The 72,089-nt window shown below is 32.8% G+C and overlaps 1 protein-coding gene and 1 pseudogene across 1 annotated transcript; one reads left to right on the forward strand and one right to left on the reverse strand.

The window, feature by feature from the left end:
• The first annotated feature begins 1,730 nt into the window (after positions 1–1,730).
• LOC149565168 (EG45-like domain containing protein) lies at positions 1,731–2,714 on the forward strand. Its single transcript, XM_089818718.1, has 3 exons — positions 1,731–1,857; positions 2,140–2,440; positions 2,572–2,714. The coding sequence occupies exons 1-3, from the start codon at positions 1,746–1,748 to the stop codon at positions 2,576–2,578; spliced, it is 420 nt and encodes a 139-aa protein (XP_089674844.1). The 5' UTR covers positions 1,731–1,745; the 3' UTR covers positions 2,579–2,714.
• A 3,499-nt stretch (positions 2,715–6,213) lies between these two features.
• Positions 6,214–36,767, reverse strand: LOC149565169 (replication protein A 70 kDa DNA-binding subunit A pseudogene; annotated as a pseudogene).
• Between the last annotated feature and the right edge of the window lie 35,322 nt (positions 36,768–72,089).

Raw genomic sequence — 72,089 nt, forward strand, 5'->3', positions numbered from 1 at the left:
ACTTAAATATTTCACACTATGCATAATAGGGACTTAAGTGGAAAAGATTAAATCATTTTTACCAATGCGTATTATTTTCAATGGATTAAACATAAGTTTGAAAGAATTTGTGTTGTTACCATGCAAAGGGTGAACAAAATATCAAGAGCTCTCATTTTAGGGGAACTTAATTAAGATGTAAATATTTTCAACTACATATGAATGATTTTAAGATTGTAATCTTATAAAATTGATCAATCTAATGTTTTAGATGCATTTTACAATGTAATTAGTAGTGGAAGAATAAAGGATTTGTGTTTGTGTTTATATTTTATTTGTTTAAATCTCTATTTTGGGTGCTCTAATTTCCCTATTTTTCAAATCAACAATTTGCTCCCATCACCCCAAAAATGAATTGGAGGTTTGATGAGGAGTCGCAAAGAATAAAGGAAAAACCCTAATTTTTTTGCTAGAACACAAGGAGAAGGAACACTTTTTACATGTTTTTAATTCTTTGAGTTGTGCGATTTAATGTTATTTCAAAAATATTTTGTTGTTTGATTTTACAGACCCCATAGGTTGATGCTTGAATGTGCTTTTACAAACTATTTAAGCCATACAAGATCTTAAGTAAAAGGCTATTCTTAGAGTCATAATAGCAGGTAAGTTACCTTTAAAGAGTAAAAATCCTCTCTTACTACAAGCTCAAAACTTATGTATATGCCTTGCCAAGAATAAAGGTCACTATTTTCGACCATCTAGATTACGCTCAATGTTAAGATGAAATAAGTGAAGATCTATCCAAATTGGTAAGTAAGTCAAAATTGTCAATTAATATTTTTTGAATCACATTTGATAGAGGAAGGGATAGAAATATAAAGGTACATATTCCTCTTGACATTCATTCATCTCCCTCTCGTCTTTGCATATCTCTATACCCCTATATAGAGACATCAAACATAAATATGTAGATATGTACAAATAGATGTGAATATGAGGAGAGATAAAGAGTGGGACAGGAAAATAGAGGAGATAGATGGAGTGAGGGAGGGAGAAAGAGATAGGCAAGGAGACTTATGGGCAAGAGAGTGAGGGAGAAAGATATATGGTCTTCTCAATGGGGGATATATATAGGGATAGAGAGAGATGGAGAGATAATAAACTATAGATAGAGATAAAGGGAGACATGGTATAAGAAACATAGAGATGTAAAGATTTAAAGCTATAGGAAAGGGGCGATGGAGAGAGATGGATGGATAGAGAGAGAAACGTTTGTCTAGATGTGGAGGGGGGAGAGGCATATATATAATAGAGATGAATATAGAGTGAGAGGATGGAAGTAAAATGATAGATAGAGAGATAGATTGAAAGGTAAAAGTAGAAATAGATCTAGGGAGATACATAAGGAGACATAGTGTAAGAGGGAAATATATATAACTAGTACAATAGATTGATAGAAAGATAAAGAGATATAACAAGGATAAGAGGGAGAGACAACAAAAAGACAAATACTTATTTAACTTTTCATACAACTATGGCGTATGGATTAATTTTCTACGTTGTCAATGCAAGTGCTAGTATTATTTTTCATTATATAGTTAATAATTGTGTACGGATTTTTTAGTTTTCTTGCCGCTTGGTCTACTCTATGAATCGCTTTAACTTGCCGACCTTTGTGCCTTGGCTTGCAAGTAGGTTTTTCTTCTTTGGCGTAAATATATATATAGTCTATCATATTTGTGACTTGCTGATTCAACGCAATCACCATGAAGACATGCGCAATCAAATTTGCTGAAATTTCAATATGTTTATTGATTCTGCTTCATTTGTGTGCGGCAGATGTGGGCACGGCAACCTTTTATGGTCCTCCATATGTCCGTAAGTTTATTCATTGCCATAACAATCTAAGGAAGATGAATTTTTATACATTACTTGTCAGCTTAAGAGACTCACAATTCTCACAATTTATTATTAAGAGACTCACAATTTATTATTGTATTATAGATACTACTAATTTCAATTTATTATTGTATTATAGATACTACTAATTTCAATTTATAAGAAATTCACAATTTAAGATTGTATTGTGGACACTAATTTTGTTACAGAACCCTAATTCTCTGAAAGGATGATTTTGTTTTTTAATATGGGTTTTTGCAGCGACTTCGTGTTATGGGTACAATCAGAGGCAATTTCCAGCAGGCAATTTGTTTGGAGCAGCAAATGATGCAATTTGGGACAACCAGGCGGCATGTGGAAGAAAGTACAGAATTCGATGTTTGAGTGGAACAAGCAATGGGAGAGTTAATCCATGCAGAAAAAGATCGCTTGTTGTGAAGGTTGTGGACTATTGCTCTTCCTCTGGTTGTGATAATGGCGATGCAACTTTCCATTTGTCTGCTGATGCCTTCTCTCACATCGCTCACTCCTCTGCTAAAAAGATCAACGTCGAATACGAGCAGTAACATCCCATCTAACCTTCTCATCATTTACAAGTTTTGACCAGTGCAAATTTCAATTAGAAAATATAATAGTGTTGGAGATTTTGAAACTTTGGCTGATCTTTTTTATGTTTCGTTTTTGTATGGACAGAGTCTGATGCAGTAGAAAGATTGCCATGCACCAAAAAAAGATCGCCAACATTTTGCGGGTCTTTACAGTTTTTTAATGTAGTTCTACATGATGTAATTGAGGCTTCAAAAGATAATAAACTAGCAGTTGCATGTTTATGTACATTCAACGATGAGCGATAGATTGTGGCATGTAAAATAAATTATGAAAATTATTTTAGAAAAAATATCATAAAACTCTTAAAGATTATTGTCATTGATGAATTTATATAAAAAAATTAGTTGTTAAAAAAATGTCATTTTATAAAACAATCAAAATTACTTAAGATTGAAGTGTGTAACAAATTCATTTCAAGAAAAATCAAATTTCAAAATTAAACTAATTGAAAATGAGCATAATTTTTTTAAATATATAATTTTTATGAAAACAAATAAATTAACATTCACAAGATTTTAATTATATGATTTGTTCCATAATATATTTAAATAACTCTATCATATTTAATGTCAAATCTAAGTTTAAATATTAAAAGTTAATATTTAAAATTTCTTAAAATATAATATTAATAAAATTAAAAATTTGTTACATATTTTATATCTCATATATATTTACTTAAAATTAAAGTATGTAACAAATTTATTCTAAGAAAAATAAAAAATTAGAACTATTGAAAATGAACATAATTTTTATTATAATAAATAAAATCACATGTACACATCAATATTTGAATTATATGATTTATTCCTTATTACATTTAAATAACTCTATCATATTATGTGTTAAATCTAATTTTAATATTAAACTTTAATATTTAAAGTTTTTCAAAAAATAATCAAATTCATTTTAAGAAAAATAAAAAATTAGAACTAAATCCATTGAAAATGAGCATAATTTTTTAAAATAGATAATTATTATAAAAATAAATAAAATTACATAACATCAAACTTTGAATTATATGATTTATTTCTTATTACATTTAAATAACTCTATCATGTTATATGTTGAATCTAATTTTTATATTTAATTTTTTTCAAAAAATAATATTAATAAGATAAAGAATTTTTTATATATAGTTTATATCTCACATATATGTTGTGTTATGTCTCTTCAAAAAATAATTTTTAATAGAGTTCCTATTTTACAATGTTTTTAGAAAAATCTATGAAATTTAAGAAAGTTTTTTAAATGAGATAAATTACAATGTTAAAAGGAAAGTGTCATAAAAAATAATTTATTTTTACAAATATTTAAAAATGAGTTTTAAACTCATGTCAGAAAATCAATTGGAAAATGGTCTTGGAAATTTTCTGGCAAAAAACTAAAATTTGGGAGCAAAACTCCCACAATAAGCCTAGTGGCTTAATTATGCGAATCAATAAATAGAATTTATGTTATCAACTTTAAAATGTGTGATTTTGATGATTTTTAGATTTTGCCTTTTCTTAGTCCACTTAACCATGATTAAAACTTCTAAAAACCCAGAGTCCCAAAAAAACTTATCGAAACCCCAAAATAATTTACAAAAAGATGCAGGGGAGTTGAAGGGAGTGGGGAAGAGAAAATGGGGGAAATGGGTTTCGGAAGTAGGAATGCCAAAATCCCAAGCAAAAAAATGGCTAGGATCTTTTGATACCCCTAAACAAGCTTCCCACACTTATGAATGTGTTGGTTATTGCCTTAGAGGATCAAATGAAAAAATCAATTTCCCTAATTCTTTACCAAAAATTCAATCCACTTCACTTTCTCCTGCACTGATTGAAGTTGTTGCCGCCAAATTTGCCAGAGAAAAATTCTAGCAATCTGCAGATGAGTACTCTTTAACTTTGACTTGTGATTCAGAATGTTTATAAGAATGCGTATCGAGAGGAATAGATTCTCTTGTTTGATTCGCTTATTGAGGATATGGACAAAAACCCTAAATTCGATTTTGAAGATTTTCCTATAATTGAGGATATCGATTGACTTCCAGCTGAGGAAAAACAACATTTTTCGATGGATGGAAGGCATTGTGAATTTCGAAGAATTATTGTCGAAGGATTTTTCTTGAAGAGGGTGAAGTTTTTACGGCATTCTGCCATCCTACCATTCTTTATATTTTTCAATTATAGACTAAAATTACCTTATTTTTTCTTTAAAAGGTACAAAGCTGCTTTAAAATATGTTTTTGTCTATTATAAAGTTTGCTACAAATATTCAAATATTTTGGCCTAATGACAAACAATAGAAATAGAGTATTGGTGTTGGGACTCTCCATCCCACTTCAAAAAGTACAAGTATCAGGAAAATGATATCTAATATATTTAGCTACAAAAATTAAATTAGTTTTAAATAAAAATGTAATATATTACTTTTAATAAAGAGTCAAACTGTACCAAGGATATGATAATTTGATATTTTGAAATGGAAGGTATAAATATTAATGTTTGACATTTTTACTATCTTCTTTTTGTCCATATATGTGTTAAAGATTTGTATGTCTTATCTACTTCATCAAGTGACATCATTCTATAATCAATCATATAAATTGAACCACTTAAATATAAACCAGTAGTCACATTCTTTTGTGCAGCTCACATGTTTATAAATAAGGGAAAATATATAACATTTAAACACCATATTCAATAAACTTTTTGTAGAAAGAAAAAGTCAACTTAGAAAGGTTTATATTATGGATATAAAACTCAAAGAACTTATCTGCATTTTTACAATTCATAATGCAATCTACAAATAGAAAAAAACAATAAAACAAGTTCCAAATTCATAGAAAAAGAATTACAAATGCATAGTAAAAATATTTCATGTAGGGCATAAATCTTCTCCGTGATTATACAAACATTATTTCCACGGTGAGAGATGCCCACATTTGATTTAGGTGATCTGAATGACCAATCATACATTGCCAAATTGATGTATGAATGGTTAATTAGTCACCAAATCTAGCAATAAATTATTGGCAAAGGCATGACATGTGAAAGGCCAATTAAATCTATAGAGAAAATTCAAGTTTGTTTAGGAAAACATCATCTTTGAATCAATGAGCTATGAATATAGTCTTCTAAAACCTAAAAATTATCATTGAAAAGGGAAAAAACAATTTGTAAAAGCCCTTACCAAGTATGAAAGTAAGGCATAAATTATTAGTATTTAATTTAAGAAATTATTTTGTGTAATGGAAATCTATAATCATGAAAGAAAGAACATTTACATTTCTTATCCATGAGTTTTAGAAGAAGCTACTCATTTCAACATTAGAGATAATGTCTGGTAGATAACTTTCAGTAGAAAAAAGAGTTTGCCATATGTAGTTGCATACTTTTTAAGGTACATTAATCAACTATAGGGCATTTCTCTCAATGTAACTAGAGGATTCAATACCCTGTAGTTCGGATACCAATAGCCTTACATGCAAAAATTCTAACATTCCAGTGTATCTTTTGATTCATCTGGCATTACCAATCAATAATAATAATAAGTAAATTTCAAAGAATAAATAGGGATAACTCAAATCTAAATCAGATGCAAATACTTTTCCAATTTGTATCTTCAACATATAATTCGTAAAAAAATTCATGATCACTAAATCTAATTATAACCTTAATTTATAGTCAAATAATTGCAAAATGATGGTTTTTTTGTATGTACCTACCTCTTTTGTCACTTTAATCAAATATCATCTAGTTGGGGCGTAACCTTTGCAAAGAATCTAGTTTGAGGCCCTGAGCCGGGTCGAAAACTAAAGGTGACCAATTTATACAAATGGCTGCCAAGATTAGACAACGATAAATATTTAAAGCAATTCAGAAAAGACATAAGAGAATTAGCAACTTAAAATAAAAGTAGAAATTAGAGAATTAGCAACATAACAACAAAATAGAAAGTTTATATAAAAAGGATATTTATTTGAAAGAAAAAAATAACAACTATTTTTTATAGAAAATTTCTAAAAATGATGTTTATAAAAAAGCTAGCGTGAAATAGAAAACCGATTGGGCTAACAACTTTTTTGTCAAAATGTAATTTTTTGAGGAGCTAAGCTCCCACATAAATCCTATCGGCTTAATAAAATATTTATTTGATGGAAAAATGGATGTGTTACTTCCTCTCTTTCCTTTTTCCTTTCTTTTATTTTTCTTCCTTTTAAATACATAATTTGGCTATTAATTTGTCACCTCATCTTTGAATGGGCATTTGTAGCTATGTTGGCAATAAAAATTAAAGAGATTATATGGTTTGAATTGTTACCATATGATGTTGTGATTATGTTATGAAAGATGATGATCTTATATATATATATATATATATATATATATATATATATATATATATATATATATATATATATATATATATATATATATATATATATATATATATATATATATATATATATATATATATATATATATATGGAGGGTTACTATTGTAAGATGATGATCTTATCAATAGCTTGACCTGTTATCATTATAGACTACATTAAGTTACTTTCTCAAAGTGGCAGTAGTTATGATAACGAGCATAGCATGATCATACTACATTAACTTGTCTTGGAGTGTCAGAGATCATGATACTTGTAATGATAGAGTTCATGACATGTAGATTACTAGTTATTTGATCGACTTCATTAAGTTGTTGTCTTGGAGTGCCAAAAATTAGATAACACATATCCTACTAGGATATAACATATTGTTTTGGTAGGCATCAAGAATTTGATGCCAATGCACATACCAAAAGAATAAAAGTATGATGAATATCATATGAATGATATTTCTTGTTGAAACATACTTCAAATTATATTGAAAGATAACATCTAAGTTGATGGATATATGTTGATATCCTTAAATATGTCATTCCAGTCTTATCATACTGAGATGATATCTCGTCATATACATGAGAGCATAATGTATTCTATAACAATCCTCCCTAGCTAAGAGGGAATGTTAAGTTTGTAACTTCAGTTAATTTGATTTGATCATGAGATACATTGTTGATGGTAAATCATCATGTGTGTGTGTATGTGTGTGCACACATGTGCGTGTGCATTTGCATGTGTGTGCACGCATGAGTTTGTAACTTTAGTTAATTTGATTTGATCATGAGATACATTGTTGATGGTAAATCATCATATATGTGTTTGTGCATGTGCGCATGTGCGCATGCGTACCTACACACACACACATATCTTTGTGTGTGTGTGTATTTATATATGGTTATTTATATTATTGTTAATATATTATTTATTGATGATTAACCATAGAGATGTGTCTCTTCATGATACATATCTCCTCTTTTCATATTTATAAGTCATTCAGATCTATATTTGGAAAACACCAATAACAATGATAGTGTTATTACATTTGCATAAAATAATCTTTGATACTCAATATGTTATACCCCCATTCTATGCAAAAAAATGCTCCTAATTTCTATAGTGATGGTATTTCATAGCCATGTGTAACACGTTAGATTGGAATGAAGAGGATCCTTGTTGAATAAAGGAGTTTCCAATATAGTGACCAGTATAAAATGGTTTGATTTATGTTAAGATGGGCTGAATGGAATCCTATAGTGATGGAGTCTCAATGTGAGTACGTTGGAGAGCCATTGCAAAGTTGAATATATATGATACACTATTATTTGATGAGAAACAATATATGCATATCAATGTAAATGGAAAATGGTTGAAAACCATTATCCCACATTAAGAATGCGAAAACTACTCACTATGTTTGTATATGGGTGCACACAACATATAAGTAATTAAAGCTCTTTGCTTTGGAAAGAAGCATGCTTGCACATGTAAGGCCAGTGGGTCATCCATGCAAACATAAAGATATATTTTGAATGATTGTACACGTTGATGTGGAGACCTACCACCAAATGAGGACATAACACCTGGCATGGATTCCAAGGCAATTGAGACTTTGCAAGGTCAATGATGGGGTTAGGAATTGAGGTTGTCAAGCCATGCTCAGTCGGTTGAGCATGACATCACAGGAAAAGTTGGAGGTCAAAGAAATATGCTACTAAGCTATGAATAGGGTTGTGCGTTACATCGCAAGGATATCTAGCAGTTAGTGGTTAAGGGTCTCAAGGTTGTAACAAAGTACTAGCAATTAGTCACAACTTTTCCACGATTTTTTGTAATATGAGGTTAAGGGTTACAAAGTTGCACTGGCAATTGAGTGTCACTTCTCCATTGTTCAAGTGGGTCTTGCTTAGGATGTTGTGAAGTTATGAGGGTGTGACATGTGGCTTGGTGGTCTACTTAGCAGTGACATGCGAAGATGATGCAGGATCCAAGAGAGAATTAGGTAATGAGAAGTGGCACATAGTCAACCAATTTTGACTACAAAGAGGAGGGAAATTGAGATTAGACTTTCATATTTAATATTAAAAGAAATTCCTTGGTTGAGTGCTCAAACAAAGAGAAGATGGAATTCATATTAATAATATTAAAAGGGGGATTATTTCAAAGGATGAGCAGGACCACATGTTTAATGCAAAGAAATTAAATTATAAACTTCTATAATTTATAAAAAAATGAAATGATTTTAATAGAGACATTGATGAATCCAAGGTCTATGTGCCCAGATCTTATAGAGCATGAAGAGTAGAAGGATATTTGTCTTATTGTTAGCCTAGGTTCTATTCAAATGCATCCATAATAGGAATTAGCCACCCTTAGGTCTATTTTGCCTTTGCTTCCTAATTATTTAAATGTTTTTAAATTAGGAGCCAACAAAATGGTGACTCTACTAGGGAAGGCTTGAAGAGAATACTTGCAGTAGTGAGGTTTTGATGTGTTTTCCATTATCTTGTTGAATTATAGTTTTCTTAAGTTCTAGCCTATTCATGATAGTAGTGACTTTGTAGATCTATGAGTAATTGTGTTCCTAAAGCCATATGTGAATACCCCATGTGATTCATCTCATTGCAAAGTCCTTTTGTCAAATCATAGAATCAAGGATTGCAATATTCAACCCTATCAAGTATGTGTAATTCCATGAATTCCATGTGAATATCTTCCTCATCTATTGCATATTTGAAGTAACTTGTATCTTGTTTGAAAGTATTTCAAAATCATGTTCACTAATTGTGAATAATGACTCTGATTGAGGATCTATGCATTGGTGTAGTATATAAATGATGTTATGATCAATCTACAATAGATAGAAGGAAGATTTGAAGATTGGCTTCATGTTCTTGGGAAAGGTTGAAATATTTTATTGACTTATTGTGTATTATGTGTAATTCCTACCCCTAGTTTACTTTTCATGTTCTTTTGCCAAATTTTTTTAGGCCAACCTTATGGTTATGTTTTATTAATTAGTGGTACTTGATTACCTGATTTGGTTGGATGTTATTTCATACAAGTAGTTATATATTTGATGAGCTATTTGATACTTAGTTATTTAATGTGTTAATGATTATTCTTTCGATGATTATACATGTATGTTCATATAGTGATTTCAATTATTTCATGATGATAGTTAGATGGATGATTTATATGTAGTTTCTATGGTTACTTACCCCATACTTGCATGTGTATGGTGTACTTGGATGTTTTACTTTAAGTTTGACATTTCTAGTGTGGTTGAGGGAGGGAGTCACAGTCACTTGCTAGTTGGGATCTACACAATGCACCACTCCCCATTGTTTCTTGCTTAGTTTAGATTTATATGTTTATGTACATGCTTGGCTTTTATGCAGATTGTAGGTACTAGACATAGACTTCCCTGAATTACCAAGATAAGTGTGCCCTATCATAGTATCTCAATGGTAAAAGAGGGGAGACAATTCTTGAGTCCAAATCCTAACCCTAAGCCAGTTGTCTTAGAAAGTAGGCAAGTATGTGAGTTATTTACCCTTCCCAATTTTTCAAGTGCGGTAGTGTTTAGTTTATATGAGATTGTTTCCTACACTAAGTAAACTTGTTTTCTTTGCGAACTTGAAAACTTGAACCTTGATTTAAATCAAAATCATATGTTTTCAAAACCAAACAAAATTATGAAGCTACACTTGTTGTGATGTACATTTTACATTGTGTTGGGTTTGGGGTTTGTTAATGTTTTAGCATCAATTGAAGTAAATAATGCTTATCTTATATACTAACATGTTTTTATGTTTTTCAGATAAACTGTTATTGTTGATCTTATATATATATATATATATATATATATATATATATGTTAAAGATGACTTATGCATATAGTTATTTATAACATGATGATTAACTATAGAGACATTTCTCTTAATGTCTCTTGAAGAGACATGTCTCCTACTCTCATATTATACATATATGAGATCCAAATCTGCATTTGGAAATCATCAATTACAATGGTAATATGAGTACATTTGTGGAAACGATCTCAGTTACTTTAACATGGTATCAGAGCCTAACTGTAAATGGAAGAAAAACAAAAATGATCATAAATGACTATGGTGAAAGGCATTGAAATATTATATGACTGGAGCTGTGAAATCAAAGCACAAAATGTGAGTGGGCAGTATATTAGCAGACTGGATTTGGAGTCTAAAATTCTCTTTCAACATTCATAAGAGAAACGAGGATAAGGAACAAACTATTATAAAATAGCAGATCAATTATTTCATAGTAGGAAGTAGTTTTCAACTAACATTCAGAGAAAGAAAAATTGCTAAAACATGTTAAATCTCTCTATTGCTGCCAATATGAATCTGCATGAAAGATATATAATATAGCTATGCTATCCTTGGAACAGAATCTTGACAAAAGAACTTTTCTCCTCTCTATAATTTTGTTGTGATCTATGTCACTATGGAAATTACTTCTTTAGATGTGTCATTATTGCAAGTCACCTGTCTATGTGTCTGCCCAACCTACCTAAGTGTCTACTAGTTTAAAAAAATCCCATATATTATAGCCAAGTTTGTGTTTATCATTTGCTCCTATGCATACAAACATAATACATGGAAAATATTTATAGAATATATTATCATTGTATCTTCAAAGAAATATCAGGTTTATAAAATATGTTTCCAATATGTCATTATTTCCTGCCCAGACTCTTGCATTAGCTATATTGTTTGTTGTCGTTTCAATATTTACCTTATCTGTTGTTTCAAATTGCCAAGACTATAAGACAAATTCATGGGAATACAAATGAGTTTGTCAATGCTTCATAGTATGAAAGACATATATATGGCCACTTGAAAGTATCATTAATATCCTTGTAACTAATGTTGAAATTTGGCACTCTTGAATATGATATCGTCGATCTAAAATATTCATAGTTTGAACATTTTCATCATCTTGTGAGCACAAGGGTAGACATTTCTTGTAAACAATGCAATTGTTATTGTTCTCACCAAATGCTCACACCTGATGACTATTGCACGAGTATTTGAAAATGGACGATGATTGCACAAATCTATTGAGTTGAATGTAATCATTGATTAGCAACTATGGATTGAGATAGTAATTGCGATGTATAGATACCCTAATCATTATTGAGGATAGTAGGAGATTTTATTTATATTGATAAATTATCCACAAACTAACATGGACATTCTACACCATACATGGAGAGAAGAAGGAGACACCTCTTGTGGCAACTTATAAATTAAAAGGGAACGATCATATACATTTGAGGGGATAACTCACTAGAATTGGCTATGAGTGACTGAGGGCATACTTGAGTCATCCTAACATGAGCTAGAAATAAAAGTTAATCAGACAAAGAGATAAAGATACCCTTAGAAAAATAGTTCACGTGGTACCCGATACACCAAAAGGAATTAACAAATCATTCATATACACCAAAATGAATTCTCAAATCATTCTATGCCAATTCTAAGCAAACTTGACAGGTATTAGTTGCAATGCACGTGATGAATAGAAAAAAGGCAATCCATTAAAGGAGAAAGGGGCATCATGCAGATAATAGGGGAGTAATCAATAATGATTATTGAAGGCTTGATTCTACTAAAGTTTGGATCAATGTAAGAACACTATCATAACAATGATGTCTCTTTATTGTATTACATCCATTGGTGATGATTTGCTAAAAACATGGTATGATTCTATTGATTTCATCAAAAGGTAAGTATTGTTTTGATTAATTTGTGTTAATTTTTCTTTGTGCAAAGTAATGATTTATTATTTTTATGTGTATTAATATATAATTGAAAGTTTGAATCTATATAAATGTACTTATATATGTATAATTACATTTGATGACATTTAATTTGATATAATCATTGAGAGATCTAATATGCAAGTATGGAAAATTAAGTTATTACTTCTATTAATGAAAATAGAAATATTACAATAATTTATGTTATTCTTAGTAATAGGAATATGTTTAATATTAAAATGAGAAAATAATATTTTGAAAACATATATTAAAATATACATATTGAATATATGTATATATTTATTTTATATTTATTTGATCTATATTATATTGGAAATTATATAAAGATTATTATGTTATATACATAATTAGATCATTATGAATTTTTATTTTATAAATGTAAAATTATTTTCTCACAATTGTAGATTATTTATATAGTGAATTGTGATATTATTAATGAGAAATATAGTTATTTTGTAGGAATCCTAACTAATGTTAAGATTCTTATGTATACTATAAAAGCTATGTGCCTTGATCTTTTCCTTCGAGAATGTTACTTCAAGCAACTTTGAAAGAGAGGGAGCAGATAGATGATATGATTCAGTCAATCTTCAATGATATCAACCATATTGATTTAGAGGGAGTAAACCATGTTGTGATGGAATCTTCAATGATCAATAAATTGTAATAGTAAAGAGGACTATAATTCATTCAACTATGTGATCTTAATGGACCTAACCCTTGTGTACATGATATGAAAGTGCAAGTTGGAATTTAGAAAGAACTATTCAAATTTGATGTGATGTGAAAGTGTCCAATGATATAAAAGTAGTAAATAATAGGCAACATTTCATTCCCACTTGAACCATCCTTAGAAAAGAAGATATTCCATGATCCTCATGGGCAGATAAGTACTTGTATCTTTTACATTTATCTATTCATTTATTTGTAATTATATACATACTATAAGGGTCATTTGCTTTGATCTTTTTCCTTTATGTTTGAGGATATTCTTATAGGAAAAGAAGGTTGGTACTTCAATATGCTACCAAATATTGTGTAGACTAAATCTAATGATAGTAGTTCCAAAGACCCTGATGATCAAGATGGATAAAGTGTGGCTCTTGATGCAAGTATCTTTGATGATTGAGATTATGAGAGTCTTCTACATTAAGAGGGAGTATGACACTTCTTCAAAGGCAATGCTAAAGCTTAGAAGATTGATACTTAGAGGGAGTCTAGAAATCCATGTGGGTGACTACATAATGTTGATGGGCCTACTCCTATGCATATCATGAGGGAGTGATGATTTTGACAGGCATCCTTGGGAAAAGAGAGTTTTTGAGGAAGTAACAAGAGGACCTAACTTCCGTGGATCAATGTTCAAAGGGATAATTTTTTTGAGATACAATCCTTTGTGGATGATATCATCTCTATGAGGAGAAGTTCTAAAGAGAAAAAATTGGTATGATTTGTAATATTGAATATTGAATTATAAATTTTTAATTCGTGTGAGTTTACGCTTCTATTGTTGGTTAGTAGCATCATATATGAAATGAAAGGTGACAATATTTCATGGACATATTTATTCAGAAGGTAATTATTTACAAGGTGATGATCTTGTAAATAATAGGCCTGCAATTACCATGGACATCTCTAGACATTGCTTCGAACAAGAGATCATGAGTAACTAATGTTCATGGACATCTCTAGACATTGCTTCAAGAAATTAGAGATCATGAAATCTTATTTTAGTACTATGAACATCTCTAGACATTGCTTTGGGAAATTAGAGATCATAGATAATGAACTCATGTTACTATCATGGACATCTCTAAAAATTGCTTCGAGCAATTAGAGATCATGAAATTTTATGTTATCACTATGGACATCTCTAGACATTGCTTTAAGAAATTAGAGATCATAGGTAACATTTTCTACTGTGATTACTCTAGATATTGTTTCAGATAATTAGAGATTATAATATACATTATGATAGTGTTCATAACATGGTGATTTTTTAATTATCTAACTTATAATTGTTTCATTGTGTGAATATTGAATAAAGCAATCAGGTATTCTATACTAAAATTCTAATGGTGTATTACTTCTCCCTTGCTAAAGGGGGAGTGTTAATGTTTTAGCATCAGTAGAAGTAAATAATGTTTATCTAATATACTAATCTGTGTTTATGTTTTCTAGATAAACTGCTATTTCTGATTCTTATACATATAATAAATATTATATATGTAATATAATATATATTATATATTATGCATTATATATATTATATATATATAAAAAATATATGATATATGTAATATAATATGTATTATATATATTATGCATTATATATTATTATATAATAATATAATAATATTATATTATATTACATATATGGTTAATATATTAATATTATATATGTTAAAGATGAATTATGCATATAGTTATTTATAACATCTAATTAACTATAGAGACATGTCTCTTCATGTCTCTTGAAGAGACCTGCATTTGGAAATCATCAATTGCAATAGCAATGTAAGTACATTTGCAAAAATAATCTTAGATACTTTAACAGGGTTGACTTAGTATGTTGACCAATTAGGATGTTTACCAATGGCTTGGTGGATTTCATTTTGTGATGATGTTATGGTTATTATTTGGTCATGATATTTTATACCTGACCATTATGATGTATTTACATATTTCTATAATGATTTTTGAACAATTGCTTGTTAGTGCTTTCCAGTTGGTTGTATAGAGCTAAGGTGAATGGTGTGATTTTCCTAGTGTAACCTTTGAGTTTTGATCAATTATCTTTTGATGCTTTCCAGTTGCTTGTATAGAACTAAGGTGATTATTGTGGTTTTCTTGTTATAACCTTTGAGTTTTCAATTGGTTATTGTTTGGTTCTTTTCAGTTTCTTGCATAGGACTAAGGTGAATATTGTGATTTATCTTTAGGCACTTTCTAGCTACTTGTATAAGATTGAGGTGAAAATTGTGATTTTATCAGTTGTACTTTTCATGAGCTTAGGGTATGTAATCTATGTGTATGTTGGGAAGTGGCTTACAATGAAGGTCAGAGCCCTAAAGAGACTGCCTAGGTAACTCATTGTAAGTTATTTTAATAAGTGATAACATTTCATTAAATGAGTTTAAAATGAATTAATAAGAGTCAATTTTTTTCCTTGCCCATGCCTTGAGTGCTAGTACATGTTAGGTTGGGAGTAGAGAGGATGCTTGGTCGCGACCTTGCCTCATTAGTATGCATTGTCTATACAAAAGGACACTGATGCCACATAGAGACACTAGGGGGCCAAAGTCTAGAGAGACTGCTAGAGTAATCTTAGACTTGGTTCATGTGATGACACTTTCCCACTTACATATTAGATTTCCTGCATGTCTTTTTTTCCTTTGGATTTAGATGTCATTTGTGTCTTGGTACCTTTGAGGTAGATTTTTATTAGGTTTTCCTCGACATAGATTTTGGTTTTGACTTTTGGGATTGAGATTATCTCCTTAGCATGGTGGGAGTGGGCCATATAGGTTCTACAAGGTTAGGTGGTAGTGTTTCTTATACCATTTAGATTTGACAACTAGATGTACTAGTGCAGTTGTTTTCTTTCATTTTGATCTTGTTTTTCTATTGGATGATTATATTTTTTTGTATCATACATGATTATCATAGGTCTTATGAGTTGATGTGTTTTATTCATGATGTATATTCTTTGAACTTTTCATACTCTGTGACTTGTACAGTGGAGGATTATGCATTCTAGTTATGCAAAGTGGCATCCTATGTAATTTATATATTATTTAATTAGATTCATACTTATGGTTATCCTAGGATGTGGATTTGTTATGTATCAGATTTAGTGTTAATAAAACTTATATATTGATTCAATGTCATGGAACCCTTAAGAGAGGTGATCTATTTATGGATTATTTATATGTATTTGAGTTATTGCTTCTGCTATGTTATCTCTTGTTGTTTTAATCTTTCAAAAAAAAAGTTTGGCAAACTTAGTGAAACTTTAGATTAATTTATTTTGGGTTCCCCAGCGAGGCATTACATCTGGTATCAGAGCCCGAGTTCCTACATCGGGATCTCTAGGTATATTGGAACACCACCAGATGACATCTTGTCAAACTAAAACAAAACTAAAATATCTACATGTATCTATTACAACTTGAACAACTTGAACTTCAAACTGAAATAATCAAACATAGATAAAAATGCCAAAACTTGAATAATTCTTGTGTTGAATTTCAAACATATTTTCTTATGATTGTTCTTTAAGGTGGTATGGCTTTGTTGACTTTGTGAGAATTTTTGTTGTTCTTGCTTAGGTGTTGTAGAAGGATGGTGTTTGAGACTAGATCCCCTGTTGAGGGTTGTAATGTAAGCAAAGGTAGAGGTCGTGGGAGAGGTGGAAATTATAGTCCTCTTCTGACTCATGGAGAGAGTCATATTTAGGATAAGAATAGGGAGGGGAGCATTAGAGAAGAGTATGCTGATTTAGAGGAGACTAATTTGAGATAGGTGATGAGGATGATCTTAGAGCACCTACCTCCTCCAAAGGATATTTATTAGGATGAATCACATCATGCTAGGAATGAGGAGAGGTGAAGATCCAAGAGTCCTCAGGGAGACCTCCACTGTGATAGACAAAGGTTAGCCAAGGCCGCTTAGATGAGGAACCTACAGAGGTCCAAGATCAAACCTTTTAGCTAAGTTGCTACAAGATATGTGGTAGAGTAGTGGTTAATTGCCTTAGATAGATGTTTTACGATGCAAGACTTTGAATCCAATATCAAAGCAAGGTATGCCATCACCTAACTAGAACTCTTTGAGGCTACATGGTGGAATATTGAAGAAAAGAAACTAGGTGTGAACATGAACATTGTTACATGCGAGTTATTCCTTGAGAACTTCCATGAACGCTTCTTACTAGATGAGTGGGACCAATAGAGGGAAAATGAATTCCATAATTGAAGGTAGTATACTATGACCATGGTAGGGTATGAGTGGAAATTCTATGAGCTCATGGCTTATGCAAGGACTAGTGATAATTCACCACTGATGGTTCAACACTTCATTTAATGTTTGAAAAACTGTCTCATTGGGGGTGTAAAGATTTTCCAACCTAAAAACCTTATGGATGCGGTACATTAGGCTACCCTTGTAGAGAAAAATGTCACCTTGGGACATGGTGGTTTTGTGGGAGCACTTGCAACATCAAGGTCCAAAGGTAATAAGAGAGTGGGTAGTAGTAGGAAGCATCCTTCTTCTGAAGGCAATCAATAGAAGCAATAGGGAGGATCTTATCCTCTGGCATAGAGTAGTGATGGTGGTTCACACTCTAGGGATTCTTAGTACTCTCAACGCAATAGGTGCAATCAGTATGACCAGCAAGCACAAAGTACTCATTCTTTTTCTAGTGGGGGTAGTTTTAAGCAATCCAACACACCTATAGTGTAGAGGTGTTTTGATGAAGAATGATTTTCATGTAGAAAATATGGGCATAAGTCATCCTATTGTCCTCAATAGAAACCACAGTTCTTGTATCAAAGACCTACAACTTTAAAACCCATGGTTGGAGATGTGGGTAGATTGTAGAGGGTGTTTTCAGTGGAGTCTTATCATCCTATAGTGGGAAAGGGTCCAATTGGACTTGTACAGTGAGTGCTTTAGTTTTATCTTTCTTGTAGGCTTCTAGGAGTAAGCCTAAGTCTAAGGGGGTGGATGTAATGCTTACCCCTAGTTTACTTTTCATTTTCTTTTTCTCAATTCTTTTAGGCTAGCCTTATGCTTGTGTTTTATGATGAGCTACTTGATACTTAGTTATTTCATGTGTTCATGATTATTCTTTCAATGATTATACAAGCACGTTCATATAATGATTTCAATTATTTCATGATGAAAGTTAGATGGATGATTTATGTGCAGTTTCTATGGTTACTTACCCCATACTTGCATGTGTATGGTGTACTTGTATAATCTACTTTATGTTTGACGTTTTTTATGTAGTTGAGGGAGGGAGTCATAGTCACCTACTAGTCGAGATCTACATGATGCACCACTCCTCTTCATTTCCTTTTTAGTTTAGATTTATATCTATTTGTACGTGCTAGGATTTTATGTAGATTACAAGTATCAGGAATCAACTTCCCTAAATTGCCAGGATGAGTGTGCCCCATCGCAGTGTCTCAATGGTAAAAGAGGGGAGATAATTCTTTTTTTCAAATCCTAACCCTAAGCCAATTGTTCTAGAAAGTATGACAAGTATCTAAGTTATTTACCCTTCCCAATTTGTCAAGTGATGTGAATTCGTGATTTTTGACCCTTGAGTTTGATTTAGTACTCTATCTTTATTATGAGTTTCCAGATTTAGATTGTGGGTCTGTTGTGATTTTTGGTTATAATTAAATTAAATTAAGAGAATATTAAATGATTTAATTCAAATAAAATTATAAAGAAAAATAAAATTTTAATTATATTTAATTAATTGAGAAATTAATTAAATAAAAGAATTAAATTTAAAAGATTTAATTAAGCTCTAATTTTGGTGTAATTATATTTGTTTAATTTAATAATAATTTATTTAGGAGTTTCATTTTAATAATAAACTCTAAATATTATTATTAGTTGAATTAATAAATATATTATTAAAGATGTATTGTGATTTTATAAAAGAGAGAGAGCAAATAAATTTATTTTAATTAAAATACAAAAAATTTGCACACAAAATTAAAATAAACTAAAATAATAAAGAAATAGGGTTTGCATGATTGTAAAACTGAAACACTAAAGGGAGAAGGCTCTTTATTAAGAAATCAAAGTTCATTTCTCCATACACAGGTTTAGAGGAGCAAATTTCAAGAAAGAGGGTTTTCGAGAAGATGAGAATTTCTTGCGAGCTTTGAGTATCTGATTGGTTAGCATTAGAAAGAGGTAGGATCTTGTTGATTTTTGCACAATAATTTCCTCTTTGAAATGTCTTTGTCTTCTCTATGTTTGTATGGATATGTTTTAAGAATTTAATTCAAATTGAAACCCTTGATTGATAAAAGTTGATTTTCATTATTGGAATTGTCTATAAGAGAGATCAATTGAAAATTCTTATGGGAAATTAGATTGTTTTAGAAAATTAAAATCAGGATAAGGGTTTGGAAGAGAATATTAGAAATAAAATTTATAAATTTGATAGTTTGTATTTGTTATTCCTATTACATCTATAGTAGAAAATTTGTAAAAGTATATATATATAAATTAAAATTACCATAGTAAATAATTACTGTGATAATTTTTATAACAAAACAAACTTGGAAAATCTTTTATTTTGGTACAATTTTGGAGGGGGGCCAATGTTTTTTCTTTTTATTAATTTTTTTTTTAAAAAAATGAGTCGGGGCCATGACCCCTCCCCCTCCCCCATGGTTGTAATAACAGTGAGCACTGCCAAAGCAGTGAATGCTACCAAGATAGCGGACACTGTTGAGGTAGTGAATGCTACCAAAATAGCAGTTGTCCAAGTAACTAGCCACTATGTGGCCTCCCCAAAAAGGGGATGAGATTATTTAATCACATATATGTTTTGTTTAAAATTATTAAACATTTAGTATTATTTTTATTATTATTATTTTATTTAATAATTATTATATTTTTAATTTAATGATTACTAATATCAATATATATATATATATATATAATTTTATTAATATTATTATTAATTTGATAAAATTTAACAAAAATTTTAATTATAAAGTTGTTGTAATTATATTTTTATAAAATTAAAATTGTGCTAATAGACATTTTTTTTCAAAATTATATTTAAGGGAAAAAATTTCCAATTAAAATTTATGGGTGTTATTTAAAAAAAGGGTGGTTCAGTTTATATGCGATTATTTTCTATGCTAAGTAAACTTGTTTTCTTTGTGAACTTGAAAACTTGAACCCTGTTTTAAATCAAAATCTTATGTTTTCAAAACCAAACAAAATTATGAAACTACACTTTTTGTGATGTATGCTTTACTTTGTGTTGGGTTTGGGGTTGACTTTGTACGTTGACCTATTAGGATGTTTATCAGAGGCTTGGGCTTTTTTTTTTTTTTTTTTTTTTTTTTCTGTGATGATGTTATGGTTATTATTTGGTCACAATCTTTTATACCTAGCCATTGTGATGTATTCACATATTTCTATGATGAGTTTTGATCAATTGCTTGTTAGTGCTTTCCAGTTGCTTGTATAGAGCTAAGGTGAATGGTGTGATTTTCCTAGTGTAACCCTTGAGTTTTGATCAGTTATCTTTTGATGCTTTCTAGTTGCTTGTATAGAACTAAGGTGATTATTATGGGTTTCTTGTTGTAACCTTTGAGTTTTTGACTAGTTATCTTTTGGTGCTTTCTAGTTGCTTGCATAGGACTGAGGTGAATATTGTGATTTATCTTTAGGTGCTTTCTAGTTTCTTGTATAGGAGTGAAGTGAAAATTGTGATTTTATGAGTTGTACTTTTCATGAGCTTAGGGTAGGTAATCTATGTGTATGTTGGGAAGTGGCTTGCAATGGAGGTCGGAGCCCTAAAGAGGCCACCTAGGTAACCCATTAAAAGTTGTTTAAAAAGTGACAACACTTCATTAAAGAAATATTTTAAAATGAACTAATAAGAGTTAGTATTTTTCCTCGCCCATGCCTTGAGTGAGTAGAGGCTAGGATGGGAGTAGATAGGATGCTTGGTTGCAACCTTGCCTCATTAGTATGCCTTGTCTATACAAAAGGATATTGATGCTACATAGAGACACTAGGGGGCTAGAGTCTAGATAGGTTGCTAGGGTAACCTTAGAGTTGGCTCATGCGATGACACTTTCCAACTTACATAGTAGATTTCCTGTGTCTTTGTTGCCTCTAGGTTTAAATGTCATTTGTGTCTTGGAACCTTTGAGAAAGATTTCTATCAAGTTTTCCTTGACCTAGATGTTGGTTTTGACTTTCAGAATTGATATCTATATGGGGCTTAAGATTATCTCATCAGCATGGTGGGAGTGCATCATTTAGTTTCCACAAGGTCGGGTGGTAGTGTTTCTTATACCATTGAGATCTGATAGCTGAATGTCATTGCTAGATGTACTTGTGCACTTGTTTCCTCTCATTTTGATCTTTTGTTTCTATTGGATGGTCATATTCTATTGTATTGTACACGATTATCAAAGATCTTATGAGATGATGTGTATTCTTTGAGCTCTATGATTTGTACAGTGGATGATTATGCATTCTGGTTATGCCAAGTGACATCCTATGTAATTTGTATATTATTTAATTGGATTCATACTTATGGTTATCCTATGAATTGGATTTGTTATGTATCAAATTTAGTGTTAATAAAAATTATATATGTGATTCAATGTCATGAAACCCTTAAGAGATGTAATTTTTTTATGGATTATTTGTATGTGTGTGATTTATTGCTTCCACTTTGTTATCTCTTTTTGTTTTAATCTTTCAAGAAAAAAATTGACAAACTTAGTGAAACTTCAGGTTAATTTCTTTTGGGTTCCCTGGTGGGGCATTACATTATGATGTGGTGGAACAAAGGTTTTAATATGTGAAGTCTCATCTTAAGAAATGATATCCTCTTCTTGGAAAAGTGGCAACTCTACAATCTGAGTTCCATAAGAAGCTTTGGTGAGAGCATTGGGTCTGCTATTGTTTCAAGAAGAGAAGTAGTTTGCAACCATCAAGTAGTTGAGGTATTTTAATTTTCATGAATTTTCTCTTTTTGTGAAAGTTTGTATTGAAAAAATATGTGTTCTCCATCAAGTCACTTCAGCACTAAGTAGGAGAATCAATAAGAGGTTATATGCGTACTTCATTGGAAATAGTTTTAGCATTATTATATAAGTTTTGAAGTATGTGAGATCTTATAATTTGGTAGAGGAATATATAGATCACCTAGTATGCATACCATTACTGATGTTTAAATATCTTTCTCTACTATGAGGTACTTACCATTACGTTTCAATGGTATCCATGACGTCCTAAATATTATTCCAAATGATATTAGAGAGCATTTTCCAAAATTTTGTAGAAAATGACATGATTCAACAAGTCATCATATCCTATTGTTTGTTGACTTGATGGATGATTTTGAAAGTGTTCAGGAGGATGTTCACATGAAGTTGTTTGTTAAAGCTTTGAAGGATGATACTCAGGAATGGTTTTCTTTTTTACCAACTTGTTCAATTTCTTCTTGGAATGAATTGGATGCAGTCTTCATGATGCAACTCAGTGAGAGAGTAAGTGTACATGTTGCATTTACCAACTTGTTGAAAATTAGGATTGGAAGTGAAGAGTTGGTTCCTAATTTTAACGTTAGATTTAAAAAAATTTAAAGTTAAATCACTAAGAATTGTAGGCCTAATGATCAAGTGTGTGTAGTAATTTACTTTGACTTATTTGATGAGAAAATGAGCTACTTATTAAGGGATAAATAACCTCAAATATTGCATCAAGAATTCATGATTGCAATAGAGATTGAAAACAACATGAAATATGGATTAATTAAAAATAATTTCTCTAAAATATGTTTCTTAGAAAAATGCATTTGATACTAAAAATTAGTGTCATGATGATGTTTCAAATTCAGATCAGCATGTGAGATTCCTTGTTTTAATAACTTATCATGTTGAAAATTCAGATTCAAAAACATGTATTAGTGAAGATTCATTGTTACAAAATACGGTTGTTTCTAATTTTGTTGAGGAGAGTGCATGTGTTTATCATGCTATAGAAGTAGATAATAGATGTGATTCACTTGATAAGTTTCAAATGCATGAAGTAGTTTTAGTAGTTGCTTCTCCATATGAGGATTCTCATTATGTTAAGAATATTAATAATCATAAAGTTGTAGTGTATGCATCTTAGTTCTATAAGGATGAAGGAGTTAAAAATTATATTTTGAGTGATGAAAATAAGAATGTTGATCTGGTATACCATGGAGAAGTATCATATGAAGAGGAGAGTGACTCATATGTACCACAATCCCATGATGAAGAGGAGGTTGAAACTTGTTGTTCAAGTGAGGTTGAAGATAATGAAATTTTATGGTCATCTTCATATGAGTTGGATGCAACATGGGAAGAAGAGAGAAATGATGAGAGTGATAATTATTATAGAAGTGAAGGAATGAGTCATTCTTCTATATCTGAGAATGCAATTCCAATTTTTCATTATGTAAATCACCTTGTAGATGAAAACTTGAAGAAAATTTGTCTACACAATATGAGGATAAAGAAATAATAGATGAATGCACTATATACAGGGATGATTCACTTAACTAGGTAGGGGAACACCATGAAGTTATACATGAGATTCATGATCTCAAACCATTTTTTGAATCATCTCTAGCATATAGTAAAGTTGCAAGTGAACATAGTCCAACTTTGCAATTCTATGAGTCGATTCCTACAATAGGTGGTTGTAATTTTCAGCATGCATGTGATTCCAATATTGTTATGTCATCACCTATTGATAATTTGAAAAATTATTGGTGGTATTTCCCTATTAGTCATTGTGAAGAAGATAATATACATAATGTTGATTTAGATTCGACATGTTTAATTGGGAAAGTGGATGTTGTGTTTTCATGTAGTGATGGTTCTGATTTTTCCTCTTCATATGGTGAAAACATTCATGAAAGTGGTTTTGAACACAATTTCAAGGTATTTGATAATTCCTTGTATGATGAATACATTGTTTCTTATCATCCCACCCTTTGTCATGATGTTTATAAAGGGTCTCTTCATGGTATTTTTAATCCTTATTTTGAAGTATGATTAGAGGACCATGGGCTAAATAGTTTTGATTTTAATGATGATAATATATCTATTTTTGGTGCAAAATCAGATTATACACTTTCTTATGTTGGTAGTGAAAATGAGGTTAATGACACCTTTTGTGAGTTTTCCAATGAATTATACAATGCTGATTTTCATGAAGACCAACTTTCTCTTTGTCAAGACTTTAATGATAAGCATTATGATGAGATTTCTAACTAGTTGTTTGAGAAGTGTGTTGACATGTCAAAGAACATTGAGGTGTTTAAAGTTTTTAATGCTGATGACATTTGTGAGTACAAATCTGATTACTCACTCATAAGCTAGCCAATTATACAAAAAGGGATGCAAGTTCATGGTATGTATGATGACCTTCATCAAGTAGAGTATGAATACTTTATTTTCAAATTTGATACAATTTATAAATGTTGAATAAGGTTATCAGTTTTCTTTTGATGTTCATGAACATGTAGATCCACACTTTCATAGTGGGCAAGATTTTGAATTTGAGCCTTGTTTGCATATGCACTATGAAAGTGAAGAGTTTGGCTTTGTTTTGCCTAATGAGCTGATTGAAGATGTACATGTGATTGGTGAAACTAATGTGAATGAAACTTATAGCCTACTTGAAGAAGAAAGGGAAAAAAATCATTTTTAATACAGTAGAAGTTTCAGTGAAGTTTTGGCAACCAAGGGCAATCATTTGTACAATAAGAGTAGGTATTTCTTGCTTTCAATAAAGAGTTGTTCAAGGAAAGTTTGTTGGAATGGTCTACTTCTTCTAGAGATATTAATTCTTTCCATTCCCACAAGGGGCATGAATATCTAGAAAGAGCCAATATTGGGATTCAAAATTACAAAAGGATTTTGAGTACCAAATTTGAATAATTTACTAGATTTTCATGCATGTGTACCTAGATTTTGTTTTGAGTCTAATCATGTTTTTCAGGTGTCATTGTATTTCATTTAGAATGTTCATGCACCTAAGGTCATTAGTTTTAAATTTTAATTCATTTGGTGAGGTGTCATTTTGAGAACTTTTCAAATCAACATTTTTGCCTAAGTGTCAAATAGTGTTTAGAGGGCTAGTTTGCATTCGAATATCTTACACCCATTAAAGTTTCATGAACCACCACTTTGGGAATTTTTAGCATGCATATCAGAAAACCTATGTTTCAATTTTCAAATTCATTTTGATAAGTTCTAAGTTCCCCAACATTGGTTGTTTGTTGTTGTCATGTTGTGTCACATTGCACATTAATCCAGAAAGCCATGTTTCACAATGAATATATTATGACTTAATGAGTATTTTGAAGAAATTATCATACCAATATATTTTAATCATAAATTATATCCTAGATTATAAATTTCAAGCCCTCATGAATCCATTTGATAAGTTTCCTAAGCCAATTCCATTCATAAATATTTAAAACTACCCAATTGTCAATTATGAGAGTTACCCAGTAGCTCACTTTGACTGATCATAACTTTGACCCAGTTAAACCTATTGAAGAAATTATTTCTCCATTGCATTCTTGATGTCAACTAAATATTATGTTTTAAATTTGAGACTATGAAGAATCTGTTTGATTAGTTTTCAAGCGTGATTCCATTTGCAATTTCTAACATGTTGATACAAATCAATTTCATAGATTGATTGGTAGCCCTGTTTGAGAGGTTATAACTCTGATACTATCATTCATGAAGCCAAAAAATTGTGCCACTATTTTATACACTAAAAATACTTATAGTATTCTAATCTACAAGTTCTCATGGATCCATTTGCACACTTTCCCAAATCTCTTCCATATGCAAAAGCTCTATTTTATCGATACACACAATTGTGTGATTCTCTGAGGCCAACTTCATACACTTTCCAAATTTATCTAGTTATTCATCAAAAACCCAAATCACAAACTTATATTCTATAATTTGTGACTTCCCAAGTTATTGGTCACAAACCCAAATTACTCATGTCCTAAGTTCCGAGTTCCTAAGTGACCATTTGACTAGTTTTCCAAGCAAAATGAAAATGAAATTTTTTTATTGTAAGAAGTTGGTTGCAAGATGTATTTCAAAGAAGAAACTTCAAAGGTTAATATATTTTGACTAGAATATTGTTATGAGATGATATTTTGCAGACTGAAATAGTATACACCAGAGAGTATAATTGCAAAGTGTTGAGGTCACATCAAGTATTTTTGTTAGTTTAAAGGTCAATTTTAGGGCATGTTAGCACCAATGCGACACTTATAAAGTAGATTGAAGAGTGATTTTCAAGGGATCAACCAAAAATCACAATTGATTTCAATCAATATGGGAAGTTATTTATAGATTTTTCTCAAAGGTTAAGTTGTTTTAGTTTGACTTTTTGTTTAGTCAGGTCCATCTGAGACCTGACTTGCATTAGCACTCACATGATCATTCAAGTTGATTTTTACATTTTTACTATTTGTGTCTTTGGTAATGATAACATTACAATTGAAAGAATCTGGAAGGAGACTAAAGTACAAGTAAATATAAATGGGTCAGTTGATGTTGGCATAGATAAAAAGGGACCCAACCGAATAAAATTTTATTTTTCAGTTGATGTCATTTTGATTTTTCAAATGTATCAATAGGTTGATAGATCTATATGATTTCAGTAAAAAGATTTTCCTATGAGAGATTATTTCAAGGTACCTTTTTCATGAAGGAATAACATATTTGGCTTATACAAAATATGAAATTCCTTCTCTACTTGGCATTAAGTTTCTTTGCAAGGTGGAAAATGTGCCTTTAGATTACCTTGGAGGTTTGAATGAAAATCAAATAAAAGATTTTTTTATTTTTTGTGTTAATTTTTGGATGAGATAAAGGATAATAGTCTTCCTTTGATTACAAAATCTAATATCTTGAAGGAGAAATTACTCCCCCAAATATATTTAGTAGAATGTTGAGCATTGTAACTAAAGATTCTTCCATTGTGAATGCTATTCTCCCAAGTGCTATTGGACCCAATGTATCATGGTGATAAAGTGACTTAAAACATGTAAAAAAAAAATTTCTATCTGGACCTTGTAGATGAAATTGATGATACTAAAATAGGGGTGGAATTCTCATCAAATGTGAACCTTGTGGTGAAGTGTAGTTCACCGAGTGCTATCCTTTGTGCCACATAATGGAGCATTCAAACCCATGAGTTATAGAGTGAAGAAATTGAAAAAAAAAAAACTATATGTAGACATTATTTCCATAAATTGAAAGTGGTCTTCAATATGCATGTGGTAAACTAGCATACCTAAAAATTTAATTCATTTTTTTTGTAAATTAAGCCAAGAGATATCGAATATAAAGACTTGTAAAATTGACAAATATAAACAATTCATCAAATTATGTATTAAGAAAATAAAGAATGTTGCAAAAAAAAAGGCTACTAAAATGATCAATTCTACAATTTTATATCTACAATATATTTCAAGTTCATATTATCCAATGTTTGTTTCTCATATGAAGGCTCCGTTGCTCAAAATTTGGATGTGCTAACTTGTACATATCCAAGTAGTTTGTTTGAAATATTTGAAATTAAATTTAGCAAGAAGAAAAAACATAGAAGAAAATAAACATAGTAGAACATAGGAATCATTAATTCAATCTAACAATGTAATGTCCCCATTTTAGTAGTTGACCAAGTGTGTGTGTGTTAGCCTTGTTCTACATGGTCCCGAGGGCTAACGAAGGGTTTAAAGGGATCCTGGAGTGTTTTGGCCTAGTCATTTCCAGTTTGGGCCAAAATGAAGTTGATTTACTCAGTTTCAGGCATACTTACTATTTTTAGTAAGTCGACAGGACACAGTGCAGGTCAATTTTGGTGATTGGATTCGATACTCCTCGGTGAAAGCTTTCCGATGAGCTATCACTCACATTATTTGGAGTCTGATTGTTAATACATTTTAATGCCTGAAGTTTTATTAAAGTAACGTCTAATTTAATTGTAAAATATTAAAGTGTTACTTTAATATTTATTTTATGGTGATGTGTACCCAAGGGAGAAATAAGGGGTATTTTAATATATGTTTTATATATTACACATCTTTTATCCCACATTGCCCATATGAGTTGAGCGGACCCTTGGAAATAGAATAAAAGGAAGCATTTGTGGCTTCATTAGGCAGGTTGAAAATGAGAAGAAATTGGTGTGTGAGTTGCAGCTCCGTTCTTGGCATTTGAGGACATCTATCCTCTCTTGTAACATTCTAGACGTCATTCCCTTGGGGTTTGGCCTTTGGAATTCTTTGTTATTGGCTTCATTATCAGGCAGTTTAGTTGCATTTCTGGCTACATGCAGATTTGGTATTTTGCTCATATCTTCTTCACTACTTGTCTGACGCTTATGCCACTTTGAGGGAATGGTATTATGAAGGTAGTGGACTGATTGAAGGAAAAAGTATTGTAGCAGCAAGTTCGAAAGCATGGGCTAGAGTATTATGTCAATACTACTGAAGTAATTAGTGAGTTGTTAAATCTGCCATGTATTTGGTTTTATGAATTCTAAAAATAACATTTTATTAGCAGCAGTTCATTTCTACTTTGCATATTATTGTAGTTTCTTTCTTGTTTATGTTGTATGATACCAATTCCATGCACAAAACACAACAAACAAATAAACTTTTGATTTTCGGAGTTATAAGGGGTTTAAAACATTAGACAGAGAAATAAGAGGTTGCATGCAAACTATTTGACAAAATTCCTTTCAGCAAATTGGTTTAGTTTTTTGGGACATCTAGGGGTGCTCATTACAGTGGTATTAGAGCTTGCTTGCAAAGTGTTTCATGAAGTTATAAACGGTGGGTGCCCATTACAGTTGTATCAGAGCTATAAGTCCTGCCATCCTATGGAGGTCTTATAGGGAGTTTGGAATAGTCGGATAGAGGGAAAAAGTGTTTGACGAAATGTCAAAACACTAAAATAAAAAATAAATAAAAAACACAGGCTAAGCATTTATGTTTGAGCATGCGACAGGGGTCTTATAATTTCTGTGATACCAGAGCAAGACAAAATAGGATTTCAAACTTGCAAAGAAAACAGTCTAGTACATCCGTGCAGGTGGACATTGAATCCAACCATATAGACACAAAGGAGATATTCTTTGATCAAGACAATAATATGGGTGATCGAGACGAAAGGAATACAGGATTAGGCGGAGGCAGAAATGCTGGTCCAGATCAGGGGGAGGTACTGTTCAGATAGTTACTAGATACATTAGAGCAGGGACATCGTATGCAACAGGAGCAGAATAGGTGAATGGACATGATGTTGCAGCTCATGGCTAGATAGATGGGTGTCAATATTAATCTAGGTGATGCCAACAACAGAAACAATAACAACGAGGGAAACAATAACAACGGGGGAAACAATAACCATGGAGGCCAAGGAAACAACAATGGTCCTGAGAATAACATTAATGGTAATAATGGACATGGCAACAATGGGAATGAGGCTTATAACTTTAGACACGTTGCACGCCCAGCGCGGACTGTGAGCTCGAGACCTCTTCTACCCACTTTCCCACCCAGAGATTTGGTTCAACCAATAAATAAACTGCAGATTACCGAGTTACAGGATCAGTTTAGGAGGGACTGGGAGGCTAGTGGACCGGAGTTTCAGGTGGATATTTCTCTTAGAAATTATATGGACTTGAGGATAAGACACATGCCTAAATTAGGAGAGAGGAATCAAAAATTTTAGCTGAGGAAGAAAGTTGGAAAAAATTCTTTACCTTATTATGATGCTTCAAGGAAGATGATTGCACGAGCTTGGGTGCAGAAGGTAGATACATACTTGCAGCTAAATCCTATGCCTGAGGAGGAGGCTATCAAGTATGCAGCTATGCACTTGGATGGCGTTGCACATGAATGGTGGCATCATGGCATGGTGACTTTGGGGCATAATCAGATTACATCCTATGAGGAATTCATCGAAACATTGATTGGGAGATTTGACACTAAGGATCCTGAGTTACATTTCAAGGAGCTAGCACAGTTAAAACAATTAGGTTCTGTGGATGCTTACATTGCCGAGTTTCAACGCTTGTTTGTACTTGTTACTGATATCTCTCCTAGGAGATTGGTGGTGTTATTTTGTGATGGTCTTGCTGATCCATTATGAGGTTGGGTGAAGGGACATGATCCACTCACCTTAGCTGAAGCAACTAAAAAGGCACGAGATTTAGCCCCTTCGGTATACAAAGTAAAAAACCATTCAACAGATTCTTCCTACCACAAGAAAGAGTATAACAAACCCAAAGAAGGATCAAAAGGACTAGACAATGAAACCTTGAATGAACTTCGAAAGAAGAAGCTATGCTTCCATTGTAGAGAGCCTTGGGACTTATCTCATAAATGTTCTCTAAAGGCTAAGGCAAATCAAATGGAGTATTTTTCAGCAGAAGAGTCAGAGTCAGAAGGGGAGGATCAACACTCCGATTCAGATGAGGGTAACACTATAGAGGAGAGCAACATTCCTAAGGATGATAGATCATTGGCATGCTTGACAGGGGCCCATAAGGCAATCACATTTAAGGTCAGGGGTACTATCTAGGGGCAAAAAGTGATATCTCTTATTGACATTGGGGCTACACATAACTTCATAGATGCATAGTTGGTAGCCAGGAGAGGGTTACAGATAGAGGAGCATGATGGGTTTAGAGTCATGGTGGCTAATAGTGATAAGTTATTATGCACTCGGAAGATATCTAATCTTCGCATCAGGTTTGGAGATGGCTACGAGTTGGAGGATGAGTTCTATGTTGTGGACATGGGAGATTATGATGTCATCCTCGGCATGACATGGATGACTTCACTAGTTGAGTTCACACTCAATCTAGCAAAATTGAAGATGAGATTCCAGCATGAGGGCAGAACTGTGGTACTTAGAGGACTTTTAGATGGAGGTTGCAGAGTAGTGTCCTTGAGGAGAATGCAGAGACTTTTTCGTCATGATGACATAGAGTGGGTGGCAGAATGCTACATTATGCCAACTTCACCAAAGCCACAAGAAAAGAGTCATCCACCAGATATCCAGAAGATACTTGATAGACATGCTAAAGTATTTAGCGATATTCCTCATGGGGTTCCTCCTGACAAAGGGATGGAACATGTTATTGAGCTCGAGGAGGGAGCCAAACCAGTTATGATTACTCCCTATCGTCATCCTAAGAAACACAAGGATGAGATAGAGAAGGCGATTAAGGATTTGTTGGAGATGGGGCATATCAGGCCCAGTAAGAGCCCCTTTGCTTCAGCAGTAGTATTGGTAAAGAAGAAGGATGGGACAATGCACATGTGCATCGATTATAGGGCACTGAATAATAAAACAATTAAAAATAGGTATCCCATTCCTAGGATTGATGAGCTGATTAATGAGTTGCATGGGGCATGCTTCTTCACCAAAATTGATTTGTGATCCGGATACCATCAGATCAGGATGAGAGCAAAGGACATTGAGAAAACAGCCTTCTGATGTCACTATGGCCACTTTGAGTTCATTGTTATGCCATTTGGTCTAACCAATGCACCTGCTACATTTCAAAGTTGTATGAACCAAGTATTCAGGAAGCAGCTGAGGAGATTTGTCTTGATCTTCTTTGATGACATCTTGGTCTTCAGTAAGACCTGGGAGGAGCACTTACATCATCTGGAGGAGGTGTTATCTATTCTGGAGAGAGAGTCATTGTATGCCAAGGAATCTAAATGTGAGTTTGGCATGACTAAGATCCTTTACTTGGGGCATATCATTAGTGCAAATGGCGTTCGGGTTGATCCTGAAAAGATTAGAGCTATTGTAGAGTGGCCTACTCGCACAAACCTTACACAGCTTAAGAGATTCTTTGGTTTATGTGGTTTTTATAGGAGGTTTTTTAAGGGATTCTCATAGATTGCTACACCCTTGATAGATCTTACCAGGAAAGGAGCCTTCGTGTGGACAGGGGCAGTACAGAGGTGTTTTGAGCATTTCAAGCAGGTAATGTCTTCATGTCCAGTTCTAGCTCTACCAAATTTCATGAAGCCTTTTGAGCTTCATTGTGATGCATCAAGTGATGGGATTGGAGCAGTATTGATGCAAGAGAAGCATCCCATTGCATTCGAGAGTAGGAAGCTCCGAGGAGTTGAGAAAAGTTATTCTATCTATGACCGAGAGATGTTGGCCATAATGCATGCATTGGCCAAATTTTGATCATATTTGGTAGGTGGACGTTTTGTGATCAAGACTGATCAGAACAGTATTAAATACTTCATGAGCCAGCGTGATCTTAATGACCAGCAACAAAAATGGGTGACTAAATTGCAGGGTTATGACTTTGACATAGAGTTTGTCAAAGGTAAGAAAAATGTGGTGGCTGATGCCTTATCTCGGAGATCTCACTTATGTGCTCTGGCAGAGATTTTAGGAGATTGGAGAGATCGGATTATAGCAGAGTATGTCGGAGATGCTTGGGCTTTTGGATTGATTTCAGGTACCATATAGGATGATCTCTATGAGGTGATAGATGGATTGATCAGAGTTCAGGATAGGGTTTATTTGATTCCGTCATCACATTTAAGAGAGGCGATACTAAAGGCATTTCATGATGCACCCACAGCTGGACATCCGGGGGTCTTCAAGACCTACAGGCAGATCCGAAAGTGGTTTTCATGGAAAGGGCTCAAGGATGATGTTCAAAGGTATGTCAGGGAGTGTGTGGTTTGTCAACAGAATAAGGGAGAACACACATTTCCTGTAGGTTTATTGCAGCCCTTGCCCATTCCTGATAGGAAATGGGAAAGTATTTCGATGGACTTCATCACTGGTTTACCACGAGTGCAGGGAAGAGATTGCATCTATGTGGTGGTGGACCGCTTGACAAAGTTTGCTCACTTCTTTGCTATTCCATCCACTTACACAGTAGCATAGGTGGCAAATCTTTTCTTTAGAGAGATATTCAGGTTACATGGGCTGCCCAAATTCATTTTCAGCGACCGGGATAGTAAGTTTAGGAGTGTTTTTTGGCAAGAGTTGTTTAGGTTGCATGGTACAGATCTTACACCTAGCACTAGTTATCATCTGCAAATAGATGGGCAAAAAGAGATTGTGAATAAATGGGTGGAAGGATATTTGAGGAACTATGTAACTACACAACAAAAGGCTTGGATCAGATGGTTGCATATGGGAGAGTATTTTTATAACACCACTTATCATATGTCCATCAAGATGACTCCTTTCATGGCACTCTATGGTTATGAAGCACCTAGCTTCATGAATTTAGTTTTGGGGGATAGTAGAGTGCCCAAAGCCAAAAACTTATTGCAGGATAGTCAGGACATCCTGAAAGTGCTCAAAGAGAATATACAACAGGCTCAGAATCAACAAAAAATGTATGCTGATCAGCACCGGATAGAGCGTAGCTTTGAGGTAGGGGATATGGTTTACTTGAGGATACAACCATATAGACAGTCATTGCTCAAGAAGACCAGAGCTGAAAAGTTGAAACCTAGATTTTATGGTCCCTACAGGGTGATTCGCAAAGTGGGCAAAGTCACCTATGAGCTTGAGCTTCCAGAGGGCAATCGAGTGCACAATGTGTTTCATGTGTCTAGGCTTAAGAAAGCCATTGGTCAGAGTGTAGTGCCTTCTGCAGATTTACCCCCTTTGGATGAGGAGGGGAAGCTTGTGTTAGTACCCGAGGCTATTCTGGACACTAGAGAGAGGAAGCTTAGAAACATGATAGTGAAGGAGTATTTGGTCAGATGGAAAGACCTGCCGGAGGAAGATTCTACATGGGAGAGTGAGCAGGTTATTCAGCAGGCTGGACTGAGATTGCTTGAGGACAAGCAATTTCAAGGGGGGCGAACTGTAATGTCCCCATTTTAGTAGTTGACCAAGTGTGTGTGCGTTAGCCTTGTTCTACATGGTCCCGAGGGCTAATGAAGGGTTTACAGGGATCCTGGAGTGTTTTGGCCTAGTCATTTCTAGTTTGGGCCAAAATGAAGTTGATTTACTCAGTTTCAGGCATACTTACTATTTTTAGTAACTCGACAGGACATAGTGCAGGTCAATTTTGGTGATTGGATTCGATACTCCTTGGTGAGAGCTTTCTGATGAGCTATCACTCACATTATTCAGAGTCTGATTGCTAATACATTTTAATGCCTGAAGTTTTATTAAAGTAACATCTAATTTAATTGTAAAATATTAAAGTGTTACTTTAATATTTATTTTATGGTGATGTGTACCCAAGGGAGACATAAGGGGTATTTTAATATATGTTTTATATATTACACATCTTTTATCCCACATTGCCCATATGAGTTGAGCGGACCCTTGGAAATAGAATAAAAGGAAGCATTTGTGGCTTCATTAGGCAGGTTGAAAATGAGAAGAAATTGGTGTGTGAGTTGCAGCTCCATTCTTGGCATTTGAGGACATCTATCCTCTCTTGTAACATTCTAGACGTCATTTCCTTGGGGTTTGGCCTTTGGAATTCTTTGTTATTGGCTTCATTATTAGGCAGTTTAGTTGCATTTTCGGCTACAGGCAGATTTGATATTTTGCTCATATCTTCTTCACTACTTGTCCGACGCTTATTCCGCTTTGAGGGAATGGTATTATGAAGGTAGTGGACTGATTGAAGGACAAAGTATTGTAGCAGCAAGTTTGAAAGCATGGGCTGGAGTATTATGTCAATATTGCTGAAGTAATTAGTGAGTTGTTAAATCTGCCATGTATTTGGTTTTATGAATTCTGAAAATAACATTTTATTACGAGCGGTTCATTTCCACTTTGCATATTATTGTAGTTTCTTTCTTGTTTATGTTGTATGATACCAATTCCATGCACAAAACAAAACAAACAAATAAACGTTTGATTTCCGGATTTATAAGGGGTTTAAAACATTAAACAAAGAAATAAGAGGTTGCATGCAAACTGTTTGACAAAATTCCTTTCAGCAAATTGGTTTAGTTTTTTGGGACATCCAGGGGTGCCCATTACAATTAATACTTTGCTTTCCGATGCATAGTCAAAATTTTCTGATTTGATGAAATGACACTTAATCCTTTGTTCATCATTGTAAGTCTCTTCTTTCATGAGAACTTTAACTATGAATTTATTGAAAATGACCTTGTGTATGATTTCTCCTAGCTTGACATCATCTTGTTCTTCATCCTTCAATATATTTAATTCCTTTTCTATGATACCCATAATCTCTTCTCCTACTTTTCCAAAAATAGTAACCCAAGTGAAACTTGTGTGATCTTGCACTATACATTGAAGCATGTATATGTAATGACATTTAGAAAAAAATCTTATCACATCTTTGACAATACCATTTACCATTTCCATCATTGCTCACCTTCTTTTTGCATTGTCTATCGTCAAATTTAAATGTGCAAGCTACATAATAAAAATTATCCACCTTTACAAAACATAGGGTAGCTTTTATCACAACCCAACAAGGTGCATTAGATCTAAGTCCCCAACCATTAACTTGAGCCATAGTTTTTAATATTTTAGCTTGTCCAAAATACATGATTTCCTTTGTAATAGAAGGGGAAGCAATACCTTTCCCTTCTTTATCAAACCAAGACTTCAATTGATGTGCCTTCGGAAGATCTAGATTTATTAAAAGTTGTGTTATGCTAATTATCCCTATGGATTTTCCTCCAAAGTCACTGATTTGTCTAGCCTTTATAGCAAGAATGGGAAAACTTTCTAATTTACATAGGTTTTGGAGTTGTTCTCCTTCCTTATTACAAAATCCAACCCACATTGTTAACTCCACTATGAAATTCGACACGTCTTTCAATTGAATAGTTATTTTTTGAATTTGTGTGGAATTATTTTTTAATATAAAATTTGACGGAGAAACTGCTAAAACAACACCAATTATATCAACTATAGAATTGATTTCCATGACATCAATTTTACTTATTGATATAAAATTGAAATTTTATTTAGGCACAAAATTGTCCTCCTCTAAACACAACTCAACTATGGAATTACTTTGCAGTAAAATTTCCCAATCTTTCTTCAAATGATTATATTTTTTATGTGCCGATTTAAGGCTCCCTTTGGAGATCGCAAACATTTTTTCAATCTCTATGAAATCATAAAATTTGTCTACAACACCATTAAAACATGTAACTCTTATTTCTCAACCATCAAAATCAACCAAATCAAGACTAAAGACTTTTCCATCTCCTCTTGCATTATTTAACTAACAAAGATGAGTCTTTGTAGTAACTTTAGCTTTGATTGTTCATACACTCCTATATGAATGCAATGTTGCATTATGAATGATTTTTCCAACAACTTTATCTCTTGTAAGATTTAGTTGATTGTATGAGTTGCTGGTAGAATCCATGCCTATAGTATCATACCATAAACAAATAAATAATAATGTAGTAACATTAAGAAATATTAAACACAATACGATTTATGAAAATAAATATTATTTTTAGTAATAGAATATTATCTATTGAAAACAATAGAAAATAGCTTGATATATAATAATAAATAATGTTATTGTAGAAAGCCTCTCAACTTAAAAATAACTATTTTTTATTAAAACAAATACACATTATTAACAAATAATTTTAACTATCCAAACATATATATTTTAAATGAAAGTCTAATATTAAATGGTAAACTCTCTTATATATAAAAATGTTAAACTTGTATTTTGAAAATTTATATTTATATATATTATGAAATTTAGAAAACAAACATTTAAAAAATTAGATATTTATAAAACTAAAAAAACTAAAAGTAGAAATAGATCTTTTTAAACTTTAAATATAATAAAAGATTTGTAAAACATGAATTATTATTATTGAAATATATAAAGCAATTCTTCGCAAAACTAATGAGAAAATTTACTTTATGAACTTTCATAATTTCTCCACACTATGACTAAAATGTGTCAGGATTAACCTCAGATAGAATAATAGTTACATGCAAATATAACCAATATCAAAAGATAATAGATCACATAGAAGAGAACACAAGACACCAAGGTTTAACATGGTTCACCCAATCCCTAGGTTACGTCCACCAAACAGAAAGTCCAATATTATTACAACCCAGTGATTGCAACTTGATCACAATCTGTAATCCCTTGCAACTCAATACGACCGTAAGAACCAATTTTTACATCACACATTATGAAAATCCCTATCCCTAAGCTTTTTTATACAAGTTTTTTACCACTTACAAAATTAGGGCTAGAATAATAGAAAAATTAGTAGTTGACGACTTTTACAATATAAGGTCATTTTTGGCTTTGGGGGCACTACCCCCAAAAATCCTTATGGGGGCGTTGCACCTCGACCCTACCCCCAAAAATCCTTATGGGGGTGTTGCCCCTCGACCCTACCCTATATTATGATAGGGAGAGCACCTGGGGTGCTTTCCTAGGACCCCATAGGGGTGCTGCCCCTTGATCCCATCTTGGGGGTACTACCCCCAAACCTCCGTAGAAATAATATGGGGAGAAAACCGTGTTGAATAAACCTCTGAGTCTGATTAGGCTCCATATCACAAAAAAATGTAGAAAGAGAATTCTTCCATTTATAAATAATTCTTTGAAAACTAAAAAGAAATGCTACTATAAAGGAAGTTGTTATTTGTGAAAACAAGCATTCCTACATAATATTGAATTTGATGAAAAAAGAATTATATTCTATTATAAATTTTTTATTTGAGAATTGAAAATTAACTAATTTAAAATTCAAAAAATTACTTTTAACATTGAATTTTATAACTTTCAATAATAAAATAGCTTTAAAAATATAAATATGTATGCAATAAGGAAACTATAACTATATCTTTGAAGAATCCTTTTATGAGAGAGAAGAGAATAATTGACTCAATACAATAATCAAATAACTAAATAAATATTAATTATTGAAATTAAAAATTTGAAATCCAAAAACAATGAGTTGTAACGTATGGGAGAATATAATATTTTTCAAGATAGACATTATCATAATTTTGCAAGACGAGATTTATTTGATTTAGAAATGTTGGATAAAGGATAGTAAACATAATCATTGAAATAAGGTATATTATGAAAGAAACATAAAACATATTTAATCAACTTGATATTTTAGATATGGCTGCAACATCAATATTCACCTAATTAAAGAAAATATATATGAATTAGATCTAGATTGTTTCTAATACAAACCACATCGGAGAATTTGAATAGTTAAGTTAAAATAGAAAAAACAAACACAAAATCAATTGCAAATATTCTTCATATGACTCACATTAAACCACACAAAAGGATTCTCATATTTTAGTTTTTTAGAATGATCAATAATATCCAAAGAGAATCAATAGACTTTAATAAAATCAAGTGCATAACATTATATTGAAAATGATAAATATTTTAAAGACATGCATTTCCCTAAAATTTCAGAACTCCATGAATTTAAAATGACCTGGCAATGTAAAATGTACCTTCACACACAATCTTCTCCTGCTCTCTATGATGATAAGTCAAACTCTCTTGCACATTAAAATGCACGATATGATTAGGTTGTTTAAAGTGGTATGAATTTTCTGCAAATGACATCAGATCAAAAATGAAATAAGAAACAACTTAAAAGTATTGTTGAAACATCTGCAATTTTCTGCAAATGACATCAGATTAAAAATGAAATAAGAAACAACTTAGAAGTGTTGTTAAAACATCTGCAAAACTCAAATGTATTGACTTCCTATAGCTTAAGTTAGAAGGATATAAATTCCGAATAAAATCAACCTACAACAAAAAAACAATGAGTAAAATTGTAATCATAAAAAAAATCATTTGAAACAAAATATTGGAAACCAACTTACTGTTTGATCTCAGTCATAAATCCCTTGCATCCCTTGTAGAGCACTCGCAGAATAGAATGAACGCAAATGTATTATATAATCAAGCTGGAAAATCTGAAACGATTCATTACAAAGACACCACTTGGAATCTTCCTCAATAAATGTGGCAATGGTTACAAACAAAACACTTAGCCAAGCTAGCTATCGTTTGGTAGATGTAACGCTCCCCCAAAATGAACGAACATGGATGAATTCGCTGGCATGGCCCATGATATACTTCACGTTATTCATAGTTTTTATTTGGGCATTTACATTCGGCAAAGTATGTACAACAAAGGTTGAGAAATCAAAAGTATAAATTTTGTATAATTTGAATACTTTGAATTAACCAGCAAGTACAACAACACTTATATTTCATTTTCAAGATTATTTTTTCATTGCTGTTACATCCTCCACTACCATTTTTAAACAATTAAAGGCATCATTTCCTATTTCAGCGCTCTTGCTGCATGCACTCTTTCAATCGTGGCTCTTGGAGTATCAAGTTTCCTTCAAATACTTTTGTAAATGTTACGAGTAGACCTATCGAGGATCTTGGCTTAGAGATCAGGATTTATTATCAGTGGGATAATCAACTGGCACCTCAACAACTGTCAGATTGTGACTCTTCTATTATCATTTCTATCATGTAAAAAAACATGTAAAAAATTTATTTTAAAAGATTAATTGTTTACATTGATGAATGCTTCCACTATAAGAAGCCTCTCGGCTTAACAAGAGAAAACAAATAGATTGTTCCAATTACCCATCACAATTTCAATGGCATCTGTAGTGAAATCTCCTAGATATCCATTTTGCTATTTACAAGTTAGAGGTCATTAATATTTTTTTGAGGGGGGCCATCCAAAACACTTACAGGGTCAAATGTTTTGACGTGGAGTATAACTGAAGAGAAGATCCAAATATTGATGTTGATTAACTATAGATTGAGCTACAATTTTTAATATGAAATGAGTTGTATATTTGCATAAAATGCCAAGAGGATCTCACCTGGTGTTGATGATTGCAGTGGGTGGTTTTTTTTTTTTTTCCAAGAACAAACAAGGGAGAATGGAGGATTGAAAGATTGAAGATGCACTACAGGTCAATGACCATCTTGGGTAGATTTTTTTAATTTATTAAAATTGTTCGAGAACCATCGAAAGAAGATAGTTGTGCATACTCTCTCACAACTATAACCATGTTGAGAACTTCTATTATTGTGTTATACCCTTAGTCTATGCACAAACAAAATGCCCCTATTTGGTATAGTGATGTCATTTCATAGCCATGTGTAACACCTTAGATTGGAATGAAGGGGATCTTTGTTGAATGGAGGAGTTTCCAATTCACTCATTAGTATAAAATAGTTTGATTTATGTTAAAATGGGCCGAATGGAAGCCTATAGTGATGGAGTTTTAATGTAAGTATGTTGGAGAGCCATTGCAAAGTTGAATATACTTAATACATTTTTATTCGACAAGCAACAATACATGCATATTAGTGTAAGTGGAAAATGGATCAAAACCATTATCCTATTGGACTAACCATAGCCTTCCCTTTCAAGATTTTTTACATGGCTTAACCACCTCTTATGTTGTATAAGTCTAGTGGTTGTATCAAGCATTAATAAGTCAATATTTTGGTGCAATGACAACTCTATCTTGTAACAAGTGGTATCAAAGCTTGGTCACAAGTTTGAATCTCCTCAGGTACCACTGAGGGTGGAATTATTGGACTAATCGCTAGCCTTCCCCTTCAGGATCCATGACATGGCTTAACTACCTCCTATGTTTTATAAGTCTAGTGGTTGTATCGAGCATTAATAGGTTGATCTTTTGGTGAAATGACAACTCAATCTTGTAACATATCCCACATTGGGCATGTGACAAGTGCTAACTATGTTTTTATATGGCTGCATACAATATATAATTAATTAAATCACTTTGATTGGTATTTAAGAATGCCTATGCATGTGGAGCCCAGTGGGAAAACATAAAGATATATTTTGAATGACTATCTAGGTTGATGTGGAGACCTAGCAACAAATGAGGAGGTAACACCTGGCATGGATTCCAAGGCAAGTGGGACTTGGCATAGTTGGTGACATGATTAGAAACTGAGGTTGTGAAGTCATGTACTGGTGGTTGAGCACGATATTATGGGAAAATATGGCGGTTAGAGAAATAGGCTACGAAGTTGCAAACAGGTTTGTGCATTACACCACAAGGATATTTGGTAGTTAGCTATAAAGGGTCTCAAGGTTGTGACTAACTATTAGTAGTTAGTCACAAGTTCTCCACAATTTGTTGCAATGTGAGATTAAGGTTACAAAGTTACACTCACAGTTGAGCACCACTTCTCTAGTGTTCAAATGGGTCCCCCCAAGGATGTTGCGAAGTCAGAAGGGCTACAAAGTTACACTTACAGTTGAGCGCCACTTCTCTAGTGTTCAAATGGTCCCACCGAGGATGTTGCAAAGTTAGGAGGGTTGCAAAGTGACACTCATAGCTGAGTGCCACTTCTCTAGTGTTTGAATGGGTCCCACTAAGGATGTTGTGAAGTTTGGGTGTTACAAAGTTACACTCGCAGTTAAGCACCACTTCTCTAGTGTTCAAATGGGTCCCACCAAGGATGTTGTGAAGTTAGGGGATTACGAAGTTACACTCATAGTTGAGCGCCACTTCTCTAATGTTCAAATGGGTCCCACCAAGGATGTTGCAAAGTTAGGAGGGTTATGAAGTTACACTCGTAGTCGAATGCCACTTCTCTAGTGTTTGAATGGGTCCCACCGTGGATGTTGCAAAGTCAGGGGGGTGTGACATGAGGCCTAGTGGTCCAGTCAGTGGTGACATGTGGAGATGACATAGGATCCAAGGGTGAATTAGGTGATTAAAATTGGTGCATAGTCAACTAGGTTTGACTACAAAGAAGAGGGAAAACTAAGATTAGAGTTTCAAATTTAATATTAAAAAAATAATTCCTTGGTTGAGTGCTCAAACAAAGAGAAGATGGAATTTAGATTAACAATATTCAAAGGAGGATGATTGCAAAGGATGAGTGCGATCACATGTTTAATGCAAAGAATATTTATTATAAATTTTTATACTTTATAGAAAAATGAAATATTTTTAAGAGGGACCTGCAATTTCATCTTTTAGTCTATTTGTCTTTAGAGGAGGGTTTCTACCTCAAATGGAGCTCAAACATATCCATATCATATACCACTGGAAAGGTCTTGGAGGAAAGAATCCATTTTCTCAATTAGAATGTGTGCATATCTTAATGGGTACGAGATATTTCCAGTTTTGTAAAAAGGGGAGAATTCTCAACATTTTATCGTTGCTTTTGCAATGGAGTTTCATTTCGGGTTAATGGGCAAACCATCAAATGGGTTTGTACCAAATTTGGCAAGAATGTTTCTAGTAGTGATACTTTGTCATTGGAGTTGTTTAGTAGATTTTGGAAAGAGTTTCAACAATAGTTTTTTCTTGTCTATAGTAGTTAGTTTCTTCATCATTTGGGAATATTTTGATGAGTTTGTTGAATCAAATGATGAAGATTTGATTTTTACTTGAAAGGGGAAGAGATAAGAGAGAATCTTTGCATTAGCATTAGATGAAGTTTGAAGAGGGCATTTGGCACTTTCATATCAGATCTGACCTTCTTCCTATTTCTTCCTATTCTTTCTTTTTCTCATTGTAAGGGTTGGTTCCAGCTTGTTAAGAAAGTCTCATAGCTTGTGATTCCACCTTCTTTCAACACTTTTCTTATTTTGAACAATAGATTGTATAATATCCCTTAGATGAAATAATGCATCTAGTGTTAGATATTTGGTTGTAGTTGAGTTTTCTTGAGGTTGTTTCTTTGTAAATCAGAGATAGGATGAATTTCATTGAGAAAATGGTTTCAATTTTATTCTCTCCATTATTGTAATTCGATAAAGTTTGAATGGAATGAAACAAAATTTTGTTGTCTTTCATTGTCCTGTTGTTGGATACATGGTATCTCTTTATGCTTCAATCTAATGGACTAATTAGAATGCTTGATAGAGATTATGGTTTTTTTAATTCTATAGATGGATTTGATAAGTAGGTTTATTTGGAATCATTGTTATGAAGGGTCGTAAGGCAATACCTCATAGATCTCAAGGTATTTTATAAGTTCATTTTACTTTGTTGTCTTTCTCATTATTCAAATGCCCAATGTATTAGGCACTAATCTTAGCTACAAGAGCTTTCTTTCCTTGTTTTTTGTACCTCATGGATCTTGGTGAGACTTTTAAAATCAAATGTCAAAATCCATTTCTCTTTTATGTTGTATAGAACTGAAAGTAATACCCTTGTAATACCCCAAAATTGGCACATTTCCATACTAAACCAATTCTAGTCAATTAATTAATCTTAAAGTCCTATTTTACTAGGCAATTATGATTCTGATAATTGTTACTTAACCTAAGTGTCAAATGTAGAAAATCCCTAATCTACATTAATTACACACTTCATTTGATTTCTAAGTCTAATCAAATTAGCAAAGGTAAACCTATTAATTAATTTAATTTAATTATGAGTCCTAGCACTTTATTAAATTAAATCTACCCCTTTTGATAAAATACACATGAATGAATTAAATGTATTTAATTTAATGAAATATATCCTCATTTTAATTTTTAAATTTAATTATTCAATTAATTAAGAATATTCATCTATGAGGTCATATTCAATTTTATTAAAATAAATATATTCTCCAAATCCTCTCTTTAATTTAGAAATGGAAACTCTGAGTGGACTGAAATCAGAAAAGGAATTAAATTAGTTTACTCCTTAGTCTACTCAAAAGAAAATTAGTTAACTTCCTTTTCATAAGAACACTTTCTATTCTGATTGAATCTTTTCTAGATCTCAGCCATTCATTCAATTTGATCTCAACCATTGATCAAATTCTTGGATTCTATTTAAGAAGACCTCAATTCCTCATTTCAAAGGTTGAAAGTGAATTACATTGAACTTATGCAGAAATAATTACTCACTATTCTTGCATTCTTATCTTAATACTCTCATATCATATAGATTAATCATGCATACATATAGATTAATCTATTTTCTTTATTTCTAGATTAATGGCATACATCTAGCTTAATACTACATATCATATAGCTATTAAAACCTTCATTCTAGATGTTTGGTTGCTAGCTTCTCGATCTGAGAGCAATTAGTAAAATCATTCTAGTTAGGAGGTAATAGATCAACCTGTTGAACATTTTGGATGAACAATCCCATGTTTATTTTGGGATGATCCCTTAGATAATGATCATGTTGAAGTGTGTGTGAATCATAGAGGCTCACATTTAGGACTCACATTTTTTTGTGCCCACTATGGGGTTGAGAAATCAAGTTTCTGGCCTCTTCTATTCTTTACTCTAAATTTTTTAATGTTCAATTACTTTCATCCGTATAGTTCCTCAGTTTCTTGTGCGAAAAATCTCATTCTCATGTGAGAAACTAAGATTTTGCTCCCTATTCTACACTTCTTCATGTGAAAAAGTGTATAATTGTACAGTTTCTCACATGGTACATGTCATTTTGTTGCATAGGCAATTTCATGTGAAATTCAACATTAGTAAATGCAAAATGCAATTTTTAGATTCTACTTTTATCATGATGATTTAACTGACGGTTGTTTTTGAAGCGTTTCATTTTTTATTTTTGATTTTTAACAACTTAACAATGGTTTGCAAATCACTTGTTGAAGACACCCTATTACTAAATCTTAGAAAGTATTGACGATTTTACTACAGGATGTTTTTTCAAGGAAATGCATGTCAAAGAATATATCCAAACCCACTAAAATGTCATGTCTTTTTACTGCTTTCTTACACATAGTTTAATAGGGCTTGTGAACTCTCTAGGGTTCTAGACAAAGGAATAGGGGAGTGTACTCTTTCCTACTTGGAAGTGATGTCCAAAAGTAAATCACAACCTAGACACCTTTGGAAGATGCTACTTGAGGGAGGTAAGAAAATTAGTGGTTCTCCCAAGAAAAGCTTTGTATGAAAAGATAATGATTTCCTTTTAGGGGATCAAAATCTTGGAAAAAGACAAGTTGGGAATGATAAGCTAACTCGGTCATGAATATGCTTTGTGTGTTTGGGTAAGGTGAAAAGGTAGAGGATTATGCTCTTTCCCCTTGAGGGAAATCAAAAACTTAGACCCTTAGATTTGAACCACTAGTTTGAGTCAACCTTTAGAGGGCCTGTTGGAGCGATCCAACCTCTAGGAATGAACCAAGTGAGCACACACCTTTTGCCAATGATTCCAATTCAATATAATAAAGAATATTTTTAGAACTAAAGACTCCAAAGACATATTAATTTCTTCCTCTTGATTCTTGATATCACATATCAAGAGGAGGCTCTATTTATTGCATTGGTCAGTGTTGACCCTACTCTTGTTAGTCAAGTGTGTGCACTTTCGAATGTTGGTGTGAGATGTTGACCTTAACTTTATTTGTGAAGCCACTAGGGATTAATGTGAATGGAAGCCAAGTAAAAAAATTTAGATAGTTTCTACCTAGTTCACCTCCAAAAGGGAGCATAATTTTTGTGCAAGGAGGGGGAAGAATATCTCATTTAGATCCTCACCATAGGCATGTACTTGGATACTAGAAGGTGATATACATGCTTGACCCCTACCACAAGGATTCTCATTCAATGTATATGTTATTGACTCCTTGCAATACACCAAAAATATGGGCGCTCTCTAGTGGGGTGACACAACTATGTGAGGTGAATGCATGCACATAAGTTGTGAGACAAAGGTTTTTCTTCCTCTACCATTTTTTGTTATAGGGATAAATCATGTCATTATTTAGTCTTTTAACTTGTCCAAATCTGTTAAACAAACAAAAGGTCAAGACTCCCTCGTCCCTCTAAGTTGCTTTGTCCTTGGTTGGATTGTTTGCAACTACTACTTGCTTCCTGTATCTTGAAACAACTATCTACTTGAAAACCAAAATGATGTCCAAAACTTGAAAACTATGCTGACATCTACCTAAAAATTATAAACACAATCATTCTTCTATTTAGAACTATCAAAACCATTAAAAATATCTTCAAGTTTAGTCAAAACCTATCAGTCTAGTCATGTTCTCGTGTCGAATTTTTCAAAATTTTGCATGAAAAAATTATCTTTCTGCACTTCTTCACGGGGTTCTTTGTAGTTCCTCACACAACTGTTTGTGAATCATTATGTGATACATTGGCAAAACACTATTATTTTCAAGTCAAAATCCTATCCATTTCAGTCAAACTATCAAATCTTTGCGCAACTCTATGCAATTTTTTGCATGAGAAAATTGGTCTAAATTTGTTGTTTTGAAACTTCCACTAGTTCTTTGTACTTTCTCACATAATTTTATGTGAATCTTTGTGCAAGATCTTGTCCTAAAAGTTTCAAAATTGCTCTATTAGTTGTGTCTTCTTATCTGGTTGTCTGTATTTCCTCACCCTAGAGTCATTCCTTGCACAAGTCTATCAAAATCTATCAAAGATAGTGAGCTATTTTGAGCTCCCTCTTCAAAATCTGATTCAAGTTTGATTTGTATCTAGAACACTTGGTCATTCCTCTATCTACAATAGTGTCCAACTTTGACTTTTTGCTTAGTTGACAACTTGTAATCTACACATGAACTAGTCTCCTCACTTAATTACCTTATTTTTCCCTTTTGTGTTCATCATACCTTGTGTCATGATAGTCATAACTCTTGGTTGTTCTAGCCATTACTTAGATGACTCATACCTAGGTATACAACAGTCTTATCTCACTTTTAGGCTATGTTCTAGTGTGGTCCTTGTCACTAGTACAAAAATAGTAATATGTGATTAAAAAAACCACTAAAATTTGTATATATATGTGACTAAACTCTGTCACGTGACCAATATTAGTTAATATCCAGTCATATATAACACTACTAAATTTACTACTAAATAATTTTAGTCATCTATTTGATCATTGATTAGGATCATTGATGTAGTGGTTTATTTAATAGTATATTTAGTAGTGTACTTAATCATGTGACTAGTCACATATTTAGTAGTTGATGTAATAGTATATTTAATCATGTCTCTACTCACATATTTAGTAGTTGATTTAGTAGTACATTTAATTGTGTGGTTAGTCACATATTTAATAGTCGAATTAGTTGTGTGGTTAGTCACATATTTAATAGTTGATTTAGTTGCATGGTTAGTCACATTTTCAATAGTTGATTTAGTTGCATGGTTAGTCATATATTTAATAGTTAATTTAATCATGTGGCTAGTCACATAATTAGTAGTATATATAATTTTGTGGTTAGTCACATATTTAATAGTTGATTTAGTTGTGTGGTTAGTCACATGTTTAGTAGTATATTTAATTTTGTCGCTAGTCGCATATTCAATAGTTTATTTAGTAGTTGAATTAGTTGTGTGTTTAGTCACATATGTAGTAGTTGATTTAATCATGTTTCTAGTCACACATTTAGTAGTTGATTTATTATATATTTAACTATGTGGTTAGACACATATTTAGTACTAGATTTAGTAAAAGTAAATAAGTTATACGATAAATATTTTATTAATACAATAAATTTAATAATGTAAAATATCACAACCTTAAACTTGAACTAAGCCAGAAAAAATAAAAAATATTAGATATATGAACAAACTTATGCAATATGCTAGCACTATTAGAATAAGATTGATGCAACATGATAATTTTGATAATTAAAAAAGAATCTAAGTACAAAAACCTAATGCATATATATATATATATATATATATATATATATAAAATCTTAGATTATATATGTAACTTAATCAAAATTCCAAAGTTGTTCGAAGAGTTTTGAACTCTTTGAAATACACCATGATTAGTGAAATCCTTAAACAATAGGATATTGCATAAAAAGTAGTGTTGTGAGAATAGATGTCTATCAATGTCTAATAGATGATAAATATGTTTAATTATGATAATATTTGTAAATACTTCATTGGCCATCGTGTGAAGGTCCCCACTTTCTGTTTCAGGGAAATTGCTCCATCTACTTTATCATCATAAACAAGAGGAATATTTTTTGTGACCATTATAATGTTTACATTTGCATCTCTTGTTCCTTTCAAATTGACTCCATGAGCAACAGATAGTGAATGAATCTTCCCAATTCCTACAATAGAACCATCATGCGGATACAATACCCTAACTTTGTCCTCTTCCATGAGGTTATTATCAATATGTTTCTGCAAAAAGAAAAAGAAAACATTGTGTTACATAATTAATTATGGAAGCCCCAAATATAAACACTACATTACCATGCATGCATAACCAACATATAAGATTATGAAAACATTCTCAGACATTTGATCTGTAAACAAGGATGATACCTTATTAGAAACAATAAATATATAGTTAAAATATATATATATATATATATATATATATATATATATATACCTCACCTCAAGTTTAGAATAGCCGCTACTATGAATATCATGCAAACTCTCTTCATATTCAGCATAATTACTATCAACAATGGCTTCTCTTTTTCATTTTTCTTTCATATGATTACTCTACATGTGGTTTAAAAATTAAGTAAAGATAATGTATAATGTAGAATAAAGAATGAAAATTATGACAAAGAAAAATATTTGACAAGAACTATTATATTGTCTGAACTTCATCAGAAGTACTTTTATGTTGCAGGTTCTTGTCAACCAATTCATCATGATCAGCATCAATGCCAACAACTATATTCTACATGTAGTTCAAACATTAAAAAAAAAAATGGTCAAATATTTTGAAAATTATAGTAGATTTCTTGAATGAAAGATAGGAGGCTTGTATACAACCAATAATATAGCATCCATTTAGCACCTTAAAACTCTATAGTCTACTAATTTATCAAAGAACTAGCAGTTGAGTGGGCTAGCAACAAGTGGATCTACAATAGGAGATTTTGATCCATTCCTATTGGAAGTTATTCTAGTTTTGTAACATCTGCTATCATCTTTTTTGGAGTTGTTATGAAGAAAAGAAAAGAAAATTAATTCACAGTGGAAAGGAGCATCTATTTCTGCTTAAATATTGCTTCAACCACTATCGTTTAAAATGATAGACATTAATAGTAATGCATTTATCAATTCATGACAAAGTAGTGGAAGAGACTTAAAATTCACCAAAGTCACCTTAAAATATAGTTTACTTGTAGCATAGGAGATGTGCCATTTCGTGGAACAAAACTTAGAACTATTTTATCTTACAAGTAATTCTAGCTATTTGGTAGCTATGTTGAATGATATTTGTTTTTCACTGATAGCCATAGTTTCTACTATATTGGTGATTTTTGGGGCAGAATATATTGCTTTTGGAAGGTCATTCATCTCCTTGGTACTAGGAATTTTTTCTTTGCAGCAAATGATGGCAATAGGTTTTCTTCTACAACATGAGTAATGAGGGTGTTCTACTATAAGTTATGACTCCCTAGTGTTGCTACTAATGCACTTTTAGATTAGCTCCTTGCTAAGTTTGCATGCTAGAGAATACATACATGAATGAAATAGTATAGTTTTAAATATCATCTTACTCTTGGATTAGAATGGAAATGAATTTTTTCAGCATTGTAAGATGGAAAACTTAGCACAAAAAGAAAAATGCCAATGAAGATAGAACAAATGAACAGTTTCAAATTCAACAATGCTAGAAATGGGACATTCAATTTAGATTGATAGAAATTTATATAAGAAGATAATACTTGAATCTAGTTCAATGTAAGAGGAAGATGATATTTGAATCTACTTTTTAATCAAATTGGAGAAAAATTAAAACCTCTTACGTGATTTGAATCCATGGAATTATAGTCATTCCATATGGAAACTATAGGTTGAACTGAGGCAGTCAAATGGGAAACTTTCTCAGTGAGACTATGTAAGCAATCCATTATATATTGTAGCCCTTCACTTGTGTTGACATGATTTGAAGAAGCTCTTACTGGGCATTGAACCGATGGTTGCGAAATCTCTACTGATGAACTAGATTTCCACTTGTTATTGCTGCTAGATTTAGTAGGATCTAGTGTTGTCATGTAGTTTACGATGTCTTCAAAATTTGTTTCTTTATTAGTGTTCTCCACCTAAAATAGAATGTCAATGTCAACAAATATCTGATTCATAAAAAATTAAAAATAAATAGCTCAATGTAAATATTTAGAAAAAGTTGCACTTACTCCAATTTTGTCCATTTTAGCCTACAACCCACCTCTACCATATGTATATTCAACCCTCACACTATCTCTTGCTCTCTTGCCTCTATTACTCTTAGTCAAATATTCCTCACAATGCATAGTTTCTTTTAATTCTTCCCACTTCTTTAGAGATAGAGTCGAGTCTAACTTCTCTTTTCCCTCTATGATTAGTTTTCAACAATGGTATCTAAAATTGTTCATGAGAAGTCTCATCTTGTTCTTGTAGTGTCTCCTAGAGATTTGTCCACCAATTATGTCAAAAGCATTTTCCATTTTCTATATAACAAATTCCACATTTCGTGGATCTTGCTCTATAAAATTTGATTTGAAAATATCTAAATGAGCTCTACATCTTATGCCCAACTTAGTAGCCCACCTTGCAGCATTATGCCCAATAGGTTCACCATCTATTGATACCTCAACCACAAATGGCTTCTTACCTTCTAATACTCTTTCTTTTTCTTTCTTCTCTGTAGATCTATATAGAGTTTGGCTCAATCTTTGTCTTTTAATAGTGGTAGGAACATCTTCTCTTGAACCACCATCAATTTTTTTTGTTGATCCACCAATTTCATCCAAAACTATAGGCGCAATGACTGTAGTATGAGGTGGCATAGTAGATTCAAGTGGATTCAATTTGTGATGTTGATCAGGTTGCTCATCAAGATGTCCTATATCAGGTAACACATCTGTAGGTGTTACATCAATCTTTGCATTATCATCTACTATACTCATTTGCACATCATCATGTGCTATATCCATCTCCTCATCAACATTTTCTATATCAGCAGACTGTTGGCTTCTATGAACTGGCAACATTGTATGTTTGTGTTCATTTTCTTTTTTATCTACATTTTCTTTGTGCTTTTTTGCTTGCCTGTAATACAAAAATAGATGGATCAAGTTAAATTAATAGTTATTTTGTGTTTCTTGACATCTACGAAGAAAATTTACTATCAACTCATAGTGAAAGAAAACTCATCGACTAAAAAAAAGGCTAAGGAGATGCAAAATATCTATTAGAAACATACGCACACAAAAATGAAAAATTGGCACACATAATCCTATAGGCCTATGAGAACAATCAAGTTGGACAGAAGATGAAGATTGATACAAACTATGACAACATATATTAAAACTCAAGAAAAACTTACTCATCAACGAAGCTCCAACATATGATGTAAACTCCTCCTCAAGTACTGCAACAACTTAAATATAATACCACAACTTTTATAGTCATAGGACTTCAACCTTTTAAGAAGTTGTACACTTTTTTTTTCAGATTGTATGGCAAAAAATTGAACTATGATATCCTTGAAAAGCACCTCAAATAAGTAATGAAGATAAAGACAAATTTTATTAATTTCCAACAAGTGAATTTTGACACAATGGATGCATCTTCTCATTGAATTTTGCAAAGAACAAACAAACATTTATTGCCAAAACTAGCCAAGTTTTTCTTGATTTTTTTTTAGGCCTTGGTGAGTTTTCCAACTATCATCCATTAAACTTTACAACGCAAGAATTCATCCATTGTAATATATGATTATTGTTATGCCAAGAAAATAGTAATTCCTCTTATAAATTTGAATCAGAAGCAGGAGAAAGGCATTCCATTATTTTGTCCATGAGGTCATGTCTGGGATATGCTTTTAAAGTTTTTGTTTATCTTTTGTTGGCCAAAGGATTCTCTCTTAGTTGCTCATAGAATTGGACAAAGACAGGTACTAAATTTTTTGAGAGAAATATTATGTAGCCTTGGCACAAATCCAGAATCATTGTTAAAATTTTAAGGTAGTAAATATTAAATATAGAAAGAGGTAAATGTTTTTAATTTTTTTCATGTCAAATTATGAGGTTTTTTTTCTATCATAAGAAATAATCACATTCAACATTCAAATAATTTCTAGACATCTGCATTTCCACGAAACTTGATGTTTGTGTAGAAATATTCTACATAATCTACCATGCCAATTTCAGGGTTTTGTACCTTCTAAAAATTAAAGTCCCTGATTATGTATGAATTGGATTCTTCCCCAAAAAACCTCTTTAATGATTGAAATTCCTATTTTTTTGCCTCCACATGTTTCCACATTTTAAACTTTTATATTACCGGTTGTGTTTTTCCCAAAAAATCTCTATAATGATTCCAATTCCTATCCATAGATTTTCTGAGTTTTCTTCTAATTTTTTTTTTTTTAATTTAACATTTGATCATTAGTAAAGATGACACAAAGCTCCTATTTGATGAATAGGGAGTCTATTTAGATGACACTGGATCATATGCAGATGAAGATTTGGGTTAAAATTTAGACTCAAATACCGCTTCCCAAAACTGTGGTAAGAGCCAACAATTGGAAACTGAGTCTGATTGGCATGCTTTTAAGCAGCAAAAAGAAATTCTTGAAAATGCAATAGATCATGCCTTGCAGTCTGGTTGTGTTTTTATAGTCTCAAACTTGCGTAGAGAGATAAATGATTGTTAGAGAAAACCAGGATCTTCAGATCTAAATCCAAGACATAAATTGGAATGCACTTGCTTACAAGCTCTAAAAAATCAGATTTGCTCACCAAATACCCCTATAAGCCTGCCTTCTAAGCCTTCAATAGAGGCAAGTATCCAAGAGGACCAGAAGCCTTCTAAGCATCAAAAGAAAATCCCTATTCTGTCAGACTCAGATCTGCCCATGTTGGTGAGTTACTCTGCACCTTAAACTCAGTGTATGAAGAATGGGAGTTTACTTTTAGTTTCTTCTATTGTCTTATAACTATTGCAATGTGATTTCAAGTCTCTATTGTCAAGTTTTCAACCCAAGGTATCAACAAAATAGTCGAATCCTACTTATGAAGTTTCTTGACATGGCAAAGAAGTGGCTTAAAGACAAAATCTATGAAATAGTAGACTTTAATGAAAGTCGCTGGCAGGTTTGTCTAAGTCAATTTGTTAAACAATCATTGTTTTTCCCTGCCATCTGCATATGCTATTTACATATTTTGCAAATGTGAATGCTAAGCTATTTTTGTGTAGGTAAAAAAACATGTTTTGGAACAACTGAACATGCCACCATCTCTAGGTGAGGTCATCTTTAGAAAACATTGTTGTTTCACCTCACATATTCAACATGTTTCTCAACTTCAACATTCCCATTTAACTTCTCTTGTTTCCTAGTGCAGGGGCACCAAGGTCATTTTATGAAGATACACAAACACACCATGAAGGTCAAAGGAGTGAGTAGGACAAGGAGATACCCAGCCAATTCAAATGGACAAGAATTGGAAGTTATAATGATTTTCATGGCCAAACAATGTAATCAAATGTGTTTATTTTGTGATGTTCTCAAAGGACTAAAAGTCATACTTCTAATGTCCTAAAAGGACCAAAAGGTGAATGTAATTGGAAAAAATAAGTCCAAAGGGAGATTTGATAGGTTTGAAGGGTTTAGAAAAGTTATAGAGGTTGTTTAAAATCATTAGAAGTCAGTAGGTAATGAGTCATAAGAAAGTCATTTTGCAATTTAAAAAACAAATGGTTATGAAGGTATTTTGGAGGGAATTAGTGTTTTGGATGTCTTTAGGCTTAAAATAAGCCTCCAACCATTAAGAGTTGGTTGTGACAGGTAGGGGAGGTATATTCGTAGAATAATACATCCATTGTATAGGCAATGAGACTTGGAGTATGGACTGGTGCATAATAATAAGAATCCATTTTGACATTGCAATTTGGAATCTTTGCAAACTGATGAAATTTCATTGTGGACAGTATAGAAATGTATTAGAATTTATTTCCATTCATTGTGATGCATTAAAAGGTTCTCTATTATTCATTTTCTATCCTAACTACACTTTTTGTATTCTGTGTTGAAAGTTAGATGCCTGGTATCAGTTGACAAGCTATAATTTGGAGTTCTTTCTCTGCAATAGTTTGGTCTCCTTATAGGATATGACCATCCCATGAACTCTTAGGGCCCAAACTTCATGTGATTGGTGTTTCTAACATGTACCATATGTTTCTAACACCTTTTATGATTTGGATTATCTTGTAGGATCAACTTGAAGGTTTTGGGTCAATCAATTTGATCTAAAATTTTGGGGAAGGGTTATATTGGTGATACTATATTTGAGGGTTTGAATGAAGGTAAGTTGGGATTTCCGGGTTACAGGAGGTCTAGAGTAAATTGCTTTTGGATTTTCACATTTTTAGTCCTTTTAAAACTCTTCTAAAGTTTTGGAGTAATAAGGCTTAGTGAAGAGGGGTGGTGCTTTTTAAATTGTTGGGTTTTTATGTTATTTGCTGGTCACTTTGCAAGAACAGTCAGTACTGGTCCGAAGTAATAGTATTTAAGTTTTTGCTATGTTATAATACTTGAAAAAGGGTACCTATAAATGCTTTCACTTCACCAAGTGTTTTTGGAAAAGTTTAAGTTATTTAAGTTTTCATGTTGTTGTAGGGCTAGAAGTTGGTCAATTAGGTCTCCTAATGTGCATTAGAAGAATTGGGCATTGGGAGTTGTGTCTAGCCAATTGGATGGTCAAATATAATTGAGTACACACTATATAACTTTTAAAATCCTTATTTAAACCTTGGTTAAGTCTTTTTCATGTTTGATATGGGGTTTGTAGGTGCTTTAGGCAACTTGGGTAACTTGTTTGTTTGAAGAAGTTTGAGAGTGGAGTTAGTCTTGTGGATCCAAAGGTGTGGAGTTCATGAATGTTTATCCTTTGATAAAAGATTGAGTGGGTTGGGTCATTGTTTCGGTTACACTTGAGGAAGATATAAGGGCATTATTTTAAAAGAAAAGGAATAATTAGTTGTTTCTACATAAAATCATTGGTTGACCACTGACCTCTGCATCATTTCCACTACTGATTGCCTATTCTCTGTGTAGTTTGAGCTTTGGAAGTTATAGAAACTCAAAAAAAAAAATTAAAGGATGTTTTTTTTGAAGAGTTCAACACAACCTAAGGGCATTGCAACATACTTTTTAAAATGATGTTTGCCACCTGAAGCAGCTGGATTAAATATTTAATCATCTCCAGAGAATGCCAATTTTGAAAAGCTAGAGAATAAGCCCTCTGACATGGTTGAGGAAAACTAGGATATTTTTTAGTGGTGGCCTTTTTACAGAGCTTTTAGTTTCATGTTTTGTATTTTTTCTCTTCTATGTGAAGATCTTTTGAGCTCCCATTTTTGTGAAGAACTTCAGTAGGGGATGATTTGTTCCTTGTGTTCCATTTGTCTTTAGGCTTACACTAAGCCTCCAACCATTAAGAGTTGGTTGTGACAAGCAGGGGAGGTCTATTCATATACTAATACATCCATTGTATGAGCAATGAGACCTAGAGTAAAGACTGGTGCATAATAATAAGAATCCATTCTGACATTGCAATTTGGAATCTCTGCAAACTGATGAAATTTCATTGTGGATAGTGTAGAAATGCATTAGAATTTATTTCCATTCATTGTGAAAATTTTCCATTCATTGTGCTGCATTAAAAGGTTCTCTATTGTTCATTTTCTATCCTAACTACACTTTTTGTATTTTGTGTTGAAAGTTAGACACTTGGTATCAGTTGGCAAGATATAATTTAAAGTTCTTTCTCTGCAATAGTTTGGTCTCCTTATAGGATATGACCATCCCATGACCTCTTAGGACCCATACTTCATGGGATGGGTGTTTATACCATGTACCATATGTTTCTAACACCTTTTATGCAAAAATGTTGTTAGCATTGATTGATTGTCATAGAACAGTGCGGGTTTTATGAAGAAATTGATGGGTACAATGTAGTAGTGGCGGTTTGGCCTGAACAAGGAGGTAGTTTTGTGATTTGGATTATCTTTTAGGATCAATTTGAAGGTGTAGGGTTAATCAATTTGATCTAAAAGTTTGGGGAAGGGTTATATTGGTGATACCCTAGATTTGAGGGTTTGAATGAAGGTAAGTTGGGATTTCGGGGTTACATGAGGTCTAGAGTAAATTTCTTTTAGATTTTCCCATTTTTATTCCTTTTAAAACTCTTCTAAAGTTTTGGAGTAATAATTCTGAGTGGAGTGGGGGGGTGCTTTGTAAATTGTTGTGTTTTTATGTTATTTGCTGGTCACTTTGCAAGAACAGTCAGTACTGGTCCAAAGTAATAGTATTTAAGTTTTTGCTATGTTATAATACTTGAAAAAGGGTACCTATAAATTCTTTCACTTTGCCAAGTGTTTTGGGAAAAGTTTAAGTTGTTCAAGTTTTCATGTTGCTACAAGGCTAGAAGCTGGTCAATTAGGTCTCCTAAGGTACATTGGAAGAATTGGGCATTGGGAGTTGTGTCTAGCTAATTAGATGGTCAAATCTAATTGAGTACACACTATATAACCTGTAAAATCCTTATTTAAACCTTGGTTAAGTCTTTTGCATGTTTGGAGTCATTTGAAGTCATATGGGGTTTGTAGATGCTTTAGGCAACTTGGGTTACTTGCTTGCTTGAAGAAGTTTGGGAGTGGAGTTAGTCTTGTGGATCCAAAGGTGTGGAGTTCAGTGGTTAAACCTTTTGAATGTTTATCCTCTGATAAAAGATTGAGTGGTTTGGGTCATTGTTTTGGTTACACTCAAGGAATATATAAGGGCATTATTTTAAAAGCAAAGGAATAGTTAGTTGTTTCTACATAAAATCATTGGTTGACTATTGACCTTTGCATTACTGCCACTATTGATTGCCTGATCTCTATGTAGTTCGAGATTTGGAAGTTACAAAAACTCCAAAAAAATAATTAAAGGATGTTGTTTTGAAGAGTCCAACACAACCTAAGGGCATTGCAACATACTTTTTAAAATGATGTTTTCCACCTGAAGCAGCTAGATTAAATATTCAATAATCTCCATAGAATGCCAATTTTGAAAAGCTAGAGAATAAACCCTCTAACATGGTTCAACTGGTACCAACAATAGTATGATAGGAAAAAATGAAATAGTCTGGCTGGCAAGGTTATGACCAACATGACAATATTAAATGATTTACCTCTGAGCATCAATAATTTATCACAATTTCAATACATAATACATATACATACTAAAGATGTATTGAGACAAATTGGTGATGTCTCATTATATGAGTCACTCGATAAGAAAAATCTCTCATCGTGTTAAGAGATTCACAAGCTTTGTGCCTCTTTTCAATAATTTGAAGCCACGGTGCCATGTTAGTTTTCGATAGAATTCCTCCTCTGAGATTAGCCAACAAAAGAAAAGTATTCTAATGGTTATAGAAAAAAAATGAATACATTTCAAAGCATTTGTAAGGCAAGAGGAAAACAATGTCACCAATAGATGACAAATTAAAAATGGATATTGAAACCCTAGATGAGGATTCAGATGATCAAAGAGGAGACAAAAGAGCCATGAAATCAATAAAACAAAAGGTTCATAATCATCTTCTTCCAAAGGTTGTTATAGTTGGAAGGCCAAATGTTGGCAAATCAGCCCTGTTCAACTAGTTTGTTGGGGGGAATGTGGGAATTGTTCTTGATGAGCCAGGTGTAACTAGAGATTGTTTGTATGGTAGATCATTTTGGGGAGAAAACAAATTTATGGTTATAGACAATGGTGGTGTCATTACTATTCTAAAGTCTGTGAGTTTTAGAACGCATGGGTTATCACTTACAAGAGGTAGAAGTGAGGATGATATTGTATATGTTGCAAAGGAAGCAATTGCTACTAGATTACCTTCAATGATAGAGAGACAAGCTGCTACTGCAGTTGAAGAGGCCTCAGTTATTATATTTCTTGTGGATGGCCAAACATGAGCCACAACAACTGATATTGAAATTGCGGGTTGGTTGTGTAAGGGACATTCAAATAAAAGAATAATTCTTGCAGTGAATAAGTGTGTCCCCACATAGAGGGTTAATGCAAGCAGTAGACTTTTGGTCCCTTGGGTTTACTCCAATTACCATCTCTGCAATTTTTCATATAGGAATAGGAGAATTATTGGACATTGTATGCTCTGAAATTAAACTTTGCAAGGCCTTGGAAGAAACAAATGAGGTTGAAGATCAGATTCCTGCTATAGCCATAGTGGGGAAACCTAATGTAGGCAAAAATAGTCAAGCAACTTTCTTCTATGAAAAAGATGTCAGAGAGAAGCTTTGTGTACTTTCCTGGGATCAATTTGTTTATTTATCTACAAAAATAGGTCAGAGAATTGAAAAGATAATAACTACTGCTGGAGCTGCTGATAGAGGGGAAAATTAGGAAAAGAAATGGGAATTTAAAAAAAAAAAATTAGACATGACAAAATTAGGAAACATAATTCCAATACTACCCAACATGCCATCATAAATGTATCTACAATATACATTTACATGATGATGAATTGTTATTTTAAGGATCAATGGATCGGTTTCATGCACCCAACTTAGGCAATTCTATCGAGCCCTAGCCTAACTTTATCAATTAGGCTAAAGTGTTGTTTGTAGTTGTTTTGAGTTGAAGGAATGAAATTGATAATTTCTGTTTGGGGGAGTGAAAGGGTTGTGTTTGAACCTATTGAATCCATTCCAAGAAGTCCTGAATCTATAGCCTTAACGTTGTTTTAAGGGAAAGTTGTCAGGAGGCGCCTAGTTTACAAGAAGGTCAAAAAGCTATAAAACTATAATATAGGTAATCAGTTCTTTTATGAGATGTTTGGTGGTTGGAACTAAGAATAAAATCCATCATTTGAACTAGTGTGTGATACCGTAGGACTTGGATCAGGATATTGAGGTTTGTAGTGCCTTTTTAAGGAAGTTGGACCTTGGGAGTGAAGTGGGAACCTAGGAAAGGGAGAGTAAAAGTTTGGATAAATATTACATCAGCATATTGATCCATATTGAAGGATTATATTGGAGAGAAGTTACAGTTGTGCACTCTGCATCAAGGGTCTTGTATACACAGTGCAACACAAGTGACTTACATATAATCACATTAGTGGCTAGCAGGAGCAATAGAAGGCAAGGTAAGTCAGTAGTAATAGTACTAACTAACTACACCATACTATACAGTGTAGAGGTAGACTATACTATGATCATAAATAATAACTAGGCCTAGGCATGTTCATGCCTATCATATGATCATGCAACTGGTAATCAATTGATAAAGTTAGTAGTTTACTGTTTAGTATTAAATTGTTAATCAAGATGTCAAATAGAAAAAGAGACTAAAGAGTAGAAAGTTGAATCAAATTTCATTTACCTAGAGTACATTTGAAACTTACCTATTTTTCAAGCCAAGACATGACAAAAAGTCATTATTCTTTGCCACTTGTTCTTCATGAAGGTGCTCATAATTTGTTATTGGAGTTGTATGATTCTAGTCACCGTCATCTAGTGTATACCTTATATTCTTTTTCCTCATTTTCTAGTGAAGAAAAACATATTAATTTATAGATTAGCAACATGATACAAAGACAACCCTCATGATAGAAATGAAGTGAGTATCATGAAAAATAGGGAAAAAATAGTTATAAAGTAATATTTTTCACACATATGAAATTTAACAAATAGTTATAGAAAATTTTCTTACTTTATGCTAAAAGTATTATATGATTGATTTGCAAATTTTTATTGACCAAGGAATATTAACAAATGATAACATAAAAACATCTTTACAAGGGAAAGAATAGATACAATAGAATTCAACCAAAAAATTTAGATGGTGCACAAATATTAATTATATGTTATAACAACAATCAAATGAATCAAGAAGATGAAGATTTTATTTATAATGTAGTTGTTATTTATAACGATACTCAGATTTTGCACTCACAAAGTACCAAATCATCCCAGTCACACCCAAATAGTGTTTCCATTCACCATGGATGGTGGACTTGATTTTGCTAACTTAGCAATGAATATAATTGCTTTAGTTTATGAATTTCAAATAGTTTATAATATATATGTTTCAGATTGCATTCTACCCATTCTCTTAGAGAAAAAAAAATGGTATTATTAAGATCAAGGAAGAAATAAAATTTTCAAATCTAGGACATTTCTAACTTAAATTCACATTGCTACACATTAGTCTCTGTTTGATTTCACCTAATAATGAGGGTGATTGAGTGCATGGTACTACCAAAGAACTTTCTCTTCAGGCTCGGAAAGTTTTCAATGTTTGCAGTGAAAAAGAAAAAAACTATTCAACTATTGGCATTCAGTGGCAAGAGGTTCCTGGATCAGGGAAAAATCTGTTGGAATATTCAAATAGGAAGAATGCTTCTGAGAAGGGGGGGGGGGGGGGTGTGAATCAGAAGTATTGTATTTTGACCATTAAAATTTTTTAATTGAAAGTAGATTGCATGCATATAAACATATCAAATAATTATGAGAAACACATAAGCATCACCACATAACACTTGAGATTTTGGTAACCCAGAAACCCTCCAGAAATAAGAAGGTAAAACTGGGGTGGGGATGATACCCACAAAATCACTGCAGTAATAATGTTTGACTACTCTTGATGATCTACCCTGTTAAAGACTTTACACTGTATCAATAGTGACCTGGTTAAAGGATTTACAAACACTTTACATGAAGTGTCACCCTGTTAAAGTATTTAATCACCTATTTAAAGGATCTACAAAATAGTTTTTAAGCTAACCTATCACCATAGGGTTTTCATTCTAATACAATTGCTAGAGAGTATTAGGTACAATAAACCTGATAGCTTACAATCCTTCGTTTTCTGAATACAGGCACTTGATCTGCTTTGTCTGATCTTGATCCTCTGAGATTTGATACTCTTTACTTTGAAATAGTTTTCCTTCCACACCCTAGTAAAAACTACTTTTTCTAATGAGATTTCATCTTCCTTATAGAGACATTCAAAGAATTAGGGTTAGGCATGGATCTACGATCCATATTGAATCTTTACTTCCTGCTCATTCCTTGCACTTTTCTTATTAGTTGCATGCCTTCTCCATTTTTCTTATTGGCTGCATGTAGATTGCATAGGAAATACAAAAATTTGATCTTATCATTTAATCCTTTGAGATTCGTCATATGTTGGCCATGAAAATGGTTTACATATGAATCAATGGAGTTACAAACTCATATGTACATTCTATGTTACTTGGCACTTGCTAATTACAGATGCTTGACACTAATAAAAAATTGGCTTACTCAGCTCTTGTTGCATTTCTGTATTGCTCAACATCATTTGTGACTTGGCACTTAAATATCACTCAGCACCTAAAGTCATTTGACACTTGAACTTCACTTGGCACTTGAAGGCTACTCGGCACCTAAAGATCACTCGGCACTTGAAGTCTTTCCTGACTTGGCTCATGTTGTGGCTCGGCATACATGGTGTACTTGACTCCAATATAGAAAGTGGTTAAGTGTATTGGCACTCAAGTGTAAAAAACCATTATGAGGTTAACAATCTCCCCCTTTGACATGAGTGACAAAAACACTTAATTGACCCTATGAGTACATTAACTAATTTTCTTGGTATATATAGAGGTTTAAAAAACCTTTAATCAAAATTTGTGTAACTTACAATATATATACTTCAAAATTATTGTAACTCCCCCTGAGTTGGTTGTTTGTGCCATTATTTGTATATCATGCTCCCCTTGGTTTCCTTGGTTTTGTTTCCCCCATTCTCTCATCTCCCCCATGCATCTTATAATATCTCCCCCTTAGTTAATAAGATATATATCTCCCCCTTTTTGACACATATGTCAAAGGATTTTTAAGGGTTAAGACCATATTTTGCCAAAAATGTGTTGTTTACGTCCATAATCATCCTGAGAGCTGCATCCCAATTGTTCAAAGCAATTTCCAATGACTTGTACTAGATGGTAGTCTCTGCAGCAAGATGAATAAGTCCATCTGAAGTAGAAAGATTAGGATCTTTCTTGACAACAGTTTCTGCATAGACTTGTTCCTTATGGAGTATTTCCAAATGTGGGGTAATGGAGGACTAGAGTTCTATCAGTTTTGGCTTGATATTGGCCACATTTGTTATTAATACAGCTATTTCTTTCTAAGTGTGAAGCGATTGAGCAAAAGGCTTCTCACTTTGAGTTGGATCTTTTGGTAGCTGCATGCTTAAAATATTTAAATTTCTCTCCAAGCTTAGTATCTTTTGGCTTGTCTCCTATGTGAAGTATGAAAAGTCACACAACTTTTTGTACAATGAGAATATATTCTCAAGTACCTTTTTCACTTTGTCTATTAGCTTTTCCAATTCAACCTGAGAAAGTGCAATTTGACTTGATATTTGCTCATTTAATTTTCTCTAGAATTTCCTTTCAGACCATTCTATAAGTTTTGCATTTATCTCTTGCTCTTCATTTGTCACCTGGTCAACAATATCTGACAATTGCTCCATGATATGCTTTGACTCATCTGGTGACTGCAAATTGAAGGCATCCATAAAGATGTCATTAATCTCATGTAGTGTTTGCTTTTGTTTATACTCCTTCCTAAGTATCTCTTGTCTCTTTCTCCTATTCAACGCTTCCTACACCTCATTGATTTGATCAATGGTTATTGTTTTTGAGTCATAGCCTGGTATGACTATCTCCTCATCTAATTTAGGGTCTCCATAGTGAAGTACCCTTGCAAATTTTGTAGTACTAGATCTTGGTGCAGATATTTGCAATGGCTATTGTGAAGGAGTTCCCTAGTTAGGAAAATTTATCAATGTTTGTATTGCCTCTTGCTCTTTAGGGGTTTCCTCTATTTTCTCCTCCTGATGTTTACTACCTTGATCAATTATGGTAATCTTAGGAAGTGCACCTTGTGTTTGTGCTGTAAGATTAGATGTAATAGTCTGTCTTGTTTGTTTTGTTTCTTTTTCTACAGCTGCACTTGGCTTCTGTATTGTGGTGTCAACTATGCCTGATGAAATAACTATGGGCATTTGAGGTTGACCACTAGTAGCTATAGAGATGATGGAAGGTGGTTCTTGTGGATTCACCTTATCTCTAACTATGCTTTCTACTAGTTTTTGTAATTCATCCATACTAACCAATACTAGATCTGTACAAAATCTTGCTTGCTACATAGATTGGTCAAGGATTCTTTTGAGGTCTATAGTTAATGGATTGATGTTCTGACCAAAAGTGTCAGGAACATCTTTTATAGTTATAGTTTCTACAGGTGTGATGGGTACATGAGGAGTGCTAGAGGGTGGCAATTGTGTGTCTTGCACACTCTAGTCTAGTTGCTGCTCTTGCTCAGCTATTGCCATTACATCTTGTTTTTGTGTCTCTTCCTCCTCTCCTTCTTTCTTTTCTTCTTCCTTCTTCTCTTCTTCTTCTTTCTTTTCTTCTTCTTCTTTCTTTTCTTCTTCTTTCTTTTCTTCTTCTCCCTTTTCTACTACTGTCTTCTCTTCTATCCTTTTTCTTCTCTCTTCTGGTGGAGCAGTAGCTTCTTCCTTGTATTCTTCTTCAAGAAAATCTTCAATCTTTTTGTACAAGTTTTTTCATGATTTTATTGTTCTTTGAAAAATTTCTTCCATCTTGTTTTGGAGAATGAAGAATGCCTTGTACTTAGGTGTAAACCTAGTATTATGCCTTTTGACTGCTTTCTTTATTTGTTCCTTAGTCAAATTAGGAAATATGCTTGCTAGGGTTGATTCCCTCATCTCCTTCTCCATTTTCAAACAAAAATGCCATCTATCTTCTACAATTTTAGATAGTTCATTTGGCAATTGTCCATCTAGTTCAAGAGGAGTGTACTTGAACTATGCCATCATTCCATAAACTGTTTCCTCTATCCTATTCTATTCTTCTTTAGTAAACTTATTGAAATCAACTTTATTTAAGTTTCTTAAATCACCATTTCCAATCTTTTTACATAAAGTGTCAACTAAAAAATGGCTTACCTTTTTAGATTGATCTTCTTCATCAGTATCAGGTTGAGCCACATATCTTCTTCTTTTTCTTGGCTCTTCTTGTGTTTCTTTGATTGGTTTCTTCTTTATAGCTTCCTCTTTAGCCTTTTTAGTGGAGGCCCTTGTTGTAGCTCAGGTTGTTGGCTTTTGAGGTGATGGCATGGAAGATTTCTTTGGTTTATTTGATGGGAATATCTTCCAACCACAGACTTTCACCATGAATTCTGCTTAACACAAGTTTAACCCATTCTGTCTTGAATACGGTGGGAAAGCTCAAAACTTAGGTCAAACCCTTTCTTTCAACAATTTTGAATTCATCTTTTAAGACTCCATCTACGCACAATTTCTCATAGGCTTGCCTTATCTCAATTTCTCCTAGGGCTCCTATCTTACAATTGTAGCATCTTCTCACGTCTTGAACCATTACAACTTTTGGGGGTATTTGGGAGAGAGCTCTAGCTGGGTCGTTTTTGTATGAAACTTTAAGAATGGGACGAAAATCAAGTTGCTTGACCTCATTGGACACTAACTGAACTTCAAACAACTCTTTTTCCTTGGTTTTCTTGGAACTTGATGCCATTTATGCAAACTAGGGTTTCCTTTTTACGAAATATGAAACTGCGTAGCTCGGCACAAATGAAAATACCTCAAGATCGATGAAAACGTGTTGAGAGATATTGCAATCTACTTGAAATGCTAGATTCTTTGCTATGAAGTCACTCTGCTCTCTTTCTCTTCTTTGCTTCTTGATCGTGATGACGAAAACTAATTGGAATCGTGATAATATACCCTATTTTCATCGCATTAAATGCTTAACTGCCAACTCAGCTTCTGAAGGATTTTAACATTACTTGGCTTGCACTACATTTCCACTTTACCTGGCTTGCATTGGAGTTAACCAACTCGACATCAGTTATCAACTCGGTCACTGTTAGGAACTCGGCATGTGTTGGAGTTTAACTCGGCATCCAAAGACAGCTCGGCAACATCATTTAGATTTTGTCTTTACATCTTGTCTCATGCAAATTTATACTTTGCATTGCTTCTTTGTCTTGGGACTGATGTGTGATATAACTTTATATATTAGTCTCATATACTTCTCATGCTTAGTTTGATGAAGTTTGATCACTTGACCCATTGGGTGAAGTGATCCCTCCACTTGATGTGTTGCACTCATCTTTATTTTTCCAAGTCTTATTCATTTGCCCCCTTATCTTTTGGACATTAATCTTTTCTTTGCCCTTATTTTCTTTAGTCTTGGGTGCCTTTGACCTTGTAGGATAGTTTCTACTGGTATGACCAGTTTTCAAACAACTGAAACATGTGGTTTGATTCAACCATCTTTTATAGTTCCCTTTGAAATGTGTTCTTATGCAGTTCTGTGGTATATGTCCATATTCTTGACAATAATGACAACAATGACAGCAATACCTAGTGTTGTAATCCCAATGATAGTGACTTTTATTTTCTTTTGATTTTGCTGGTTGATTTGATATCCACATAGGCTTTGATCTGCATTCAAATTCTCTATGTCCATACTTCTTGCAATTATGACAATGTCTATCAAATCTTTGAGTCCTTGTGACATTGGATCTACAATCTTGTGTCTTATGTCCTTGCATGTTGCACTTGTGACAGTAACTCTTGCTCTTGGGTGTATTTGGCTGATTGAATCTCCTAGTCCTGCAAACATTAGTAGTATGCCCCTTCTTATTATAGTAATGACAAGTGACTTTTGAATTCTTACCTATGTCATATTTTTGCTCAACACTCTTTGATGATTCTCCAACTTCAGTGCTGTTGTATCCAAGTCCTAATGTATCATGGGCGGATCTTGGGGATTTCAACAACTGTTCAAAATACTTGATGGCTTCACTTGACTTGTTGAAATTCTTTGCCACCTCTTTTTCTTTGTTTAATTCATTCTATAGTTGTTCATTCTGCATCTTCAAAGTAGAGATCTCAATATCTTTTATGTTGAGTTCATGATGAAGATTCATTATTTGGGCAAGTGTATCCATCTGCACGTTTGAGATCCTTGATAATTCAGTACATTTTTCTTCAAGTCTATTTGCAAGATTTCTTTTGTCATTTTCCATCATGACGCTGTCCTCAACTGCTCTTTTCTTTTGTTCAATGATTTCACATAAAATTATTGCCTAAGATTCATGTTCCATCTTGAGAGATCTTATTTCGTCTGCTTGAACTTTTTTTTTCTCCATCAGTTCTATTATTGCTGCATCAAACTCTTTAGTGTCTCCATTGGTACATAGTTTTGTGGTATCAATCTCCTTGTAGTTTATATCATTTTTAGCTATGGCTATATCCTTCCTTCTCTTCAAGGATTTTCTCAATTGCTCCCTTGCTTCCTCTACTTTGTGTAGAGCCAGTTGCACATCAATCACTTGATTGTCAATAATCTTCCCAAGTTTGAAGACTTCCATCTTTAGATCTTTTTTCTCCAAGTTGTTAGACTTCTTCTTGTGAGAGCCTTCAGCTCTGATACCAATTGTTGGAATATTCAAATATGAAGAATGCTTCTGAGAAGGGGGGGGGGTGGGGGGTGAATTAGAAGTAGTATATTTTGACCATTAAAAAATTTTAACTGAAAGTAGATTGCATGCATATAAACATATCAAACAATTATGAGAAACACATAAGCATCACCACATAACACTTGAGATTTTGGTAACCTAGAAACCCTCCAGAAATAAGAAGGTAAAACTAGGGTGGGGATGATACCCACAAAATCACTACAGTAATGATGTTTGACCACTTCTGATGATTTTCCCTATTAAAGGCCTGCCCTGTTAAAGGCTTTACACTGTATTAATAGTGACCTAGTTAAAGGATTTACAAACACTTTACATGAAGTGTCACCTTATTAAAGGATTTAATCACCTATTTAAAGGATCTACAAAATAGCTGTTAAGCTAACCTATCACCATAGGGTTTTCATTCTAATACAATTGCTAGAGAGTATTAGGTACAATAAACTTGACAGCGTACAATCCTTCGTTTGTTGAATACAGGCACTTGATCTACTTTCTCTAATGTTGATCCTTTGAGATCTGATACTCTTTACTCTGAAATAGTTTTCCTTCCACACCCTTATACATCCACTACTTTTTCTAATTAGATTTCATCTTCCTTGTAAAGACATTCAAAGACTTAGGGTTAGGCATGGATCTACGATCCATATTGAATCTTTGCTTCCTGCTCATTCCTTGTACTTTTCTTATTGGTTGCATGCCTTCTCCACTTTTCTTATTGGCTGCATGTAGATTGTATAGTAAATACAAAATATTCGATCTTATCATTTAATCCTTTGAGATTCATCATATGTCAGCCATGAAAATAGTTTACATATGAATCAATGGAGTTACAAACTCATATGTACATTCTATGTTACTCAGCACTTACTGATTATAGATGCTCGACACTAATAACAAACTGGCTTACTCGACTCTTGTTGCATTTCTGTATTGCTCGGCATCATCTGTGACTTGGCACTTAAATATCACTCGGCACCTAAAGTCATTCGGCATTTGAACTTCACTCGGCACTTGAAGATCACTCAGCACCTGAAGCCTTTCCTAACTCGGCTCATATTGTGGCTTGGCATACATGGTGTACTCGGCTCCAATATAGAAAGTGGTTAAGTGTATTGGCACTCAAGTGTCAAAATCCATTATGAGGTTAACAGAAATCATAGTAATCTGGATATAAAATGCAAAGCTCTATAAAATCTTGCACAAACTGTTTGTAAATTCTATTAGACCTTATGGAACTTCCTCCTTGATTTGAAGAATAATTCTATGGTACTTACTATTTATTGTTTCTGTTTATGTTGTCTAGAAAGAGGCAAATAAAAAGTGATTATGTTCCTTCTTATGATAACCTTTATTATTAATAGATGGTTAATGGCTTTGTGTAATTTTAGGGTGTGTAAAGGGTTGAATCAACTTTCAAATTCAAGTGGTCTCATGCTTTTATCAATTATAATTTGCAAGTTATTCACATTTTTCTAAAAGGTGTCAAGAAATCAGCAATTTAGCAAGCATCCACCTAGGGCCTAGTTGTTTGGGTACTTTCCACCTTGGGATTTTGATACCCCTTAGTGAAATCAAAGATTTCTCAATGTACTTTAATATTTTGTAGGTTTCAAGGATGGAGAAGCAGTGGTTCGAGTTTGCCACCATACCCTAGGTGTATGGCTCCATACATGCACCAATCAGTACTTTACAATAGCCCTTATAACTTTCATTCTAGATTGGTTTAAGGTTTGTAAATCTAGATTCAAACCTTTTTTATATGCCCCTACATGTTCCAACATCCATCCTTCCATTTGGCATGTGTGAAATGGTAGCTACAATGTAAAGGTAGCCTAATTAGGCCTTCTGGCATAATAGAAACATGGTTATAACATGAACTTACATTTTCTTTTAGTTTATGAAGCTTGGGTATGTTTTGTATCTCCTAAAAGGGTGCCTAAATATCCTCTTAAATTTTTCCTTCATGTGGGGTTTATCTAAGTAATGTCTAGTTTTTAGTTTGAAGGGCTACTAGGCAAGGTAAGACAATATGCTCAATTGTCATGTTTGGACTGTTTGGAACCAAATGAATCATTGAAAATGTTGTAAGTAGACCTCAATAGGTCTAAAAGATCTTTATACTTCATCCCATGGTCAATTTTATCTCTTATTTGGTATTTGGGGGTATGTATCCGTATTAGGCCTTTAAGGAATCCTTGTGTTTTGGTGCTTTTGGGCTTAGGCAAGCCTAGTGATTAGGTTCCCTACCTTGTTTGGGTTGTGATAACCTGTTATATTTTCATTATTGATGCTTGTGATAAGTGTCTCAGCACTAAACCCTTTTTGTGGGATATTTGAAGGATTCTAACCACCCTTGTCAATTTGCCTAGTTGCCTAAAAACTTGTTGTTTGAGGCTTCCATTGTGCACTGTTGCATCACTAATATAGGGAAAGATTCAAAAATATCTTCAAATACCACCAAAATATTAAATAATCATAAAAAAAATTCAGTTTATTACATTTATATTTCACAATAGTTTAAGATGTAAGTCAACATGAAATATTTTGACTCATAACATGTGCAACATTAATGCCATATATCTATACAAAAAAATTTAAATTATAAAGGTATATGACCTTAAAGATAGTAGACATTAGACAACATAAAAGCTTTACATAGAACAATCATAAAAACTGGGGCTTTTCAATAATCAGTAGCATTTCCAAGAGGACCAAAATCCCCATCACTTGTGTTTATACCTACTTGATTTTCTTCATCATCCTCATCTATGAGATGTAGTACATTATCTCTCCCAGTTTCTTCATTGGCAATCAAAATATCTTCTTCAATAACTCTCTCATCATCTCTATCCACTTCTTCAAATGTTTCTTGTAAATTAACATATTGCCCATCATGCAATACATTGGAAACTTCCATTAATTTTCGTTTGGAACAAGACTCTATTTGAATGACATATGACCAACCTGGGCTTCTATAATCATCAATCAAGAAAGACTGATTGATTTGAAGGGGGGAAACATAAGGCTTATCTGTCTCTGATAAAAATTGTCGTGTATGTGCACGTACAAATCCATACTCATCACATTGTACTGAGGATGGTCGAATCCACTTACATTTTAATAATATGAGGCTATTTTTGCCAAAGTCAACTTGAATAATATCTTGAATGAATCCAACATAAAATTTCTTCTCAGTATCATGAAAAAAATCAGCACTAACAACACAATCACAATTTATCTTCCCTTTGTCTTTTTCTTCAACTCTTAAATGGTTTCCATAGGCCCACATTCCACCAAAACGCATAGCCCATATATGTGGAGATTGTGAGAACTCACTTTCCTCTTTTGTTATATCTTCACCTTCTTCTTTTGCATCATTGATTGCATTAGCAATCCATTCTTCAAACTCTGAAAAAGAATCGCCTCTAATCAAAGTATGACATTTGCGCTTTTGAGGTCAATGTTGCATCCAAATTTCATGATATTGTTCATATTTCCTACATAGAATATGTAATGAAATTAGTAAGATAAATAACATAAATATGTAAATATAATTGAGAAAACAAATTATTGTTAATTTTTTTCTACCTGCGCCACTTATCAAATGATAATGTATTCTGAAGAATAAAGGCATGTATTGCACTTCTTTCTTGATATGATAACTTGAGGTGAAATCCATTGCCTTCTAATACTTCACCTGCAACTCTCTCATCTTCATCATCATCCTATACATGTCAATTGAGATTTTTAAAAAATTTCATGTATGTTATACAAAATCCCATGGCCTCTTGCATTTTATATCCCTCAAACATGCTTCCTTCTAGTTTTTCCCTAGTATGAACAATTTTTTTCAAAACCTCATATATCATTCTATAGGATACATCCATCTCATTCTTATTGGGCCACAATACTCTATTTCATATTCTAGATGTATCAAAAGATGCATAGAAATGTTAAAGATTGCTGGTGGAAATTCTTGTTCTAATAGACAAAGAACTTCAACAACCTCCTCCCTCAAACTATAAAAGTTTGAAGAATCTAATACATGTGAATCATTCTCTTAAGTATAAGTCCCAACCTTATAATTGTCAATCTTGGTCCCTTTGCCAGTCTTGATATATTTATCACAATAGGTAAAATATTTTCAATTATGACATGATAGTCATGAGTCTTGAGGCCTCTGAAGCTATTAATGTCATTTTGATTTTTGATGCTACTACTTACATATCCTATAGGAAAGTGAGTCTCAGACATCAATTGTAAGAATTTTGCATGTTGTTCCCTTGTCCAAACATAAGGTGCATTGGGCTTTCTATATTTTTCATTATCATATTTCTCAACCCAAAGATTTCGATGAATCTTTATTTCTCGAAAGTCTTCACATGATGAAATAGTATCAAGAGCATTAAAAAGAGTTTCTATAATAACATAAGCTATATTTTTCTCAGTATGCATAAAGTCAACAATGTGCCTAATAGATATATCCTTGAAGTATGGTAACTTGTACAATATGCACAATTGTTTTACACCACTTTCATTACATGGATCATACTTGCTGCCAATAATCCCATCATTCTCAATAAATGACATTCTTTTTTGTCTACTCTCAATAATATAATCACTTGTTATTGATAATGGTGCTTCGCAATTCTCTTCTTGACCATTGAAACATGTTTTTTGTTGACGGTATGGATGGTTCATTTTAAGGTAAGCACGATGTCCACAATAAATACACTTGCATAAACTTCTTGAGTGCATCACAAAATCCTTAAAATTACAAGCTGGACATCCATGCTATCCATGAATAGAGAGACTAGATAATATGCCATATGCCAGAAGGTCATGAATTGTAAATAATAAGGAAGCTCTTAAAGTGAATTTGATTGAGTGACCATCTACTAAATATTGAATTGTTTCAACTCATTTCCATAATTCCATTAGCTCATCATATAGTGGCTCTAGATAAGCATCCATTGTTTCTAAAGTCACATTTTTCTTTCCTAGTATAATCAATG

Source organism: Cupressus sempervirens, chromosome 3 (assembly GCF_028749045.1).
Source record: "Cupressus sempervirens isolate cs-2001-9-10 chromosome 3, ASM2874904v1, whole genome shotgun sequence".
NCBI classification, from domain to species: Eukaryota; Viridiplantae; Streptophyta; class Pinopsida; order Cupressales; family Cupressaceae; genus Cupressus; species Cupressus sempervirens.

What these genes read in the sequence shown, in the direction of transcription:
- LOC149565168 (XM_089818718.1), top strand. Translation starts at nt 1,746, where the DNA reads ATGAAGACATGCGCAATCAAATTTGCTGAAATTTCAATATGTTTATTG. An exon ending in TTATGGTCCTCCATATGTCC is followed by an intron (nt 1,858 to 2,139) that starts GTAAGTTTATTC and finishes GGGTTTTTGCAG; the next exon opens with CGACTTCGTGTTATGGGTAC.